Here is a 60948-nt window from a genome sequence, read left to right on the forward strand (position 1 = left end):
AATCGACTCTGCACCAAAATCTTCCCCATGTCCAAACAGAATGACCACACAAGTAAGTAGGTTTCAAGACATTTAAACTCCTCAATTTTAAATATATTTCAGTATCTTCGACACAATTCTGTCATATTGAGAGTAACACGTAAAGCCAGTGCATGCAGTCACGCAAGAACACAGAAATCAAACAAAGTTTACTTGGAATTTCCTGATATTATAAAACCTGGAATTCTATTTGAAACGCACTTTCTACCTGTAAGTAACAATCTGCAATCCCACTAAAGCACAGACTTAAAATTGGCCTGTGAGGAACATTTCCATTAATAACAAAGTGGTTTTTTTTTCTATTGGCACAACTGTCAACAGTCTCACTAGAATGAGGCCCCGGCTGTTTCATCTGAGCTGACGTTGTGAAACAAACCATCCCTTCTCTCACTTTTCATTTCTGGGAAAAGTGGGATTAATGTAAATGTAATACAGTCATGTGTTAATGTATGCGTCTTTGTGTGCTACCTTGGAGGCGGCGAAGCAGATCTGAGGTGTTTGAGGTGACTGAGGGGGTGAGATCATCAGCGGATGATTCTTCTTCCTCCTCCCCAGGATAGAGATCCTGAGTTATCTGATCCTGAGCAAAAGGAAAACAACAGAATACCACAACATAGCAAATCATTAGCAGCAGAGAATATAATATCAAGTATGTTCATTTGAGGTTTAATAACTCAATTTTACACTTTAGACTGACTCTTCACACAGCTATTCTACCATGATCAACTTTAGTTCATATTCTGGTGAAGCAAGTAAAATGAAATAAGGTTATGGCCACAGGCATGTGCTGCTGTGCCTTGGGTGGTGTCAAACCTTGTCCAGTGTCATGTCTGGCAGGCTGGCAGCCATGTGACAGGTGTCCTTCTCTGGATCTGATACTGTGTAGCCGTAAAAAGCCAGCAGCTCCTCCAAGGGAAGCTCACTGGCCTACAGTCACAGCATGGAGGAAGATGGCGACAGGTGGAGGGAAATGATTGGGGGGGAAACAAGGAGAGACACCACAGACATGTTTGAATTACTCCCACATATTTTTGAAAACAACATTCTCCAGACGTCTGTCATTTTAGTGATCTCAAGGACACTCTCTGCATTTCTTCCGTCCAAATAACTCTCACCCAGCTTGGACAAAACACATTATCTTTACTCAAGGTGATTTCAGCCATACAATATCCTGAAAAGTTGCATGAAAATAATCCAGTTGCCTGAGGTTATGGATGATTTGGTCCCTCAGACTGTCTTGTTTAGTGTAGTTGGTTTGAAATGTTAACTTAAAAAATCAACTCTAATGAAAAAACGGTTAATAATCCTGTAAATTTGCTTAGTCATTTAAATCAAAGTGGAATTCTCCCATTATTATTTAAGGATAAGGTGCAGCTGCAACACTGATTTTACACTGGTCTAAGGCCCTTTCACTATATTGATAAAGAATGCAGCAGAATTTGAAAGTATTAGGTATCAGTAATCAGAGAAGAATATGTTGTTAAAGCTGCAAAACAAAGCTCTGAAGGCAGAACTGGACCGTACAGTTTGGGATTGCGTTGCCATCTTCATGGGCCAGGGCGCTTCTCCTCCGCCTCCTAAGTCCTGTCAAGACTTCCACTCCTCCTGCTGCGGGCCTTCATCGCTGTTTGTCATCCAGTGTCCACTAGGCCACAACCTCTGCGCTAATGTTCAGATGCTTTACACCCACCTACAAACACACACACACAGAATTATCTCCATGTAGCATTCAAAGTCACGTTGAACAGGACCGGGAGGCATTACAATACAATACAATGCGACGCCCCCGAGGCCCACCGTGCTCATGGACAAACAACGTGGGATCACATAGTGGCTGATCCCAGCTCATCCCATTACAGATCAGCTGACTCCTGACTTTCAAACCGCCCTTTTTCAACTTAGGAGACCTGTTGCTCTTGGGACTACTGATGGGCCGACACAGACAGACTGTGGTAAGTGTGGTAAGTGTAACTGTAATATAATCTCAGTTTAGAGACTTTAACCCACCTACGGATTAGTCAGGAGTCTCGCTGGGATATAAAGCCATAATATTAGTGGTTTTCCTCTTGTATAAACCCGTTTCCAATCCCAACTCTGCTCTAAAGTGATTAGGTGAAGAGGGACATACTGTGTGTCTAAGATGAAGGCCACACAGACTTGAATACAGAAGAGGCAAAACTTTAGTTAACAAACCACAGACTGCACAGTGATCTAGAAACTGCACGCAAAGTGCTAAATGGATTAGAGTCCACTTCTAAAAGCGGTAAAAGTCCGATAAAATATCTAAATATCTCTCCTAGTCCGTCGAGCGCTGTCTGTCTGACCAGGGGCGCTTTCCTGTGACTTGGTGCTGAACGTCTCTTCCTCTCTCCGGCACAAGAAGGAAATAAGTAGTTCTCAATATTTCCGAAAGAGACGGTCGGAGTTTGCCGCCGCCGAGTCATGTCACGTCTCCCAACTTTTTCACTCAATCCGTCGGCAGGACGCACCTGAAATACTTCAGCACCACCGTGTTCGACCCCGCCGGGCTGCCTATTGTTTTCTACGGCCGTACTATCAAGGCAGAGGGGAATGGCTCTTTAAAGCCAAGAACGCGGAGAGAGGCGATACGCTGGAGAGAATCTCCATTTCTGCCCCCGCTTCCCAGTTAAATCGCCTTCGTAGCTCCCTTTCAGCCGCCGCTGACCAGCCGGCGAAACGGCCCACAGCCTTGTGTACCACACGGAGTGACACAAGTCTTGAATTCGGCTCAGTTTCTCAATCATTTGCCTCATTACAGCCCTCGTTTTCGCTCACTTACCTCCGCCATTCCGTTTCTGCGCAAGCTGACTGACTATTGCCCGGATGTTGTAGGTCTGCTACTCTGTACAGCTCCGTTTATTGCCGCAACGATCCGGCAACAGCGGCTGTGCTGCAGCTTTCTGTGCACATTGACTTTTTCACAAGTCATTTTTTTTTGCTATTTGTGTTTCGCTTTAATACGCATTTTAGAATTTCGTCATAATTTAAAATAACTTTTTTAAAAAAAGCTCCTTCAAACACCAGTTTCGGTATCACTTCGTTTTTTGCTTTCGCTGTAATAAATATTTTTAACCATAAACAAAGAAAGAAAGAATGGAAAATTAAAAATGAATGCTCATTCTCGTTGCGCATTCATCCTGTGTCGCTTTTAAACTTTTAAAGTTAAATTCCATCCCTCAGCCGACATGTGGACGCGTATGTCTGAGGCACGCGACTACATGGCTCGTGCTGATTATGTCGATGAAGGAGGGGACAGGACATGGACAAAACAGATAAACATGTCCTCTGTGACTCTGTCCTCCTGTCCTCCACGGGACAGGACAGACATGAGACAATGTATATGTTGAACCCACGTGATATTAGCCTTCTGAACCAAAGCAAATCCAATCATATGATGATGAATCATTTCATGCCCTATACAAGGAAGCTGTCATGAGACACAAACCAAAGAAAATAAACAATCCTATAATATATTACATAAATGTAATTATTTTAACAGATTGTTTGTTTCTTTAAATACCTTTCACTGACACATGTGTGGTGTGTTATTCTCTGACTTTGTGTTACTGAATAGTATAATTTAATCCTTCATTTATGGAGCTTCTTTTTATATCATGGCTTTTCAAAGTTGACTGATAAGTGAAAATAATGCACTGTCAAGAAATGTATAAATCAAATTTTAAAAGGGAAAAAGTAATAGAAGCCAAGACATCACATGGCCTCAGAAGTCTGTCACCATCTGGATCTGATTTCAGAGCTCCTGTAGTTTTGTCTTATGGATCAGAACTACATGCATCCCCTTTTCTAGAAGGCTTGTCCACTGTCTTTGTACTTACTTTTCGACTTTTTAACTGGTTGATTTCCAACTGTTCACGTTTCATCATCCCTATTGTGCGACTAAAGGTATTTCAGTGAAAAGAACTCAACAAAAGCCCGATCCACACAGAGAAAACAAAAACAAAGCTCATTTGTTTGGAGGGAGAGTGTGGCTGCATGCTGCAGTGTTTCTATTTGTGCAGGATGTGGTCTAAATTTGGCATATAGAAAATCTAATGAGTGTCATGAGGACTGCGTCACAGATAATTCTCGGCCTATTCAGATTACTTTTGGTCTTTAAAGCAATGGATGCTTCCACACAAATCTAGGCTAACATGTAACTGATAATTAGTATGGCAATATAATTAATGTACGCTTCATAGATTTGGCTTTTTGATCAAACTATTCCTTTAGTTTTCATACTGCACGGACTGCATGAGAGCACTGGACATAAATCAGGGTTATCCAGCACAGTACACCAAGTGCACATCCACAGTCAGCTCCTCCTTTACCCCTCACCATTTTAATTGCCCTCAGTGAAAAGGGTTTCAGCAGGGTCATGTAAGCAAGGGCTCTTGTGTCTTTTGTTTCTTTGGGGAGCTTTAACATGCTGTGTGTGCTTTGTGTGAATAAGAAAAAGCTGTCCACAAAAAGAACAACTAAATGTTTTTGTAAGGCCATCGGTGGCAAGGTTTTCATGAGGAGGAAACGGGTAAAACAGTGTAAAAAATGTAATATTTAGATAGATATTTTGGCCCTAACCTTAACCTTACCCAACAGGGCTTGCTATCAAAAAATGGGAAGCAGGGAGGTTTCTCAGTTTTATCTCTTGATTTTTTAAACGACAAGGTATACGATATATCATCTAAGAAAAAGTGAAGTGTGCACACTGGAGTCTCTGACTCTTTACTTTCAAAAATGTATGTAAATATCAAAGCAACAGAAAAAAGGTATCACAACTCTCTATCAGTAGTTACAGTCAGTACTGTGAAAAAGTGTTGGCCACGTTCCTGATTTTATTCTTATTGTTTTGCGTGTTTGTCACACTAAATGTTTCTGATCATCAAACTAATCGTAAAATAAGACAGAAAGAACACAGGTAAATGCAAAATGAAATTTTTAAATCCAAACTTGCATGGCCCTGTGTGAAAAAGTGTTGACCGACCAAAATTACCCCAAAAACACAACAACGACTCATCCAGGAGGTCACAAAAGAGCCCACAACAACATCCAAAGAACTACAGGCCTCACTTGCCTCAGTCATGTCAATGTTTATGACTCCACCATAAGAAAGAGACTGGAGAAAAATGTCCTGCGTGGCTGAGTTCAAGACCAAAACCACTGCTGAGCAAAAACAACATGAGAACTCTTAGTTTGGCCAGAAAACATCTTGATGATCCCCAACACTTTTGGGAAAATACTCTGTGGACTGACGAGACATAAGTTTTACTTTTTGGAAGGTGTGCGTCCCATCACATCTGGTGTAAAAGTAACACCATATGCAATGGGACACACACCTTCCAAAAAACTTCAACTGGTGTAAAAGTAACACAGCATTTCAGACAAAGAACATCATAGCAACAGTAAAATCTGGTGGTGGTAGTGCGATGGTCTGGGACTGTTTTGCTGCTTTGGGACCTGGAAGACTTACTGTGATAAATGGAACCATGAATTCTGCTGTCTACCAAAAAATCCTGAAGCAGAATGTCCAACCATCTGTTAGTGACCGCAAGCTGAAGTGAGCTTGGGTTCTGCAGCAGGACAATGATCCAAAACACAGCAGCAAGTCCACCACTGAACGAGTGAAGAAAAACTAAATGAAGACTTTGGAGTGGCCTAGCCAAAGTCTTGACCTGAATCATATTGAGATGCTGTGGCATGACCTTAAAGGAGGTTCATGCTGGAAACCCCTTCAATGTGGCTAAATTACAACAATTCTGCAAAAATGAGTGGAACAAAATTCCTCCACAGTGCTGCAAAAGACTCACTGAAAGTTATCACTTGATGACAGTTGTTCCTGTGAAAGGTGGCCCAACCAGTTGCACAGGGATATTGTTTTCCATTAATAATAACAACATGCAAAAACTGCATTTTGTGTTTGCTAGTGTTATCTTTGTGCTTACTGTTGTTATCTTTGTCTAGTCTTTACTAGTGTTATATCTTTGGGCTCAATTTGACCCCAATCACTGCTCATCATTCAAAAAATAACAACAGAGGGAAGGTCAACTCACTGGTAGCAAGGCATTATTTATGTAGTCAACAAATAAAGTTTTTGTATCTGACACAAAAACTTGGTCAACAAGTTTATGTAAATCATTTTCTTGAGGGTAAAATGTGTTAGTAATATTTGAGGATAATAGGAGGGTTAAGTATTTCCTCTACAAAGTACCTAGAGTTTAAAAATATATGTATTAAAAATGTGTCATTAAGCGACTTAATCTGCTGCATAGCAACTCATAATATTTCATATCCTTCAGTACATCATGAGTGTGTTTTAAGTTCTAATCTCATGTAAAGTAAGCTGTCAAGTAAATAAAAATACCGGACTAAGGGACTTTCAACTGTCACACACACTGAGAACGTAGTGCTACAGATGTTGTCATGCCAACATTTGTGTTTTGTATGAGAACAGACATTTCTATGACCAAAAAAAAAAAAAAATGAATGAGGAGTTTGTTATATGCTTCACAGCTCAGTAACTTGACCTTGAGTTGGCATTGAAACAAAAAAATTACAAAAAAAGGGGGGAAAAAAACAAAAAAATAAGTGCTGATCTACAGGTGTAGAAAAAAAGTGATATGGTCGGATGAATCAGCCTTCACTTAGTGCATGTGTGGCGTATGCCAAGGGAAGGACACAGGCCTTTTACCGGCATGGCTTGGATCCACCTGTGCCTTTGCAGGATGGGGACACTTCAATGCAGAGTTGTCCTGAGTGATCTGACCTTTATCCTGTGATGACACATTTCTACCCTGAAGGGAGTGGTCTCTTCCAGGATGACAATGTCCACATCCTCAGGGCACTAGGGCGTCACGGTGTGAGTCATATGCCATGACCTTCGCATTAATCCGGTCTCAAACTGAAAATCAATTAGAGATTTAAAATATTTGAAACATAAAATGAGGGAATATATTTTGGGACAATGGGATTCCCTCCTTCAAGTAAAGTTCAAGAGACTTGCCACCAAAAGGGTGACTTGATACCAAAGGGTGAATCAGGAGAACATTTTGGGTTCAGTTAATCTCTGCAGTATAAAGAAAAAAAGCTGGTAGCTAGTTGATTTAGATTTTATTTAACTGTGACTTTTTGTAATGAAAAAGTGGATCATTTGTGCAAGTCAGAATGACCTTCAGACCTCTTGATTTCTTCCTACCTTAGTAGATGGAGGTGGTGAACTACAATCCACACTACGCAGTATAAACATGCGCTGCATGTGGTGATAATGGAGCAGAATGTGTGGTGCATCCTGAGGAACTGGGCACTGAACCCTGATCTACAAACACCCTGTTGTGGCAAGCAGCACTCTCCAGTTCCAGATGCAAAGCAAACGTGAAGCAGAGATCATGCTTGGTGTCAGATATTCTGCTTCTTTTCACATTTCATTTAAGTGTACTTTATGTTTTATGGTAGTATTTGTTATTGGGCACTTTTGAAAGGTTCTGGGGAGCTCACCCGAAAACAACATTCCTTCAAGGACTTTTCTCAGTTTGAATTCACACCATGAATATGTACCTTGAAGTGATGTCAGAGCCAGCCTGAGGCTGGTATAGAACATACAACAGCCTGGACTTGGTCCATTTTAATATTGAGGACTTTTATTAACACAGCCAACACTACTACAAGCAGTGCTTGTACATATACATTTGAATCCCTCCAGGTACTATTTGTACGGGACAAATTAGTTCCCCCAAATAAGAACTAAAAACAACTAAAAACTGATTACTCATAAGATGATCGTTCCCAGTTCCTGCAGTATTGACACACAAAACAGGTGTTCTTCATCCCATAGTTATAGGACCTATGAAAAAGTTTCTCTGGCCTGAAGGTGCCTAATGTAAAAAACTGGGCTGGCATATAATCCAACGTGAAGGTTACTGTGCAACAGTGCCATTTTGGAGAGAGGGCAACAATTTGTGACGACGGATGGTTACAGGATAGAATGCTTGGGCATTACGTATGGTGTCCAACAGGGGTCAGTGCTGGGACCAGTGCTATTTAACTTGTACATTTGATATCTGTAATGAAATTCATCCTTTTTGCAGATGACACAAACATGCTGGTTTCTGGGGAAAATTTGCAGCAACTTGTGTCCACTTTTACCTCAGAGATGAGTACAGTAAACTACACACATAAGCTACTGCTAAATCTAGATGAAACTAAAATCATGATGAATTGAAAAAAATCTGTGCACATCCAGGTAGGTACAGATAGAGGGTGTAAATTTATATATATATATATATATATATATATATATATATATATATATATATATATATATAGAGAGAGAGAGAGAGAGAGAGAGAGAGAGAGAGAGAGAGATAGATAGATAGATAGATAGATAGATAGATAGATAGATGAAAACAAATTTGTGATGGTAATTATCAATGACGGAATTTCCTAGAAACCTCATATCCAACACATACAAACCAAACTATTGAGAGGCATCACAGTCCTGTCCAAAGCTAAGTACTTCATGAACAATGGATCACTCCATCTTCTTTATAATTGAGGAATATTACCATATTTGATTACAGAGATCTGGGGAAACACATACAAAAGCTCTTTACAGTGGTTGTGCATTCTACAAAAATGAGCTATTAAGATAATCCATAATGTGACTCTTCATGAACAAACTAATCAATTATTCACACAGTCCAAAACTATTAAAGTTCCTGATCTGGCTGAGTACAAAACTGCCCAAACAATGTTCAAAGAAAGAAATAATACTGTATGTTACATACAGACAATGTTTTCTGTGAGGGAGGGAGGTTATAACTTAAGGGGACAACTAAACCTAAAGGTTCGCTGCATATGCACAACCAGAAAGAGCTCCTGTATCTCCATCTATGGAGTGGAACAAGTTAGATATCGAAGTAGGTCAAAACATGAGACGGTTTAAAAAAAAATATGTCACAAAGTACAAGAATCTGGGAAAGTCTTGCTGATATATAAATATGTGCGTGTAGTATGTGTGTATGTATGCACTGTATTTATATATATATAAATCAATATCTATATCTATTTTAAATGGAACTGAGTTAAGGGGTTTTTATTTCCTCTACCCCTTTCGAGTGTGTGGAAACAGTTTTTCTTTTGCATTACAGTCAACATCATCCAAACATGAGTTTCAGTGTGTTCAGTGTGTTGTCTTCTCTTGCCCTGCAACAAGCAAGAATTTCATCTCATCCTTCTTATTTTTAAAGTCATTTCTCCACCTAAAGTGATGACAGAGACTGGAGGACTGTGGCAGATCCAGGAGCAGGTTCACCATGTTGTCCCTGAGACTCTGCTCAGAGCTGCGTTATGCTGGTCCTCCTAGAACAGGGTGGCTGGCAGCTGATATAGTAGGTTTCAGTGAGTGGGTTTTTTAGAAAAACCCTGAATAGAAGCCAATACATCATACAGTATTTGCGATGATGGTGGGAATGCACAGGTGGTTAGAGGGGCTACAGGAGTGAATAACGATGACAAAATATACAGTTTGCATTGCTGTCAGTGACAAAGAAGAGTTTCTAAATGCTCCACACCTTTGTTTTTTTCTGCTCAGTGGGAACCTGTTGAGGCTGACCTTTTCATTCATGACGGATTTCCAGAGTCCTAAAAATCTGTGTCAGTGAGTCACCATGGTAACCGTTGAGCTGTCACAAGAGTCTGCCATGAACTGAAATGTCATCCATATGTTACAAGCAATGAGGTGTCATACTGTATGTGGCACCATGTGATAACCCTAACCCAACATGTTACAGAAAAGTGTTTAACAATTACTTTAATAAGCTTCTGTGTGCTTTAATGAATGTTCATTATAGATCATGCTATGCTGTGTCTCCTATGTTTTATAAGCATTTTTTGATAGCGTGGTTAATTTATCAATTGACCAAATGGAGCTTTAAGCCTGCAAACACAGTCACACAGAGGCCGAGAAGTGTGTCAATCATATTTACAATTGCAGATTTTCAGATGGCATTTCTTTTAAATGGTTTGCCTTAACAAACATTGTGTTGAGATGGAGAACTAAACAAAACACAATCAATACAGTGCAAAAAAAAAAAGAATTAGGGTGAACTGGAAGAATGGAAGGAAGGAGTTATTTCCCCACTCCACAAGTCACTTCCTGGGAATTTACCGCTCTACTCTTTCATTTTTACTCAGAGCACATGCCCATCAGTCATCTGACCACCACAACTCACAACAACCGCAATGACAAAGTTTTAGAAACATAATGTTATGTAAGCTGTTTATTGTGCTTAAAATGTAAAATTAAAACATACATCCACAATACTTTAGTGAAGTATGGGTATATTATCAGACATTTAGTGCTGCTGGTCCATTAAGAGAGGAGGGAAATGTAGAGTCACCATCATTCATGCACTTTGAATGTCACAATGTCACACATGCTTCACAAACCCCCAGTCATCACGTAGATCATTTCAGCACGTTTCTTTCTTTTGCGTATGATCCTGGGTGTGTGGCAAAAACAGAGCATGGTCACCAATCAAATCTGACAGCACTTTGCTGTGTGCATTCTTTAAAATGTTGCTAGAATAACGCAGCTTACATCTAAGTCTGATCAAGATTATAATCTTGACTGTACATCCTTCTACTTCCTTGAATATAGATTAAGGCCCCTCACTTTAATCAGATATTTACAAAACACGTTTCACCTAATTCACAAAAGTAAGTAATAATCTGACTTAAGAAAAACTGCATCTTTTGACACTGTAACTACCATTCCACAAGGGGGCAATGCTGCCCTGCAGCTAAACTCAGCGTAGCAACAAACTGCTGTATTTCAACACCTTTGCCAAGTCAAACATACATGAGAAATTACTGAGTTTAGCGGTATGTTATTTTCGTGAGAGGTTAATTGCCTCTGTTTGTTCCTAATTTGGGGATATGTGTCTTCTGGCACGAATGGGGCAAATGGTAACTGGCAGTGTTGAGTCATAATGGGGCTAGTTTTCTGTCTCCTGGCTGCTGTGTTTGCTGCTAGATTTTTACCTGCATATTAATATAACACTTCTTCTATACTTTCAGTTGTTTTTGTAACTTGTCTTTGCTGAAAAAAAAAAACTGATGAAAAATAACACTTTGGCTTGGCACACCATGGCTGCTTGTGAGACATTGCACCTTTCACACTCATTTACTGACAATATTTGTCGGTTTCTGCCTCTTTCTTTCTCTCTTTCTTTCTCTCTCCCACTCTAAACAGGATGTTTGTGTCTCAGCGGGGCTGCCGGCAGTAGACCAAAGCTGATGATCAGATAGCATGGCTTCGGAGTGCCCAGCTCTCTCAGTGATGTGACAGATTAACTGGGATTTAGGGCTTCCATTTGGATTCCCCACTAAACCAACACGCTGCGAGAGACAGCAAAACACAGCAGGTCATGCAGCCGACTGCGTGCTTACTCTGGGTCGCTGCTGCCCTCACAGCAAAGTGCCCTCTCCATGTGATGTTTCAGACTGCCTCTCAGCCCCACGTGTTTCAGAGATAAACAGGGTCATGTATGTGTGTGAGAAAAAGTGCAGTGATGAGTAGAATGTGTCTACTGAAAGGAAATGACTTAAGAGGTCTCTGAGCGTCCCGCTTCTTATCTCAAGGAGACAATAGCTAATAGGTTTGTGGACTGATTGTCAGTCGGTACTGTGTTTTATGGTGCTTAGAAATTCAGGCTACAAAGACGGTTGCATTCAAAGGTGATATCATGAGACTCAGGAGACTGGGGTTTCCGTGTATTGTGCTGCTGTGCGTGTGAACTCACCACAGTCAATATTAAACGCCTGGCTGGGCCGTGACTTGCGCAGCACAGGATCTGAATCATGAGTACAAGTGGTTTCATGGCGAAACAATGCCGCTCCAGTTTGAGTTATCAAATCGCAAGTTGGTACGGGAAGAAAACTGAGAAACAAAACACTTAAAGCTACGTTCCTCAGCCACCGCAGCGAATTAGTTCAAATTATAGCGACAGCTATACAGAGCTCCGTGTTGCTTTTAATGAACTGGGAACAGTCTGGAACAAGAACAGCAGCGAAAAGCATGCTATTGTTACCCCAATCTCCTCACAGTGTGTCCTGTTCTCTGGTTTTATTAATAGTACATGACTTTTACCGTAGAAGTTTTCATGGAAACAGTGGAGGCCATTTCCTGTGAGACCCAACAAGCTCAAATAAAAACAGTACTGGAAAGATGTGCGTGGCTGTGCCCTGTCCTGTTTTAGTCTTCCTCTACCCTCCCACTCCCATATCACCCTCCTTTATATTTCTCTTGCCAAACCACTCATTTTCTAATATTTACCAGTTTGGCCCTAAATCACTGAGTAGCTCTGGAGCTGAGTTTGTTTTTTTTTTTGTTGTTGTTTTTTTGAAAGCTTTTGAAACTTTTTAAGCTGCCGACATAAGAACAAGCCAGGTGATGTCTGTCGGACTAAAAGATAAATAGAAATCTATTTTGATCCGGAGGAAGGATCAAAGGAGGTCAAACAAGAACCCCACAAGTGTTAGCTCCACTCTCACTGACACAACCAATTCTCTGTTGGTAGGATTTCCTTGCATGTTGTTTTTTTTCGAAATATGCACAAGAACCTGAGTGTGAATTAGGCCAGTAAGTGGTGTCATTAAGTCACCGGGGCCCAGACACACAGGCCTTTCACACCGAGGACTCACCGGTGTGCGTACACACATGTGCCATAGATACAGCACACAACCAGGCCACTGTTCAAACCACAGTTAACCTGCCATCGGGACCAGCCCCGGTTTACCTCCGCACGATCACATGAGCTGAGGGTGGGCACCGCCTGTTTGAAATATTACATCACTCCCCAACGGTCACTGGTTTTGAACACTTTCAGTCACATACGTTTTCTTCAGTTCTGAAACATGCTGTTTGTTTGTTTTGCAGTGGATTTGTAACATGTTCCAGCTCAAACATCCACAAGGCAAATTTACGGAACTTGTTGCATCAAATAAATAATCACTGAGGCAAAGTGTAGGTGTAGTGTAGTGTAGACAAACACAGTGTAGGAAAATCGACCTGCATGTGTCGATTTTCAACAAATGGAGTTTGTTCATTTTTGACAGTTTTCCTTTAAGGCTATTTCCAAACTGAACAAGACAGCAAGGCTGCCAAATGAGTGAGTGCCTTCGTGGTGACGGTCTCGTAGAGCTGCCAGTCCACTGAGAGGTCATGTCTTTATCTTTTGGTCCGCGTCCACAAAAAACAATTCATCAGGGTGAGTGCTGCAGAGAAAACATTAAGTCCAGCAAGCCCTAAACTCTTTCGGAAATGCAAGTTTCAGCGTGTTTTTGTAGACGTTGTTTCCATAGGACTCTGTTGTGGCTTCTTTCCTGATGAGAGGCAGAACCGAAGAGAATTCAAAAATGCCACAGTGAAGCAGAAATATGTGTCCTGGATACAAACCTAAAAGCACAAGATAAGACACCCTTATCATTTGCCAGCACTTGGATTGCAAAACATCTCTGCGATCATACAGTATGTAGAGGCTGGACCACGTTTTAAAAGTGTCTGAGTGTCTGTGTGTTTCACAATGGTTGTTTGTAAAAGTGATGGCTGCGTTGGAGACATGTTCATTTTCCTGTGTTAGAGGTTTGATTGTTTTGGTTTGGACTCTAGGGAAAACAGTCCAGAGGTGCAGGGCAAGGGCAACGGCGTAGTTCTGTGTGTGTGTGTGTGTGTGTGTGTGTGTAAATGCCAGGTTTACTCTCTAGCTCTGTCAGAGATGTTGTGGAGATATTGGTTTTGTGGTGGACCAATGCAAAGGCAGGAGGCGCTGGAAAGGATGATCTCACAGGGCAGACAAATCTTTAATGTTTATACAGAAAGCCCACAAACCTTGGACAGGCCTTGGATATAACACACCATTGGTGGCTCCACTGTTTGCAGCCCGCTTCATTTATTTTCACATCACAGCGCCCCAGTCCACTTCTTGCCTTTCCCTTGTTCCTTTCACACTCCATCAATAAACAAACCATGCCCATCACAGCCAACCTTTGTCATCTACTGTTGAGGCATGCTGCCGTTGGGCCCTCTCGCGGCACCACCAGAGCTCCCACAGCACGCTCACAAGGACAGGAGGACAGATGTGGAATGGCGACTGGTCGGCTGAGTGGGAGGTGGTGGAGGAGACTGCTGTGATCTCAGAAATGTGCTGCGCCGTCATGTGTTACACTCATAAACACAGGTGGACTGTAGCACTGCGGGCCAGGCACACTGGTAAATGTGTGTCTCCTTGTGTGTGTGCGTTAGTCACTAGATAAACTGCAGCAGCATATGCCCTGCAGATGCCCAGAACCTCTGTAAGGGTTTGAAAAAATATCCATTTGAGCAGTACAAGTTGTACCTAGGCCTGTTTGTCAGTGACACCATGTCAGTCAGGAAATAAAGTCTCATTAGTCAGGATAAAACACAGAAATGTAGTGAGTGAACTGTACTTGCTTAAATGATTGATCAGTCCAAAACATATTCTGCGTGTTATTCATTGTTTTCTTCAACAAATAAATAATCCATCTGGTCCCAGCCTCTAAAACACTGAAATACAATGCATGCTACTTTTCTTCTGAAAAGAAAATAACAACTTGATCAACAGACAAATTATTCTTCAGCTTGATAACTACAATAATCATTAATTGTAGACATCTCTGACACAAAATATAAACAATATTTAAATTCTGTCACTGGTCATATACATAAACAGATCAGCCACAACATTAAAACCACTGACAGAAGAAGTAAAAAACGTTGACCATCTTGTGAGAATACAGTGTTCTGCTGGGAAACTTCTGGACCTGACATTCATTCAAGTGGATGTTACTTAGACACGTCCCACCCACCTTGACCGGACCAGACCAGACACCACCACCCCACAGCAATGACACTCCTTGATGGCAGCAGCAGGATGCAGCCTGACACACACACACACACACACACACACACACACAAATGGTGTAGAACAAAAAAAAAAAAAAAAAAAAAAAAAAAAAAAAAAAAAAAAACGGGAAGAACAGAACAAGGTGTTGACCTGGCCTCCAAACTCACTAGATTCTGTTACCAGACACCACAGTACCACACCATCAGAAGGCCCATATCCATTCTCTGATGAATCGCAACTGTTTGGGAGGCACAAAGGAGACCTACACAATATTAGGCAGGGGGTTATAATGTTATGCCTGATCAGTGTAGGTTTAGATTATATATTTTATTTGTAATGGCTAAATAAATGTATTTTTTAATACAGTTTTCATCTATTAATGGACTATGAGAACACACTAACTTAGTACAATATCTGTTGCATATTATTGCATTTTTGAAAAAAAATTATAATATATATATATATAGATAGATAGATAGATAGATAGATAGATAGATAGATAGATAGATAGATAGATAGATAGATAGATAGATAGATAGATAGATAGATAGATAGATAGATAGATCTTTTGGGGATTTTGTGGTCTTTCTTTGTAATTGTTTGAATTCCATTAAGATATTTTTCTCTGGTTATGTCAGTGTGCAACTCTGATCCAAGGGCATCCTGAACCCTTGGTCAACATTTGTGTTTTGTGTTTCCAAACAAACTGAAATTTTGGAAATCTGAAAAACTGGAGATTATAAAGACCCTGGCAAGAATTGCTGCTACAAGATAAACATAGAACAAAAGAGCGGGGCTAATCTAAATCCAAGCATGACACGAGATAAATAGTGAACAAGATAAATTAATTTATGTATTTATTTTGTAATTCACACGTGGTTTTAAACGGTGAGGCTGACTTGTTTTGGGCCCTCAGTCAGATGTCACAGTGAACCCGTCTAATGAGATGTGAAGTGTGTGTTTTTAGCCTTTACTCTGTCCAGCATGTCTCTGGAGCCAGGGAGCTTTAGGATGGCTGCGCCCAATGGCCCGGCCTGTCTTATTGTTGTTGCTGGTTCAGTGGTCACTATGGCAGCCTTTACTACCTCTGCAGATCTCTATCGAGCCTTTCTTTATGTGGAGCATGGCTGTGTCACATGGACAGCAGAGCCGCTGTCAGTGAGAGGCTGGTAAGCCCTGCTGATTGCCTTTCACAGAGTAATTCATTCACAAACATTCAACATTGACTCCACACAGACACTACAGCGGGTTCACATGTTGGGAAAATGCCTCCGCACAACCATGGCTACATACTCTCCCTCAGGTCTCAAAAGATAAGGTTTGACTGTGTTTATGTGGTCACATTCTTGAATCCTATTTCTGTATAAAAGATAAGATAAGATAAAAAGAGATAATCATTTATTTGTCCTACAGCGGGGATAATTAAAGCTTCTTATGGCCAGGGATATCTCGATCAGTGTAGCCTGGAAATGACGACATATGGAAGTGACACAAGCAATTCCTTAGAAATGTATGATGATGTATGATTGTTAGTTAGTCAGGTGTTAGTTTGTTGTCACAAATCCTTTTGATTTCATCAGAGTCATCAAGTCAGTTTTACGAGAACTATTAAAATATTGAATAGCAAATATACCATGTTTTTTTGTTAAAAAAAATAATATGGATTGTGAAATGAGACAATGATTCATATTTGTGGATCAATTTGTGTAAAGGACAACAACCTTTTCAGTTTCCTCATGAACTTTTTGACAGCATTGAAAAAGTCAAAGTCTGAGGGTCTAGAGGGTGTAAGGGCCGCTGTCATTGGGTGAGAGGCAGGGTACACCCCTGACAGGTCACTATTCTATCGCCAGCTCAAACATTCAAATGCACACCTATGGCCAATCAAGAGAACCCACATGCAGGGAGAGCATGCAGACTCTGCACTAATGTGCCACCCTGAGACCTAGAGTCACATGACATCATGTGACATTACGTCAGTGCTGTGGTCATCAAACAGGAAGTCCAAAAAAGCGACATATGCGCGTGAATAGTAGGTTTAAAGTGAAAATACTGGTTTAAGAAAGAATTGAGTACAATAAAACAGTAATGTTAATGTCTGTTTTCTCCATATTTTAACTCATGGCCTATGACGCATATTGTAGAATGTCACCCAGCAGCCACATTTAAGAAGACTGATTACTTGATGTAATAATCCACCTTCCATCATTTTATAAAACGTGATAGGCTAATACACAATATCCAGTAAACATGTATGTATCACAATGTTCAGAAAAACAAAATCGGGTCCCAAATCATCAAATGGGTAATAGTTCTGTGTCAGCTACAATGAAAGGGTGAATCATGCTTTGCAAAAACACACAAAAACACATAAAAAATACAACAACCTGAACAGTTCAGAGATGAATCATATCATATCATATGAATTCACCCTAAATATTGTTTAAAACATCACAAGAATATTTTCAGAAATTCATGTAGAATAGAATAGAATAGAATAGAATAGAATAGAATAGAATAGAATAGAATAGAATAGAATAGAATAGAATAGAAGACGGAGGTATCCGTGGTTACGACCACTGAATGGCAAAAAGTGACAGCTGAGCATGGAGATTAGCAGCATTACTTTGAATCATAGGCTTTATTAGCATCTAAACTGTAAAATTAATTTAAAAAAGGTGAAGAGCTGTTGTGAGATTGACTGTACCATCAGATTTGGAAAGCAGTCTGAGATATATTTTTACAGATGTACAGACAAAGAAAAGAGACGTAAATGGATCACTGCATTAATAAGAAACAACTGGAATCCAGACACCGAAACCTGGTGTTGTGATTCACATGTAGTGTCAGGTAATATTTATTTATACTGTATTTTTTTGATGAAGTCATAATTAAGTAAATGGTCTTGCTCTTATATAACGCTTTTCTACCTACCCAAAAGTACTCAAAGCGCTTTTACAGTCAGAGACACATCCATCCATTCGCTCACACAAGCACACACACCGCTAACCCTTCGGTTCATGGACAATCCACTCTACCTACTGAGCCATAGCTGCCTTCTTAAGTTATGTTCTGGACGGCTCTCAGATAAGTTTGTCGATGTTGTTGTATTCTAGTATAAAGCCGTTGTAGCTGTGTTGTATAAAGTACCAAAAGGCAAAAGTATAGTATTTCCCAGTGTTTAAATCAGGTCCATATAAATATCAGGAACTGATTTGTGGCCACATGACAATGTTCGTGGACCATTTATTATTTGGTAGTTCGTGGTCCTGCTGTATACATTTCACCATTTTTGCCACTCAGGGGGGTGTTTTTGAAGGGCGGGGTTTAACTGGAAGCAAAAGATCTCAAACACTATAGCTTGTAAACAGTTTTTAGCATATTTCAATGGACAAGAATGGATGAGGAAAATGCATATTTTAGAGAATGTACTAATATGCTCACTTTACAAGTTGACTCTGACTGATGGGACTACATTCACTGACCCCTACACTCTCACGCACTGGATGGAGGATTTGACCAAAAGAGGACACAGAGGAGGCCAAGTCTGGTCTGTCTTTATCAAATGAAGCCTCTCCAACAAAGATATTACAAAAAGTAAGTGGAACCACTGTGGAGGGTAATAACTTCTGCTTGGACAGTACTGGAACACGCAAGTAAAGTTGCATTAGCTCGCAGTTAGCACTATTTTTTATAGTTAGCACTATGTTACATTAACATGTAACAAGAATCCCCTAAATAATGATTAACTTAACATTAATTTAGTCATGATTTTTTCTAACTGTTGTAATGTTATCCAGGTTGAAACTGATGATACATTACATCCTACCTAATATGATGTGTGCGCGTTGTTGATTGTCTCACTCCAATCCTTTCCTTTAATCACCAAAGTCAACGCAAAGTTGCCTACGACTGGCAGTGGCTGGTATCTGATAAAAGTTAAGTTAGTGTCCAAGTTAGTGTTTTTGATTTTTTGGTTTTGTCCCCCAAAAATACACCATGAAGACATTTTCACGGTTGACAGTGATAGTGTTCGCCTCAAGCTTCCCTCTGTTTTGCCTCCAGCTAACGCTGTGATGTCACAGTGACGTAGGTCATGAAGGGATCTATAGAAGAGATACACTTTATTGATCCCAAGGGAAATTCAGTGGTGGTCGTCTGCTCATACAGATAAAACCCAGACACACGAACACAACAACAGCAGATGCAATAGCCAGCAACAGATAAAAAAATAAATAAGCTGAGACACAGATAATTAAAAAACAGTTATATGCCTAATCCTTTAAAAAATACAGTTACTACAATTAGTAGAAATAAATAAAAAGATATAATTACTAGGATAAATAAAATAGAATATAATATACCAATTACTAAAATTAATGCAATAAAGTAAAGAAACAGTTTCTATTTTAATTCCTCCTCTTGTCTCCTCTCTCCTCCCCTCCCTCCCATAGAGTTGTGCAGTCTGATTGTTCAAGGAACAAATGTTGTTGAGAATCTGCTTGTTGAGCAGGTCAGTGAGCACAGTCTGTCACTAAATCAGCTGCTCTGCTCACTGAAAGCAGTCCGTGGTGGGTGGGTGGCATTGTCCATGATTGCCTGGAATCTGGGCAGTGTCCTCTGTTCTGTCACCTCCAGCTTTAGGCCCACCACGGAGCCCGCCTTCCTAATGAGCTTATTCAGCCGCTGGATGCTCCTTTTGCTTCCACTTCCGCCCCAGCAGACGACGGCATAGAAGAGCACACTAGCGAACATCTGTAGGGGCTTTGTGCAGACGTTAAAAGATGCCAGCTGCCGCAGGAAGTATAGAGGTGGCCAGTGTTCAAAGACCAGTCCAGCTTGTTGTCCAGTACCAGTCCAAGGTATATGTGGAGGCAGTGGTGGGCTGTACATTTTCCACCTATCATTTTCCTGTGAGCCTGTGAGCCAGGGGTACTGCTCCTATTTAGTGCAGTGGCGCAAAAAGCGGGTTTGCACTACATGCACACTAAACACTTGCCACACAAAACACCAGCACGTGCATGTGCTGGGGCGCGAGTGTTTTCATTTGAATCTTGTTGTGATCTGATGAAGCTTATTAAAACACACCTTCGTTTGAGTATGAGCAATGATCGCTTGACCCAGTTAGCAGTGATCTCTATTGAAAATAGTGTGGCACGGTCTATTTCATTTGATGCCGTTCTTGACAAATGGGCGAGTGCAAAGGCACGACATGTAACAATTTAGTGGTAACAATGTTACATTAAGTACTAACTGTTAAGTAGTGGGTGACACCGCATGTAACTTGACTTACATTTTGTTTTTGATAGTAGATCACCTGCTGTGCTGTTTTTCAGTATGAGACCTCTCTCTCTCTGCCCCCGCTCTCTCTCTTTTTGTCTCGATCTCTCTGTTGTTGTTTTTTTGCAGTATGAAACCTTGTCACCACCCATCCCAGTTGAAGCTGCAAATTATACATTTTGCATTTAATGACTTGTTTCAAAATAAAAACGGCTGGGGGGTGTCTGCATACCCCTCTGAAAGGTAGGAGGTAGTTGCGCCCCTGAGTGAGTGGACTGAAAGTGGCTGATAAATCCTTTTCTGTGGCTTCTGAGTTGCCCGGCCTTTCTTAACGATGTCCAGCTTTTCTTGAAAAGTCTGTCTTGAAAAGTAAATCCTTAACCAAATTAATTTCTTCTCCCCCAATTTCCTATATCCTTGTGGAGCTCCTGTGCTGCTAGTCACTGTGCTGGACACACAGTGCTGTGGCCAGCCCTTTTCATTTATTGTAAATCTAAATCAAACAAGAGGTCTGACATCTTGAGAAAATGTAGTTATTAACTTAGTTTGGATAAGAAGACAGATGTCATATTTGTGAGGTTATAGCTAGCTGGTTAAAGCCTGGACAGCTGACTTGCTATTGTGAAAACGTTGTTTTTTATGCCATATTGACATGAAGGATTGGGCAAAAGTTCAAGATCAAGACTTGTTTACATTTTCTGTCTCTATCCAATATGTTCGATTTGTGGTATTTCTGCTGATCTATTGCCTTCCCTATTTTGCTTCCCACACTGTCAAAACCAGTTCATTCTTAGTTTCAACATCCTCTCTCTTGTCCATGAGCAACTTGCCCATGTTATCTGAGCCAATCAGTGCCACGTCCCTGTTTTAGTTGGAATTCTGTCTATCTCCACCTCATCTTGGTTGTCTAGAAAGGCCCCACATGATTGTCACCACCACCACCACCACCATACTGACTACAGGAGATGTACTGTCCCTTGCTACTACCTCGATCTGGAAGTCTAACCACCAAAATACCAAAAGTACTAACATATTCACACTCACAAATACAGAGTACCAGTATGTCTGACATTGCAGTTGTAACAATGACTTCCAGAAAGCGTTTCATTTTCAGATCAGATATTTTGGTTGGGCAGATATCAAAAAGGATGCCAAAGCGTCAGAGGAATTTTGGTCTTGGGTTGACTCCTCAGAGAGAGTGAGAAGGGACTGAATCTTGTCCAATCATTGTCATTGTCCCATGGACAAAGGTTTAAACGCTCATCTATTTAATCTGCAACAATTCTCTGAGCCTTTCTGAGCAGCTTGCACCTATTATAACCCCATTCTATGAAAATAAGGTTAGTACAGCGGGTGTGGCTGCATCAGAGCTATTTGCGTGTGCAAGAGCAGAGCATCAGCCAGATGGACAATCTTTGCAGTAGTATTGGTGCACATCCATATTTCCCGATAATGTTATCATGTGCAAGCTTTCAGGCAGTCATTAATTTATTGCAGTGTTTGAAAGGTCTTGTCCTCAAACTATGTTAAGCCAGTAGTTACCATAAAACTTGATAACTTAGCACAATGCAGCCAGCAGGGGAGAAAAATGTGCAGGTCTTTCGAAAGGTTAAAGCGATTCTAAATCTGCGCTGATGGCATTTGGAGATGGAGCCTGGTCTGTTTCTGTCAGTGGGTTCGTTCTTTCTCAGGCTCCAGTTGCATTTTTAGAGGAGTCGAGGGTGTGGGGTTGGGGAGAGGATTTTTTGGGACTTGGAAAAAATGCGAGTGAGGTGGATGTTGGGGGTGGTGGATGGTGCCTGGTTGAATTCAGTGGAACATGTGCGGAGCAGCGCACACTGCATTGCATGACCCTCAGCGCTCGTCTCAAGGGAAAATGACCATTGACTTCGTCAATCAGAAAGGCAGAAAGACAAGTCACAGGCAACGAAGGCGAAGATGCAAACTTCCAAAAATAGGATGCATGTTTCCTGCATGTAAAGGATGCACATAATTTGGTCTGTGTGGCAGTCTAATCACTTGATGTTTGTGTTAAGTAAATAGAGTGTCACGGTTCTGGTGTGAAGGAAACAGACTACATATACACACAGAGTACACACACACACACACACACACACAAATGAGCGCCCACAAAAGCATTTGTCCTGCACACACACACACACACACACACACACACACACACACACACACACACACACACACACACAGGATTCTTTCCCAGACATCAGAGAAGCAGTTCTGAGAAAATCGGGCATGAGTGTTTACATGAGTGACGTCCAAGTTATTTTTAATGTTTTTTTGGCAAAGCAGCGCCTCACAGTCAATTTGTGTTTAAGACCCCCTTTCGTAAAGAAAATAAATAAAGGCATAAAGATCTTGATGTTAAGTTCCAGCCTGATCGTGTGAGAAAAGAGATGGCAACATTTTAAAGACGAGGGGGGGGCGACGATGAGGAGTTCAGATATGGTGCAGTGTTTACAAGCAATTAATGTCATTTCGAGGTCCAGAGAGTTCTCACTGTGTTTTACTACAAGTCTTGAAAGCTTTTATAAATGTTGGAAGCCAGGCAGCCTAAATGCATGAATTCTGACGCATAAACAATCTGGTCCTCCTGTCTATGATTGCTATTAACTTCCGAAGTACAGGATGTGTGCGCCTGAGGACAAGAAATGACACTGTAATCAATCAGGACAGCTAAGATCTGATGGACAGATATAGATGGAAGGTCTCATGCTGATAATTTCACTTTCTTCCTGCCTCCTGATATCTGCTGACAACCAGGATGTCAAATCAAGTCAAATCTCATCTCTGTGCATTTCAGTTTCTACACTTTATACTATGACATCATAGTAATATATGTAAAAGAGTGAATCTTACAAATATAAATACATACAAATACATTCGAAGTCCCTCTGCCCTCCATTTATTGTTCCATCTGTGCATCCTTTGATGCGTCTATTTTGAGCTGACTGCAGATAAAATGTTATCTGAAAGAAGCAGCAAGGCAGTCTCTCAGACAAACAGTCACCTTGTGCCCTCTAGGATTTCAGACCTCCACTGATAACCCACCAGCAGCACCACTGCTCCAGATAAACTATCTGCCGTCAGAACTCTACCCTACTTGCAACCCCCTACAATGACGCAACGTTGTCCCATGCAAGAAAGTGTGCGATGGAATCTGGTTTTAGCGGGGCCAGGCAAAATTGTTGGCGTTGTTCCTTGAATATTTTGCACATTTGCACATGGATTATTTGTATTATGGGATGAAAATAACAACAGCGTAGCAAGACACCAAGACATCAGTGAAAATGGAAAAAGCTTCTGGCTAGTTGTGCTTAAATTGCATACAATACACATATGAATAAACACGAAAAAACAAAAAACAACAATTCAGCAATAAAGTCTCTTTCCAAAATTCACAGATTTACTCAAAACCCTTATGAGCAGTTCTATGTGGGAAATGTCTCCCAGTAGAACATTGCGTTGTCACAAGATGTTGTGGTGGATTGCATATTTTATATTTATCTAACTAGTCCTGCCAACAGTATCTGTGCACAGAAAGAATCATACATCTCCTAGAAATGCATGTAGAAAATTTGGGGAACTAGTGGTAGAGAAGCAGATGTGGAACTGTGAGATCAGTGGTTCACATCCACTCTACGCACGGAGTGCAAGACCAGAGCAAGCACCTAAACCCAAGATCAGCCTGGCATGGTTGCCTTCTGCTCTGAGGGCAATCACTTGGATGGGTTATATTCAGCAAACAAATTCCTTGTATCTTTACATACATGCCCACTACAACTGATTAGACAGAACCACTGAATGTGCTAATGATGGATCTAGTGTAGAGAAGTAAAACCTTGTATTTGCGTGCACACTTTATTATGTTGCATTTAACTTTGTTGGTGGGTTTCTTCTTTTGTCTTCCTCTTCTTTGTTTCATTACATTAGTAAGTAGACAAAACAAGAAAGCACGGCCATTAAGCAACACAACAAGGGAAACGCATGCAAAAAGAAAAATGCTACACACATTCACGCAGGAGGGGCTCATGGACACAGAAACATGAGCCTAGTGCTGAGATCATTTCACTGTGAGTTTTCTCATAAGTGATGACCAGCTGGTCAGTGTCTCTCTTCATCCGAGTGAGTATTGTTGACAAGCCCTTTGGTAATCTTAGGTTGCTCTGGAACCAAACTCATTGTATAATCTTGTTCTCTGCCGGAGCACATTTTTAACATATTTGTGTTTTTATAAATGTTCCATTCCTGGATATATCAGATTTTAGGGACCTCAAACAACAGCTGAACATCTCCAGCTCAACAAATCCTCTCATGTTCCTGGGATCTTGAATCATACTGTATAACATAAATAAAATGTAGTTGTCCTCATACTTCAGTCTACTGTATGTCTACTTCCAGACTGTGAAAAATCTTTTGGTGGGTGTGGGTAAACAGCCGGAGTCGAGGGCAGTGGGGGAATGCTCTGAGAGTGCTTCCTTTTCCACCGCCACAGCTCCTCCTTCGTTCCCACTACACTTTGCATTCCCAAACATCTAACTCACCACCAGAGCCAACGTCTGTGTGCCATGACTCAACAGCACGGCCCCCACACACACGAACACACATGCACAAACCCCAGGCAACACTGTGGCACAAATTTACATGGAATTTTGCTACAAGGCCAATTAGTTTTGATAGTGTTTTGACCTGCAACAAACATCCAGGAAGCCTGTAGCTTGGGGCAACACAGAGCTGAGGCCTTATGGGTGTTTTCATATGGTTATAAATGACTTGTCAGAGTGCCTGTACATCTCTTGCTGCTCAGGGTAAAGTCAACAGCTCTGGGGGTCATTCATTAATCTACAGTGCCAGTGCAGGCATTTGTAAGGGGGGGCAGACTGCCTGTAACCTCTCACAACCAGTGATACCACGGGAACTATAAGAGAGAGGGAACAAGAGAAACAGTCTGCACAGATGCTCCTTAGTGTCCTGATCCTTTTTGTCTCTTCCCGTCTGTGTTAATCTTTATCAGCATTTTTTCCGTCGCCAGCCTGCGTTAGCCAGCATACTCTCATCCATCACCAGCCTCAGTCTCTGGCCTGTCCGATGCTTTCCTGGCCCCTATGATCCAGCAAAAACAAAGAATGCAAAAACAGAAACAGAAGTGATGGACTCCTCTGTAAACAGGGCTGTCGTCGGCAAAGGGGAAAGGAGAAAAGAAAACAAAGTAGCAATGCTATTTAAGCGCGTTGAATCCTGTGCTATTTTAGAGAGGCACTTTCCAAACCCGTCACATGTGGCACCGTCTCTGTATTGTGCAGCACAAGTCAAACCAGTACCATCTGTGATTCTAGTGAAAAATCCTGACTAAAGTTTAAATACGTTTGGTCTTTTCTATTCTTAAATTCTAACAACCCATAGGTGTCCAGAGGGAGTAGCAAAACAACTAATGCAATCACTTTTATCACTAATCTTTAACATATCCAAGACTCTACTTACCACCAAAGTCCCATCATCCTAGTTTTTATTTTATGGAAAACAATTCATTTTTGTGTTTTTTTTTTGTAAAAACAAACAAACAAACAAAAACAATTAATACTTCATATAGTCAGACAGGCATTTAAGAGGTTTAAAATCCTGAGAAGGAGGTTAAAAGTTGTTCAAGTGATTTATGAAAAAAAAGCAGAAAAATATATTGATTGGTTTTCTGGCTGTTTTATGTACAATTTTGCAACAGAGAGTGTAAAATACACCACTTCAGCATAACGGTTAAGTGAGTATCTGATGTGTTTACAGCACGAACAAAGCATCACGCATTGAGAGCGCGAAAAAAAAAAAAAAGAGAAACACAGTGTAGATGTATTTTACACTTCTTAGTTGCTGGACGTCACCTTGTTCATTCCGTTTAGCCATCTGTCTAGCCCACAGACACAAGCCCTGAAAGAACACACGAATACTACACAACATATGACATGTTGTTTGTTTTGTTTTGGTAAACTAGGTTTAAGTAACCAAAACAGGTTTAAGTTCTGGTGCATATTTCCTTTAAAGTCAGACTGAAAATGTCAAAACAGTCTTGTTTGACATTTTCTTGACAAGGAAAATGGGGATTGTCAGAGAACACTGACAACAGACAGTTGTTTTTTCATTTATTTTTTCAGTAACTGATATGGAGATATAACTGCAGATTCAGTATAACCTTGATATGTAGTTATTTGACCTTGTGCTGTTCTTCATGTTTTTTTTTTTTGTTTGTTTGTTTGTTTTGTTTTTGATTTGTTTTTCAGTTGTTCCTCAGCCGTTTGTGTGTGTCTGTGTCAGGCTGCATCCTGCTGGGGATGACATCAAGGGTGTCTTGTCTGGTCTGGTCTAGGTGGGTGCCACAAGTCTAAGCAACATCCACATGAATGCCAGGTCCAAATGTTTCCCAGCAGAACATTGTATTGTCACAAGATGGTCAGTGTTATTTAATTCACCTGTCAGTGGTTTTAATGTTGTGATTGACCTGTGTACCATTCCGTCAGGTGACTGATAGTATCGACCCCACCGTCTCCATGCAGATTGACAAGTAACCTTCTGTGGTACAGAGGACAAATATATTCATTCACCAATGAGGAATGCAGGAGAAGAAAAGTGTAAATCTTTCCTTCACATCCAATCCAGATGGCTGTAGTGGGAGACGTCTGACCTATCTCACACTCTGAAGGCCCAAAGGGACCCACTCATCTTTTATTCAAATGTGAAAAACAAGTACTTATTGCAGTAATAAAATAGATTCCAACTTCTTAGCATGTCAGTGGAGGAGATTAATGCCAAAGAAGGGCAGATAAACATATGCCGGAGCCTATGTCAGAGCCGCTGGAAAGAATGACATAATCTGCACTGCTTTCTGTGTTATTTTAGAAATTGACTTCAAGGATGATGAGATACTGCAGAGTTAAGAGTGCAAAAAAGCCATGTGAACACATTGCATTTCCAGGGAGTCTGAAAAGGCAGGGCAGAAAATTAGAAACATACGTTGGGACAAGTAAGTGCAGCAATTTTATGACACATAGGGTGAGACAAGGTACCTGTTCTCCTCACAAACAGTCAGCAGCTGTCTGTCCACACAGAACCAAAACTAAACTCCTACACTTGAAAAACCACAGACATCCTGACTCCTTCTAAGAAAGACTTTGATTTCCAGATTTATTCATCTGAACTGCAGTTTAACATTCGGGGAAACCTGGACTTTTCCCCTGACTCATAATAAAAAAAAAAAAAAAAAAAAAAAAAAAAAAAAAAAAAAAGGTGAGGTGAGGGAAGGTTCCGCCCCTCAGGCTGGGAGGGGTGAGAGTGGGTCAGTTAGAGCTGGAGAGCCGTGAGGATTGGACATCGGAAAGTTTAGGACATACCTTAATGTGGATATTTTTAAGTATAAAAATTAAGTATACGCAGGGACTGGTGCCCTTTACCGAGAAAAAGACAAGTTATGGACTTTTGACATTAGGTGGAGGACGCCACACATCTTTCTACATCATTACGCAGGAGCGATTTTTTGTTTGTTTGTTTTTCAGATTCTGAAAATCTCCACTCACTGCCGGGATGTTCCGATTAAACCAGTAACTGCAAAAGGTAGGAGGATTGTAGCCGCTGAAAGATAGTTGTAGGTGTCAAAGATTAACGCAAGCGTGAAAATAACATGTACCGTGTGCCATCAGTTTCAAATTGCGCACAACTTTTCCAAAACTCAGATGAAAGCATCTTCTTTAAACTGAAAGTGAACAGTATTTGATTATGTTTAATGTGGAAAATGGCCTGCTAAGTGTAAAGGTTTCTATAGTGTTTATGTAATTGTGGGATCACGATTAAGCTCTGCTGTTATCTGTGGCGTAAAACCGAACTCTGTTGATCGAAGACGTTAATGATCCTAAGACATAAAAACAAAGACAAAAAACTTCAGTTGTCTATTGTTCTTGTCTCGATCGGTGTCTTCATAAGTTTGTGTATTACTATGTGTTATTATTATATATTTCTATGTATAGGTCATTCGTGTAAAACGAATTTTAACCTCAGTGATGAACTTTTCTTTTTGATTATGAGTATTAAAGAGAGGATATCTATTTTACAATTGTTTCTTAAATTCCCTATAGAGATGTATATGAAGAAATATTATATAATAATTAAATAATTAATAATAATTTTGGATCATTGTTTTCTCCGAACTTCATTTAATTGGCAGGTCCTTGAACAGGCTGTAAGATGTCAGTTAAGAGTCTCCCCGGTTGAGTCCTCTTTCCTTCTATGTCCAGTGCTGTGGCGCCCTCTGCTGTGTGACCGAGGAACGCCAGGAAAGGGGGCAGGCAGCATGGGGAATGTAATTGAGGAAGGGATGAACTCTATCATCGTCAGCCACTACAACCACTCTGGGAAGTGGGACCGGCCTCGCAGCGGAGGAGTCTGCAAGATGGCCGTGCTGCTCTTCATCTGCGTGCTGATTGTCCTGGAGAACATCACCGTTCTGCTCGCTCTCTGGAGGAACAAGCGCTTCCACAGCCGCATGTACTTCCTCATTGGGAACCTGGCGCTGTCAGACATGCTGGCTGGTGTGGCTTATGTAGTTAACATCTTTACCTCAGGACGCAACACCTTCTTCCTGACACCAGTGCAGTGGCTGGCAAGGGAAGGGAGCATGTTTGTGGCCCTCAGTGCCTCCACCTTCAGCCTTCTAGCGATTGGGATTGAGAGGCACATGACAATGGTACGCCTGCGTCCCTGTGAGACAGCAGGTCGAGGTAGACTTCTAGCGCTGCTGGCGGCCTGCTGGCTTGTGTCAGTGCTGCTCAGCGCTCTGCCCAGCCTGGGCTGGAACTGTCTGAACAATCTGTCTTCCTGCTCCACAGTGCTGCCGCTCTATGCTAAGAGTTATATTGCCTTCTGCATTAGTGTCTTCAGCGCCCTGTTGGTGGCCATCATCATCCTCTACATCAGGATTTACCGCCTGGTGACCTCCAGTGGCCGCAGGGTGAGCAGCCGGCCTTCAGAGCGCTCACTGGCGCTGCTGCGGACAGTGGTTATTGTTCTTGGAGTGTTTGTCATGTGCTGGGCCCCCTTGTTCCTCCTACTCCTGCTGGATGTTGGTTGTAGCCCAGATACGTGTCCTGTCCTCTATCAGGTGGACTGGTTCATCGCCCTGGCCGTACTCAACTCTGCCCTTAACCCTCTCATATACACACTGTCCAGCAGGGAGATGAGAGCCGCCTTCTTCAGGCTGCTGTGCTGCTGTCAGACAACCATGGAGTCCACAGGGACTCCCACCGCGGGCAACCCCCACCTCGGAACAGCCATCCCCACAGCAGAGAACAGCAAGACTAGTTTTGGTGGAGGAGGGGGCAGTGGGGCTGGCAAGTCCACCCTGAACAGAGGGAAAGTTCCCACACCTGTGAACTCTGACAACAAGCATGGAGATCCTTCAGCCACTGCAGTGCCTCACCCCTCTGGGCCTGCGGACCTACTCTCTGCTGTGCTTGTGAAGGCAGGAGCTCTGCCACCCCTCAGCAAGTTCTGAGTGGAAGCTGCTGTGGAAACTTACGTCTTCAGCTTCCTTCAGTACAGAGGTACACACAGACTGTAGACTGGATGCATTCAGTATCTTTTCTGGTTTTATTGCATGAAGGGAGAGATACAAAGCCACAAAAAGAGGCCGCACAGTCACACAGGCCTGACACAGTCCTACTATCTGCCACTTTTTGTTTGTGCACTACAGCTAGAGTAACATGAATACAATAGCTCAGATCTCCAGTTGAAATCAGATAAATCCGGATTGAAGAGTAGGGTACAGTTGATATAATTTAAAGCCACTATTTACAGCAACTCGCTGATAGTATGTATACCCAGCACCTGAGGAACTGAAATGTTTGTGCCACACAACAATCAGTTTTAACATATGAATGAAGCACATTCATGGATGTGACAATGAAATCCTTGTCGGCTTATCCATGTCTGTGAAAATAGTTGGCAACGGTTTACACAACAACAATTTAAATTCATCAGTCTGTGTCTGTCCATATGTTTATCTATTATTTTATCATTAGAAGTAAAAACGATCAAATGATGGCACTTTTTTTTTGCGTGTGCTACACGCAGAATCTGTTAAAACTCCTGCATTTTCCATTACAACTTGATCTGGTTGACTATTTTCTGTGAAAACATTTGCCACCTTGATATTGTAAAGTAGTATATATATATATATATATATATATATGTATATATATATATATATATATATATATAGATAGATATATATTTTTTTTTTTTTCTTTTTCCTTTGTGTGCATAAAAACCCTGACGGTACTAGGACTGTATTATTGATTACTTGTGATGCACTGTGAGAGAATACAAGACAAGGGGCCTCATGAGGCTGCGACGCTTATTACACATCAGCGAACAAAAGCTTACGGCTCAATTAAAATGACACTGCTTTTGTTAGGCTGTTACCACTAGTGGGCAAGAATGTGCTTTGTCCTGATGGTGGTGCTAAAGGAAAAGTGATGATCTCTTTGCTTAAATCACCTGCGTTCAACCTCTGCACCAAGGCCATTTTTGGACATTTTAGTACGTCTTTCATCAGTCTGAGCTCTTTGCTTTGTCAGTGGAAGCTACATTGCGAGCTCAGCTAGCATGGCCAATATCTACACTTTCGACAATGTTTGCTTCAGCACACCTCGAAACCACTCGCACGTCAACTAACCACTAGTGAAGAGTTGAATATGAATTATTTAAAAGTGGTAGATTGTACAAAAATGACATTTCTTCCAATATAGGGTGATGTAGTGCCTGGTATTATTATGTAGTAAATAAATTATATTCCCTTTTATCAGATTTTCACGTGTGTGATTTTGTTATATTAAACCAGCGACTAGCTTCCTCTCATCCAAGCTCCGTCTCTGTGTTCTTCCTCTGCATAAATCGCCAAGGAGTGTTTGTTTTTGTTCAGTCACCTCTCACCATGTGAACTCTAGATGTTTGCTCTTATGACTCTAAAGTGGTCAAGGTTTACGCAAAAGCCATAAATTATGGCCAAGCATTAATGTAGAAATAATCCCTGTGGTCATGTTATTAATTGCTTTTCAGATGGGAGGAGAGAAATGTCTTCCATTTGAACCTGTTGCACTCATTTAATATCCTAATGGGAAACCGACTGATGCTCTCTTATTTCCATTCCCAGGCAGACGTGGGTCAGACAATGATGAATAATGCAGAGGAATTCTTCATATTTATGGGGTTTCCAGTCAGTGAGGTCACGCAGCTATTAGTCACAGACGGTATATACTGAATGAATGTGCTGTTAAGGAAATACGTCCAGTCACTGCGTGAAATGTGTAGATGTGGGCGACAAAAGTAGCAGCGCTGCCATTTTTGCTGCCTGGATGCTGATTACTGCAGACAATCAATTCATGCGTTTGTTTTTGTCCCAAAAAAATCCTCCGTCACTGAAGGTCAGTTAAAGCTGAAGCGTGAGATGGGCTGATTACAGGAGAGTTTGTCTGTCATACCACATTGCACAGTAAGGATCAGACAGGAGCCGACAGACTGGCATTTCATACTCACCTCAGCTTAAGGATGTGTCTCCGCTCTGCACCTCCAGCTCTGATGGAAAATGACAGCGAAGACGCAATACCAGCCGAGCGTTTCCAGCCTAAAGGTCACTGACTGCTTCCCGTCACAAATGTTCGAGCAGCCTTTTCCTCGAGTCAGCTTGGGAGGATCGCGGCTCCGTGGCATGTGGAGCACTGGGAAATGCTGCGTAGTGATGTGCAGTGGGTGAAGCCGCTGCCCCTTGCTTTCTCTTAAACGTTCTCACCTTCCTTACGGCCTTGATTGTCCTGATTCAAACCTTTCTGTGATTTGATTTTGTTCAAATCTTTCTGGTGCATGACAATTTCATAATAATGGTGAATTCAGTGTTCAGAAATATATGTGAAATGTAGCTATTTTTAACAAAAGTATTATCCCCTGAATCAGGAGACAGCGTTCTGGGATCACAGATCTCTGTAGTCCAAATGGTTTAAATAAAGAATCTTTTAAAACTAATTTATGATGCAAAATAATCCCCCCAAAAACTTTACAAATCATGTAGAGAAAAACAAATCCTTGAAAGATCTGTCAAAAGTAGAAAGGCTATACTTCAAAAAGCAAAGGTCAGTTTTATTACAATATGAGGCTGCAGGCAGGCTTCCTGCTTCACATAGATCATGCAGCTAAAATATTCAGTTCATAAAAGCGCAGTCAGCTCAGGAGATAGAGGCTTTAAACTTCTAACTGATATTAAGACACTCGCCACGTGATTCTGTCGCCCGTGTTGAAAAAGACAGAAACAGTGAAATAGGGGACGCCCGTTTCAAACCTATCGTGTTTATACGATGTTGTGCGACGTTCTGATGATCTCACCATAACGTGGCACTCACAGGCTCGCTCACTGCCACCGATTAATGTTTTTTTAATGAGGACCTAACCAGCTGCAAGAGGAGTAACTCTACTCGCATACCACATTGAGCGAAACACTAAATTGTCATGATGGTTAATAAGGTGAGAACTCTAAAAACGTCACAGTGAATATAAAAGCGCTGTGGTCTCATCCACAGACCCCTTCATTTCCTCTCTGCCTTCCATCTATATGTAGATAAAGTAGGAGGAGGAGAGTGATATTAACGCATTCAAATATTGTTATTCTCTTCTTCAAATTCAAGCTATGAGTCATTCAATTTGTGCAAACACCTGAATCAAACACCATAAATGGTCCGTGCACTAACTGGGTCAAACACCTTAATAAATCATGTTAACTAAATAGCCGTCACCAGTCCTCTTTGAGGATTTAGACATGGTGGATTTGTGTCATTCTCTGTGCACAATGCCTATTTGCATATGACTAATGTGAACACGACTGAGGACAAGAGAATCACACCCCCTCCCGTCATCATGATCCTGGCTTTATGCTGCTGTGTGTGTGTCTGAGTGAGGAAGGGCGCGCGTACGTCTGTGTGTGTGTCACGTTTTTTATTTTTTTTATTTTTTGTGCACAAAACTGTTTGTGTCACGTGTGTGTGTGTGTGTGTTTGAGAGAGAGAACAAAGACTCCATCTGGTCGGAGCCACTGAATGCGCCCGTATGAAATACTTCTGTCATTCTCAAGTCCCTTTCTGATGTGGCCAGGAGGTGCAGCGGGGCCGGGCTCAGAGACACGAGGGGTCCCATTTGAGGCGGACACTCACGCTGCGACTCTCTCAGCTGAAGCCATTCCCTGCTCTCCAGCTATCAGACACATTCATCTGGCGCGTGATGATTCTCCTCCCCTACCTTCACCTCTGCTGCTCCCCGATTCAATATAGTGTAATTACATGTGGAACAAAGAGAGCAAAGACCCAGGCAGACTTTGGTGATAATCTCCCCTAGGATCAGAGGGCTTTATCCAGCGAGCAGCTGGGAAGAAGCTGGGGGAGCCGAGACAAAGGTCACTACGTAGGAGGATATCTGAAGGAGCTTGGTGAGATCTGGATTGCTGGACTCTCCTCTCAGCGTCCACCTCAACGCCCCACTGCCATTAATTCTCCTGTCTAGTGCAGATCAAGTAGACAATAGCATTTTGATTTGACAGACATGTTATCCCCTCAGCTAACTCATTCTTCCCATCGTATTTCTTGTTTCTTAGCAACAACAAAGACATCCTTTTCATATTGGAAAACTAAGGAATAATATAAAATAAACGAGACTCCAGGGAAAATAACCTTTTAGGGTTCTAACTAACGTTTTTTTTTTTTTTTTTTTTACTGTTATTGTTTTAACACCTCTGAAAAAGCGAAAATTCTCATCTCAGTTTCCTAGAACCAGTGGCTCCACTAAAACTTTCAATAGCATCTGAAACGCAACCAGTTTTCCTGTGTGAAAAGCTAGCACTGATAACAAAAAAATGAACTAAACCGTCAGTATTTTGATAAATTGATTTAGTGAATTTGTGACGAGCCTGGAAGGCAGATCAGTTTCCGGATCAGGAGTTGATTATGCTCTGGCAAAGAACCACCAGCCAGTGAAATCATTCAGGCGGGCTTTATGTGGTGATGGAAAGTTGATAGAGTTGATCGAGTTGAATTTGTTTACACCAAAATGGCTCTGGTTGGTTGTAAGACTACCAACTTCAATGCAAAGGTGTTTTCTTTTTCTCTGTATCGGTAGAAAATAATGAAATTCAAATGTCGTGTTACCAGACTAATATTCTGATAAGAACAGACTCTGGCTAAAATGAAAAAAAAAGAAAAAGAAAACAAAGAACGAGAACAGGAAATGTAAGTGGAAATGTATTCGGATTCTGATTCTGACAGAATCCATCCAGTTTGTGTGCAGTCTCCTACTATAGCTGTCCATATATCACATCTCCTACCTCCCAAATAAGCGGTGAACTTGAAAATTCCTTTCGACATGAAATCGACTTTAGTATTTAATAAATATGTATATTTTAGAGATGGCTTGTCTGTGAAACTGGTTGTGTTTTTGTCATTCATCTGATCAGATAACATAAACATAAATAGTGTCTTCATCAGTGCATTCAAACATCCTTTTAATGCGGCCTGCTAGGTGGCAGGAGTGGATAAGCAACCTCTTCCACATTCTTCTCTCCAAGTCCCCCCCCCAAAAAAACAGCAGCTGCTCTCATCTCAAACCTTCTCTGATTGCAGTCTTCTGGCATGGCCTGACGGCATGCACACACCTGCTCACACTGACCTCCAATCTATCTTTTCCACGCCTGCCTGCCTCAACTGCAGGGATTAGCATGTCTGGGATGGGGGGATAAGTGAGAGGCAGCACGGCCAGCCTCGTAGTCTGACGTGCGTGTCCTGTTCCTCACCGGTGGCATTGAGAGTGCGTGCACAGCTGGCACATGCCCAGCTTCTGTGCATGCGCCTAGAGGTTCGCATGTGGCGTGTTGTGAGAAATGTGCAAATGGAATTGGAGACACTTGTGGTGTGCGTCGTGGATTGTGCGTGCCATGTGAGTTAATTCCCCTGACAACTTGAGGCTCGCTTTGAATGAGTATTTCTCCATAATATTAAATAGAAACAACAAAATCGCTGAGTGGCATTGTGTGGTTTATGCGTGGCTGTATTGTATCAATATACGTCTCAGCTGTATAGTGTTGATCTCTTACTACATGGTAAGTGTATCAGTACAGTATTGTGTAGCAATACCAGGGCAATGCTGATTGCTTAATTTATGTACAGATATGTATCTCTTATTGCATAAACTGCAAATATGAAATGAACTTTTTAGTAACTGAAGCATGAAATTAGTCCAGTGTACAGTTCTAGTAATGATATTTTTTTGATGAGGTAAGCAGAGAAAGAAGAGTACTTAGAAGAGCATTTAAATGTAACATATTTTGAATTTTTTGACATGGAAGTGAAGCAAGAGATGGGAATGTGAGGATAAAAATAAACTCATCAATATGCTCACCCCACATGTCACTTCATCTAGAGACAGCGTTAGCCGAGGATGACACTTAGCTCGACAAAGCTACCTCGCAATTCAGAGGGCGCTGAAAAATATAACACAATCCATCACCCCTTCCAGACTTGTGTCAATACAACCCTGTGAAAACAAGGGCTTTTATTACATGCTCAGGACACGGAAACCTACCTGGAGTCATCACGCAGATGTCCACACACACAGGTGTAATTATTATTATTTTTTTTTTAACGTGTGAGTCTTTCACTGTAACATCAACCATTGTTCTGTTCCATTCATGCGGACCAGGCTTCACAACCCTGGAACTAAAGCAGCTACATGGAGCTCATCCATGGCTAATTCATTACCTCTGCTCTTCCTACTGTGACATATCCAAATATCATTGGTGACAAAATGAATCTTCCATTTATACTTTATATTTTTTTTTGCATGCACTTGTGTGTTGCGTGTGTGCGCCAGTGCTATGCAGTTGTCTGTTGCCTGGCTCTGCGGCGATCACAGGTGTTCATTCCTCCAAGCTTATCTGATGGATTAACAGCTGCCGTCACCGCGTAATCGCCGACACCCACCACATCTGACATTACACACATTCTGATGTCCCACACGCACGCACGCACACACACACACACACACACACACACACACACACACACACTGGAGCGCAGAGCAACTATACAATTACATATACAAACACAGAGAGTCATTGTATAATACTGAGGGACGGTGCCATTTGTTCCAACCTACACAAACGCTCATAAAAATACAGCCTGATACAAGGCATGCTTCAGTCTGATATAATATAGCAACAGAAACACTCTCAAAAGCAGTAACAAGCCAGCAGATAGACAAAAGCTAGAGAAATATGAGCATGATATTTGTTTGATATTTACATGGTGCATTGCCACTGTCATTATTATTCATATTCCTCCCCAGGGAGGCTTGTTTGAAAAATGGGAGTATAACAGCCCCCCTCCATGTCACATTCTCATTCTTACAGTCACAAACTCCCATGCGTGCATGCGTGCACACACACACACACACACACACACACACACACACACACACACACACACACACACACACACTTGTTTGGAGTCTTGTTGGGGAAGTACAGCCATCCGGCGTCTCCCTCTCATCCCTCCAGCTCCGCCTCCTCTTCCTCCTCCCTCCCACCCTTCGCTCTTTCCCCCCAATAGAGAGTGATCCAGCTCGTCTCCTCTCTCCGTCACGCGGGTAATCAGCCTCTGCTATTTCATTTGGCTCGGTAATGAAAGCAATCCCAGCGCTTTTCACTGCAGCGCAGCCCAAATAATGAGGGCTGCCTCACCCCTCCTCAGCCACACCTCACCCCCCCAGTCCTCACCCTCTCCCTCCCAACCCTGCTGTTAATGGATGAAGGAAAGCAAATGTGTGTGTGCGTGTGTGTGTGTGTTTGAGTATGTGAAGCACGCAACCTTGCCAAGTCCTTTGTGCCTCTTTTCCTCTTCTCTAAGCTGCAAAAGATTCTATTGTATAACACTTGATCATCAGTGCTTTCAATCAGATTATTTTGGAAGTGTTTCCTTTTTAAATAAAATTATTATTTTTTAAAACCTAAATTAGTGCTTTCCAGCCCTTAGAAGGCTACTACGTGTAACCCTATAAAGTCACACTGTGTTGCAATCACTCACAGGTTGCACAGAAGTTGGAAGCACTTCTGACGCCTTTTACTTTTATGGACGCTTAGATAAAGAAACAACACCTTACATTTCCCATTTCATTGGTCATAAATGCATTTGGTTGTCTCTTTCCTCAAACCAGTTTACACCACACAACGTCGCAACCAGGCTGCAGACATGGGAACCCATTCCAGATGGCAGGCGTTTAATTCAAATACGAATCACCAACCAGCTTTGCGATGACTTAGCCAGCCGAAAATCTGTGATCAAAAACGTAGGAAGTGTGAAAACGGAGCCAACATTCATAAAGTTTGAGAGTTTGCTTTAGTGTTCAGTCTCTTTGTCATATATATAGCCTACAGCTCAGATTCCAAGCTTATCTTATCTTTTAGTTGGTCAAAAGACAATAACAGCAGTGACAGGTTGCTTTGAACAAACCCTACACAGTCCATCAAATGCAACACAGGCAAGCAACAAGAAATAAAGGTACCAGGAAGGTCAACACAAGTACCGGCACAGCACAGCTTTTCTGTTGCTTATGAAGAACATTCATCAAGTAACATGGAGATGTGTTGAGCGAATCTTCAGCGAACAATAGAAGAAGAACTGACGGGATGGAAATGAACAGGCGTGGCTTTGTGTAGAAAGGCGTTGGAAATATAACTGCTGTTGGTAAAAACCTTTTTATCTTTGAAAATAGCTCTTCTTTTGCAGCATGACGTTTGCAACATTTACAAAAGGGCTTCCATAGCCTGAGGATGAAAAAGGTATCTCATCTCATACAGTACAATTGAATTTATTGATCCCGGTATAAACATGAAAAATCAGCACAATATGAAGGTTTTCACCTAACAACAGCAATATTTTTTTTTAACAGTGTTGATGAGGTGTTTTTGTGGAACAGCAATAATTTAATCTCAGTCTTCTGTAAACTGGGGCATCAGTAGATGTAGAATATACAGACTTTCTCCCAGCTCTGCTGATGTCCACTGCACATCCATCAGCTGTCAAAGGAATGAACAGAACAGGAGAATTTTAGATGTCCTAAAGTCAGGGCCGCTGGGTTAGCAGAGAGATGAGACAGCGGAGTTACAGCAAAGTTCAGGTATTACATGTCATGTGAACTGATCTCCCCGATGTTAGAGACACTTGGCACAGGTACAACAGCAGTGGTGGGCGAGGACATTAGCCTCCCAGCAGTTGAATCATCAAAAGTAGTCCAATCAATCAAGATGAGAGCACCATCATTCTGCGGGGGAGATGCTGTCAAACATTCATGTTTTGTGTCAAGTGTCCGCTCATGATGAAATCCCGGAGGACCCGTTCAGTCAGAGTGTCTGCACCAGCACAGGGAACAGCAGGGACAGGTGCTCGGCACCTCGGATTGGGAGTTTGTGCGTGGTGTAAAAGTGGATGACCTCTGGGATGGTGTCAAAAGGCGGGCTGTTCTGTCCCAGCACGTACTTTCCATCTTTACACTGGGTGAACTTCATGTGCATGAAGCCCTGGCAGCTTCTGTGAGAAAGAAAAAAACAGTTGAGCAAGGAGACGAAAGAGGCAAGAGAGTAGGAGAGATCCCATATGAAAGAGAGACAGAAGCGTAGGAAAGAAAAGAGCAATGACATCAAATGTGGGGCACATAAAATATACAACCAACCACACATTTTGTCACTTAATGACAGTGTAAGTGACAGCCTGGATTAACGTTCCCGTCTTTTTCCTTTACTTTGACAACATGATTCTGACCAACATTTAACATCATGTCACAATTTAGGAATGGAGGGACATTATGATGGATGAGTAGTGTAACAACCCATGGGAGAGAAAGACAAATCCTCTGGACCGTGAAAGTGGCTTTGCCGAGAGAGCCACACCTCCCCTTTAAAAGCTAGCAGCCACAACAGCACTTCTCCTTTAAGAGGCAGCCAGCCGATCATGATGTGTGTCTAATTATAGAAGCAGAGGGAAAGACAAGGGCTGAAATCGGTCACCATAATTTTCATTGTTCTAGTAAACCAAATTAAAGTTTGAAGAGTAGTGAAACCAAAAACGCACACACAGACTCTAAAACAGCCTGTTCAGAGTTGACACTGTGCTCTCATCCGGTCCTGCTTGTTTTGGGGACTCTGTAATAGTACAGTAGAACCTACCACTGTTTGTTCATAATACATGTTGGTTTAAGTCAGCGCTGACTCACTTAGGGATGACTCTTATTTAATTTCCATTAAACACCCTCCATCAGTCATTCCTTCCATTGTTCAGATGTCTGTGTAATCTAACAGTAGGTGTGGTTGACATTCACAAGGACAGATAACAACAATGCTGCATTTTCTCCCACAAAATTTAGATGGTGTGCATTACACTTCGGGTCCTTTCTGAAGGCTATGTTGGCATCATGACAGTGTGTCAGCATCAGCTAGCCAAAACACTCAGTAGGGACTGAACTGCTGCTTCTTTTCTATCTACAATGAGGAAACTGGTATTATTAGAGCCTTGGCCTGATTTCAGCAGTTTTGGCTATCTGAGCTGATACAAGGCAACAGACAGGATTACAAAAGAAAAACTGTACTTGGAGATGAAATGCAAAAAATTAAAGTATCCGTAGCTCGCCTGACTGGAAGGCTGAAGGCTGAAATGGTTTTACTAAACCATTTTAGTAAAATTTTCGAAAGAAAATGATTTAGATTTGTGAACAACAGAAATGGAACACACGTGACACAGCGTAGGAGATAACACAGATAGCATTACAAACAGCACCAAACCAAGAAGATCAAGAAGATCTGGGGCTAAGACCAAAGGTCAGGGCACCAGACATGCTTGTAAACATCATTTACTGCACAGAAAACTTGTGTGTGTGCTCAAGTATGTAAAGTAAGAGCTGTCAAAGCAAGTGAAATTATTTAAATGGGATAAGTCTTTATAGGTTTTAATGTTCACCTTCATCTTGCCTTCCGGCAGTGTTCAGTCTAACCAGTGTTCAGCTTTATAAAACTGTGTCAGGCTGACTTTTCTCTTTAACATTCTCAGATCTCAGCCACATTTGAGTACAATATTAGGGGAAGTCTGCACTAAACCTAAAGTTACAGCATCTTTTATACTGTGTAGATTCTGAAGGTCTACTTCAACGAAGGCCAGTTTCTACTCCTAAACCACCAAAACAGAGTTAAGGTCAACAGATTTTGTAGCTGACAGCTGGGGAGCCAGTGCCAGTACTGACCTTGTTGCTTGAGCAAATGTGCGTGTGTGTGTCAAACCCACTCCGCTCATGTAAATGAGTAATGCATGAACTTGTTTATATGTCAGCACAACACAGCGGCTCCCCTCCCCTCTCTCTCCTCCTCCCTCTCCTCCTTGCCTGCCTAATTCCCTTCTTGTGTGTCCCCCAGAAGGTAATTCATATTCATTAGTGATTATGTGGAGGATGATGCGTGCACTGAAGTGTGCTCTACCTGCCTGATTACCACTTAGGGGGCCCGCTGGGGCCAAGTAGGAAGGCCAAAGCGAGAGGGAAGGATGGTAAGAGGACAGAGTGATGGCGGTGGAACGGTGTGAGGCTGGGACAATGGATGGTGGTAGTAATTACAAGAGAGAGATTTGACCAGATAAGCAATATTGTGCCCTGCAAATGAGTATCGGGAGAGGGAGCAGTGCGGCAGTGATCCTAAATGGAGGTGATGGTGGAGGGGAATGGAAAGAGGGAGAGACAGATGGAGAGGTGTGAGAGACTGCAACTGAGATCAGTAGCTCAAGGTGGCTTCACTTTGCACACACTCTGCTTGTCCCGCGCATCAAATATAATGAGAAATGCGTAATTAAATTGAAAAGCTGTTTGAAAATTTGAGAATATTAAAAATTGCCCGGGAACGTCACCACTTGTTTTAAGCCTGCGTTGGTGTCTTACCGTAGGGACAGGGAGTAATCGGAGCGAGTGGTCTGACTGTTCCTCACCAGGTAGCTGCACTCTTTACACAGCGTTAGCAGCGACTCCGCCTCCGAACGTGACAGCGAACCGTGGTACCAGCTGATTGAGCACACACATAGACAAGATAAGACACGGCAAAAGCGGTGGCCTGAAGCACCGACATAGAACATCTTTATCACCTTTTGGTACTGGATGTTGACTCTGGATAGAAAACTCTGTAGCATTATGTTAGCGGTTTGATTCCTGATATATGGTATCAGATTAGATCTACAGGTTGTAACAATGGCCGCTGGTACAATGATGACATAATGGTAGAAATACACCAATCAGGCAAAACATTATGATCACCTTCCTAATATTGTGTGTCTTCTGTCAGTGGTCATTATGTTATGTCTGATTGGCACATATATTTACATTGTATTTCACATGAACACAACAGTGATTTAATTCCGATCAGTAAACGGTAGCAGCAGTATGACCAGCATGCTACTTGCTGCAACAAGGTTAAGAGACAATTCATCTTAGAGGTACATATATGTCTAACCCATAATTATCTAATAATTAAGGTATTTCACATCAAATCAAATCATACTTTTTTTCAGGGGATTAGCAAAGTCATTACAGAGTATTATGCAGCCATTTCTTGATGGTATCAGAAGACAGGTTGGCAGTGATGCTTTGTTTCTGTCTAAAACAGGGTTAAAATAAACCACAAATCGTAAAACTCCCCTCAGGGACTAATGGAGCATAATAATCAACTGGAATTCTCAATTGATTTTGTACACACGCATGTGTCTGTGAGTGCAAAATAGTGTGTCCCGTGTGTGTGTGAATGTGTATCTGTGCTTAAGAGGTGTCGTGTGCTTGGATTTCATTAGTAAAACCGCCCTTTATGTGTGCAGCAACAGCAAATAAATTACACCAATGATGTCTGAAATTAAGACCAAAGTAAATGTGTGTTTTTAATGTTCTGACTTAATTAGTTCTCATTCTAACCTTTTACATTTCTGTAAGCTCTGGTGAGTGCTGCTTAGCTGAAACACATAACCGTTTTATTTTAATGTGTCCAAGGCCTTCTGATAGATCAAAGCCGTGTAACAAAAGAGGCTTCGGCTTTTATGTGGGGTCTACGGCCTTGTTCTCCCACAAATATTCAAAACCGCTTTCATAACCATGTGTGATAAATGATGTGTGCGTGGCAGCAATGCAGGGACATTTACAGCCTTCGCTAATTGAATTTACATGCACAAATAATCGCATAATGAATGTTTGTTTGATGCGTTTACACATCATAACTCACACCAGACTCGCTCCAGACAAAATGTCTGCTTTAACACATCTCTATAAATAGCACCGTACTCCTTGCTGTACTTTGATTGAACCATGTTTAAATACTGAATATTCCACAGTGTTGTTAGTACAGTGCTGTTGCTATGACCAGTACAACTGTAAGTGATCCTCCTCTGGTATTATATTTAAGGTAATTACATTCATAGCAACAAGTACACTTAACATGAACCATCACCACCACCTTTTAATCTGATTCAATTCTACGTGGCTATTGTCACGTAAGCTCGATTTTTCATGTTATTAACAGAAGACGGCATACATACACCTGCTTCTCCAGAGGCAGAGTTGGGTCTACTCTCTCCCCGACCATTGTGAGGGCTTCATGCGGCATTCGAAACTTCACCCCCCCTCCTGCCAGCGGGCTGGACCTGGGCCCCGGAGGACGCAGCCGCTCTGTGGGCGACGAGGAACGGTCCCACTCTGCGCCTTCAAACTGCACTGTTGGCAGGCGGGGACAGAAAAAGTGAGTCACGTTATTTACACAACAGTGTGATCAAACAGGATTAAAGCTCTCAGTGAGACCTCTCATGGATAGGTCACACGGCAGGACAGCAGGTCTGGGTCTGACAAAAACAAAACTAACAGCATCATCACATTTACCGTCAGCAACGTTTTTATGAGTCCAGGAGGACAGACAGAGACGGGAAGTTGGCTTCTTCTCTGACAGCCTCTGCTGCTGCATGTGAATGCTTCGTAGCAGACACTTAATATTCCTTGATGTGGACTGTAACTATTATTTGTCTTTGTCTGTTTTATGAGATCTGGAGAATTTGCAACAATTCCGACGTGGACATTGCAGACATCCACATTTGCAGGGGGCTATCATGCAAGGTTGTTGCAAGAGGAGAATATGAAGAGAAGAGTGTTTTAAACCTTAAACACCACATTCAGTGACTGCAACAGGCAGGGACTGATGCAGGTGCTGCAGCTACAGGCCACTTAGGGTTCAGGGTTGGAGACAGAGCAGATGCAGAACAACAGCCTGGGTCGTGGAGGTCAGGGAAACCGCATATGTGTGTTTGTATTGATAACAGAAGGGAAAGGAGGGGGGGACGGGTGGTGTTCGGGGTGAGAGGTCACCTTGCTCTCTGACGGGGGGCTCCTCCTCCAGCTGACCCACCGGGGCAGGCCAGGGCAACTCCGACAACTCCCTCATTTCTAATAGAGCGGGAGGGGGGAGCGGGGAGGAGGTGAGAGAAAGAGGAGGAAGAAAACAGCAGATGGATCTGAATGCAGTTAACTAAAAAGTAAGATAGGTGAGAGAAGTGGTGATGATTAAGGAGGAGGAGAATGGAGTGTGAAGAAGCGAGAAGTGGAAGAAAGGGAAGCCCCGTCGAGAGTGAGGGAGGCGATGTGTGGAGCTGACGGTGGTTTGGTGTCATGAAACCAGCTAGCTTTAGCTATACCTCCTGTCAAGAGAGGTTAACTGTTGTCTCCTTGCTTCATCACAAAAGTGAAAAAAGCCCTAATGTTTCACAGCCTATATTTACTGTAATTTATAATGGGAAATGAAACTAAAGAAGGCAAGGCAGGGAGCAAAGAACTGAAGTCAGGGGGTGAGTTATTTATAGAGATTTGCACAATCCACTGTAAAAACAAAACAAAACAAAACAAAAAAACTGTTCCTTCAGAATTAGGTACAATGAAAACACGAATATGCATTTCAACTCTCAGTGCTGTGTGTGGGGGCAAAATAATGCTCCATTCACTGCCCTGCCGACAGCAGGGGAGCAGCAGAAGGTGCACAGGGACTGAAAATAGCTCATTATATACCATGGTAGCCAACCCTCTACTGTAACAGTCATTACTGCAGCCTTACATACACAGACACGCACGCACGCATTTTGCCAGTGTCATACTGTAAGTTCAGCTCCCACTCACTGCACAAAAAAAAAAAAACGGAACGGATTACAAAACAAATAAAAGGAATAGAGGGGTGACATCTTAATGAGCCGACAAATCCAAAGACCCCCCCAGGCCCGCGACATCAAAGGCCATTTGAATGGGCATTTTGAGAGCGACCCAGGCTGTACATACATGCCTCTCTCCCTCCCTGGTTAATTATTGAGCAGGCAGACACACTCCGCCACTTTCTCTGGCTCTCTGTGAATTATTGATGCATGGCGCAGTACAATGGCCCCATCTGGAGCGGGCAGCACCTCCGCCGAAGCCAGGATTAAAGCGTGGCCTGGCACCCCTCAATGGGAGACATGCACGCGAACACACAGGTCCACGTACACAAAAACACATACACACCTGACACCACCAAACACCACCGTTGCCACACTCTGCTGCCTGTCAGCTCACTACCACATCACATTTCACACCTCTAATTGTCAAGCAGTACTGCGAGAGGTGCATGGAATGGGAGAAGGGTTTAAATGAGAAGCACACAAAATCAACTGAAGGGTAACAAGAAAAGAAAGAAAAAGAAAATGGAGGCGCCAAGGCAATTTATCGGAGATATAAGAGATAAGCTCAAGTAGTGGTGTGTGGTGTGCCACCGATGGAAGAGAAAATTCCATCAAGATTCCTCTCCTTTAGTATTTGGTTGGCTGATGGCCGTCTTAGCTACTCATTTTGTCTAGTATTCTTAAAACACACACACACAAAAAAACATAAAAATGAAATGTCTTATCCTTGTATTTACAAGCCAGTCGGCATAACACTATGACCACTGACAGGAGAAGTAAATAACATTGACCATCAATTCAATGTTCTGCTGGGAAACTATTGGACCTGACATTCATTCATGTGGATGTTACTTAGACATGTACCACCCACCTAGACCAAAACACACCCCCCCACCCCATAGCAATGACACTCCTTGATGGTAGCTTCATGCAACCTGACACAGACACACACACAAACAGTTTGGGAACAACTCAAAAAACATGAAAAAAGGCACAAGGCGTTGATCTGGTCTCCAAATCCAAACACCCTCAAAAGACCCATGTCCATTCTCTGATGAGTCAAAACAATAGCTTCTCTGTTTAATCACTTTCACTTTACTTGATCGACTTACAACAACCTTAAACAAGGCACATGGTGTTTTGTTCCAGGATATTGCTAATTATTGATCATAATTCATATAGTTGCTTAATGAGGTAGACCGAATGAGACTGATATCCCATTTCCAAGAGACATGAAAATATCAAACATGAGTAGTCAGATAAATAAAAACAAGTCAGATCACTGGATGGGATGGAGCCTGGGGCATGTAAAATTGTGTCATCTGCATGAAATGAAGGTCTAGGAGGGACGGTGTTATTTATGTAAAGTGTGAATAGTAATGGACCAAGAAGAGAGCCCTGTGGCAAGCTATTACTTATGATGAGTGGGTTTGACCGAGCACTATCGGCAACAACAACTGTTAGACATAGATTGAGTGAAGTGAATGAAAACGATTTCCCTTTTATCTCAGTCCTAAACCGGCCCCTGGTTGGATCATACAATTCAACCCAGCAGAGGTCTGCTTCCTAAGGTCCAGCATCAAATCTTTATTGATACTGAAATATCAAGTCAAGTGCCCTTGAGTTACCAAAAAACTGAGTGAAAATGTACCAAAAAACTGAATAATCTCTATATTTCAGTAGAAAAAAATAGAAAAACTAGACATGCACACACTCACCAAAACATCAAATAGTGGCCAGACACAACAGACAAGTCATAACACATCAGACAGAGTGGACAGGAGACATTCAAAGATATTGTACATGCATGTATGTGTGGCTGACTGCTCAGTCCCTGCAGATTAATTTTATAGCTCATGGATTTGGTGTGATATGCAGATAACTGTGCTGCTAGTTAGCATAAGTGCAAAGATCTCATTATTTTAAAACTCCCGTTTCCATGTTGTTACCTTCAGGCACAGGAGAAATAAGTTCTCACATATATTTATGCTAATATCGCCTGTATTCGGGGTGTCTGCTTCTCAACTAGGAGTTTGTACTCCTCTTGCATTAGCATGCATTTCAGCTACATCATGAGAAACGAGTAAAAAAACAGGAGGAATATACATTTTCACCCAGTTGGTTAGAAATACCTTTCGGAATCTTGGAAACCACCTTAGAAAAGGTGGTTATTAAAAACGGTGACCCAAATGTAAACCAATGAATGAGGGCACAAACAGGGGCCACACACTGCCAATCTAACAAGAAGGTCAGCGCTCAGTGCTGCAAAAAGCTCAAAATACGCACTAAGACTTGAATAACTTGAGTTTTGAGCAATCAGCTCACAAGTAGTCATCTTAATGTATAGGTGTAAAACAGATGCAGTGAGGATGTATTTTAGAACCAATCACTCAGACTACATTTTCAAGGAGGTCTGGGCCACTCTGTCCAATGTGTGCTTTAGAAGTGTGAATACATGATGCATCTGTGCCGATTTATTAATTTGTTCAAAAAACACTATGGAAGTACTACCACTATGGAACTAAATAATAATTGAAACTAAACAACAATTAACACTGAACATATTGAATATCATTATATTATATGTTATTCTATTATAAGAGGAGGAGTGATGGTAAAAGATTAAGTAGACTGAATTTAATTGTATCACAAAAACTGCATTGACATGACATTAATTAGCGATGTGTTCAAGTACCTGTGGGAGGTTAAATTATAGACTTTCTCAATAATGACTACTGACGGACTATTATTTCCCTTTATAAGATTTTTCTTTCACTGATGCAAACAATGCAACAGTGCACCTCTCCATATGGGCAGGCTTACAGGGTTTGAGCTTTGTCCTGGTCTCAGAAATAACTGATGTCAAGTAAGGAGAAAAATGAATAAATATTAACTCAATGTGCATGCTTCCAGTGAGTGAGAGAGAGACTTCACTAGTCAGTACGTCCACAATTTGTATTGTGCCACCATGCTACATTGCACACACAACAAACAGCACTGTTCTGGGCTCTGGAACATGCTAAGTAATTATCCATTGTTTGGATACAGAAGCTGTTTGCACAATATTCTACTGCGCCCCAAAGGATGAGAGCGTTAATTTGCGTACAGAGCACAACAATGCGATTGCATCTCAAGTGGTGGCTCAGAAGGCAACCAGATATGCATTTTAATGCCAGAGGTGGACACGTGTACTTTATGCTAGAAACTTGTGTTTTTAACAGTCAGGTTAATACTGTGTCTGAACAGGGTCTAACACAGACGTATCCGAGTTCTCATTTTGATAGCAAAAGACTGAGTTATAACCCACACACACACGCACACACACACTCACACTCACACTATGTCACTCATTTGCTAGCAGGGAACATCTGGCTTCCATACACTTCAAATGGGAACCTGTGGATCTGTCATCCACACAAGGCTGAATTGCTTTTCTTTGTCCATCAATAGCAGACAATGAAGCTTGAAACTGAGGCACACTTACATGTGAGCAGATAAATTTGAAGTAGAAAAACAATGCTGAAACAATAGAGGCATTTTTCTCCCATATTAAACCAAACAGGTGCCAGCAATCGGTGGTCAATTGGTGCCAAATCTCACATGCCTGGTGCCTCTACTACCTGCTAACAATTACCAGAAATTGTCTGAGGGGGATGGAGTGAACAGACTACATTTTCTGTTTAGTGTTGCACAGAGGGCGCGTCGCCTTGGGTGACAGATGACTGACTTCTCAAGCGCAACAGCTGTTTTCTGTGTCCTCATAATTAAGGGGGGGAAGACAAAGACGATAAAGCAGCTTCATTAGGTCCATTAATGAACACATCTGTTTTTCAAACAGCCCTGGCATCCCCTCATCTCTCTGCACACAAAGACCTTCTTCTGGGACCAAACATTCCTCGTTAAGAACTGACAATTACCGCCTTGTGCCAGGAAAGGGAAAATGCCTTCACACAATTTACCCTTTCATGCAGTTGATCCACTTGATCTTGATTTTAATCAAAAAAACGTATCACCTATTTCTTTGATTTGACTGTTGTACCAATTTTACAGACAGTAATTCTATCCATCCCCCTGTGGAATCACAGCACTCTCTCCTCTCCGAGCTGAACATCCCTCTCTCTTCATCACTCCTCTTTCACCTATTTCCCCTCTAAGTGGGGCATTATGTGTCTTCCCATATTCCCTTGCTCTTCTCCTCTCCTGTCCTGCCCTACTCTACTTCTATCATCACGACTCCATCTCTCACACTGGACAATGAAGAGGGTACACAAAGGACATGTCTTTTCATTAATGTCACTAAAGGTTCAGGTTGAGGAAGGAGAGAGGGAATCAGCAAGTGACAGGAAAGAGAGAAGGGACGGGAGAGATAGAGAGAGAGAGTGCAGAATTCTACCGTGCCAGTAAATTGATGAAGAGGCTGGTCAGATGCCCCCAGGGCCTCCTTAGAGCAATACAGAGCAGCATCAATCCAAGAAGTGGAAATCTCATTTTCCTTTTCCTTTTTTTCCCCCCTTGCTCGCATATTTGTCTGCATGTGCACAAATATACAGGTTAGTGCCTGCAGGGACACAAATACTTGGAGGAGGAACCATGTCTTGTCAGAGCGCTTATATCCAGTCACACACGTTAAGGTGTCTCAACACCTTAACGTTCTATCAACCAATCGGCATACAGCCTACAGTTCAATTTACAGTAATGTTGTAAAACACATCAAATGATCATTTATTTCCACTCCCTTAATATTTAATTAATAAACAACAAAAATATCCATGGCTACGAGTATACAGTCAGGAATGAGCTTTTTTTTTTTTTTCAAAGGATTCTAATATTTTTCTTTCATTACTATGCATAGTAAAAGACTATGAAATGTATGTTATTATACTTTTATTTAAACAACTTTGCATCTCCCACCTTTCAGTGAAGGCGACATCCTTGCTAGTTTGGAACAGCAATGCTTTGAGCTAAACACAAACATCAACGAACATGCATGCTTAGAACGGCAACACTACCATGGGGATGCAGCATATAGTTGATGTATGATAGAGACAAACTAAAAATTCCTACAAGATGATAGATAGAGGACAAGGTAAAAGGTCATTTGGATCATTAAAATCATCCTGAGTGAAATCCATTAATGTCAAGGCAAACCTGGAAGAACCAAACCTCATGTTGGTACTAACTTTCATGGCAGTTGTTGAGCTATTTCAGTCCGGACCAAGTTGGTGGTCTAGCTACTAAATTGATGGAGCCTCTACGTAGCTTCATAAGACATTTAAAATAAAAATATTTACTGTACCAGTGTGACATTCATGCAAATGCGAATGTAAACGTTAAAATTTGCTTTGTGCAACAGAAATGGAAATTTCTTCTTTTTTTTTTACCTTTTAAATAAAAGTTATTATTATGTACTTTCTATAAAGCAGAACATCTTGCTTTTATGACGCATATGTTCACACTGAGGAGCTTGTCTGCACAGCCACAGACTTTTGCTGTAGCCTAATGAGCAGCTGCACTGGAACAAGTGGAGGATAAGTGCTTTGCTCAATGGCACCATAACAGTAATTGCTAGGGGTGGCAATGTTATTCATTCACCTTCCCCATCCAGATTTCCAATTGATCTGTGGCTCTCTCCCATCGTGTCCCTGCTTCTTTACTGAGCCATCATTGGCATCAGATAGCTCCAACTTACTACTGCAGACTATAAAACTATAAAACTCTAATACATGAAATACCTAAAACACCCACGCGTCTGTTCATTAGGTGTGGCCATAAGAGAGGTAATAAGATTGCGCCTTTCATTAGTTCACTAATAATGCTAAATGACTGCCCAGCCAATATCTTACCGTCGGACTGTCTATTAACTTCTAGGAATTAATGACTGCTGTAATTGGAGCTAGATGGTGGTGACTGGTGACAGCTTTCCAACATTATAATTAAAATCCACTGGACTGAGAGAGGCCTGTCATGTCCCACACCGCAGGCAGTGGAAGCCAGAATTGGCTGAAGTGGACTTCCAGTGAAAAATAAGTCAAATGCGTTAGACAACAAGTTTGATACCCTTCGAATAACAGCCACAGCATCCCACATTCACCCAGGCTCTCACATTTAAGCATGGACCAGCAGTGAAAATCATAATCAGGGAATTTCTGTTGAGAAGCTCTTGCATGCATGCAGCGCACGTAAATCCACACACAATATGCACCAGCAATCATACTCATACACTCATTTGTGCCAACGTACACACAACCTCTTCTCGCCCTTAAAATAGGTGCCTGCATTTGATAATCAGAGCTGGGGAACCTTGTTGAAGCTCCACACGTGTGTGTGTGTATGTGTGTGTGTGTGTGTGTGTGTGTGTGTGTGTGTGTGTGTGTGTGTGTGTGTGTGTGTGTGTGTGAGTGCATTCTCCTGCGAGTAGGTGATGATGAAGGGCTGCTGGCAGATCGTGATGACCCCCTTTGCCCCCTCGTAGCAGGTTATCTGAGTGAGTGTGTCACATCTGCAGGGAGGGAGGGCTGAAGGGAGAGCCTTGTCACCGCTCCGAAGATTGTGTGTCCATGTGTGAGTCAGTGTGCCTGTGTTAGCAGATGACTGATTGCACCCTGCCACAATGGCCCTGACTCCACCTCCCCTCCGCGTGGCTCACCTCGCCACAGCCCCCCGACCATTAATACTGTACTCCTCACCCCCCCCACCCCCCCCACCGGAGTGCTGGGCCTCCACAAACATCCAGCAAGCTGCCCCCCAAACATACCGTAACCTTGAACGTCCCTTTCCATTTGTCCCCGGCTGGTGTCATCCAGCAGCCTTTCTATGCATTTCCCTCTCCCAATCATTCTCTCCCCATCTCTTTTTTTTTCTTTCTTTCCCTCGTTTTCATCTCGCTCTTTTTCTGCTCCATCCTCCTCGCTGGCTGTGCCTAGCAACGCGGAGAGGGTCTGGGAATATGGATTAAATGTGAGAATGGAAAATACTGTTTGTGTGTTTACACTCCAGTGCTTTGGTCTGCTCAGACAGACAGCACGCCAGCGCAGAGTGCTGACTCCAAATGGAAAAAACAAGGGGTCAGACAACTCAAGCTGCACAAGCGTTTTCCTCCGCTGCTCTCTCTAACAGTGCTGTAAGCGCTCCTCCGCAGGAGTGCATAGTGTAAGTGGCACTAAGAAGAAAAGCTGTAGAAGAGGAAAATGACAGATAAAGCGGGAATGACTACTAAGTAGGCGAGAGGTGATATTAGCTTTTAAATTAACTGCCATGCACCCTCCTTTTAAAATGATCTTCCCTCTCAAATAAGTTACGGCGTCTCTTCTGTGATTTGAGCGTGAACACGGGGTGAATGGATATGTCTGTGTGTGTGAATGTGTGCGTACTCTGAGAATGGTGCACACTGCTGACCATAACTTGCTGATTAGCTCTGGATCAGTCTCGCACATATAGGCATGTAATTAAGTGAGAAAAGAGGGAGGGGTACACACAGCAGCGAAAGGAGGGATAAGAGTGGGGATGGAGCGGGAGCCAGGACGAGCCAAGGCTGATTTATTATACCATCACCTTGACCGTGGTGACTTGGAGATGCAGCTCAATTAAGCTGACTTGGCCCAGCATACCTTACACTGATCCACTCCTAAATGATCTATCAGTCCCGTGCCTTTTTACCTTCACCCTCTCTCTCTAATTAAATTCGGTAAATGGAATGTAATGGGATGTGCGCTGCTATGGGATATGCAATGCAAGTGCAATTTTTAAAAAGTAATTATTGCATTATGCCAATTATTTGAAAAATACTGCATACAATACTAGGACAGGAAACACATATATAATTACACTCGCCTTTCCTGTTTTTCCAGTGCTCTTTAACATATAATCCTCCCTCGCACATAAAGACACCTCTGTCACGTCTAATGAGCTTCACAGAGGTTGTTGTGACTGGACAGTCACATGTGTGAGAACAAGAAATCAATAGTCACCAGAAAGTGCTTAAATGTAGAAAGACAGATGTGGGTAGGTTGACCCGAGGCAATGAAGGTCACAGAACTCGAAACCGATTTAACATCAGTTTCATGCATCCAAGGTATTCTGGATGTAACGATGGGGGTCAAATACTACGGTACGTGATCCTAAGCTCTGACCTTTAGAGAGGACACAGCTTAAACTCAGTCTTAACCATTTTCACTAAATCTATTAAATTATTCCCCTTTGAGACGTACTGTGGGAGACATTTTCTTGTTCAGACTGCACGGTCCGAGGCTCTAGGGGCTCTTATTTGAAGCTAGTAGGGAATCATTGTTTTGCTCAGACGGTTTAATACAATGGATGATTGCCAATACGTGGGCTTTTGTCTGAAAACTTTTTATTCTGGCAGCCTGTGAGTATTGATTGAGCCTGGCAGCGTGAGGCTCTTAGAAGTGAAAAATATGAGGAATTTGTCAGAAAATGCTGTGATTTAGTGTGTCTTCAAACTCATCAACCGCTACCCAAGTAGGCATTTAAATATAAATTGAAGCTTGATTCCTAGCTATATTTGCCTAATTACCGTCTAAAATGTATTCAGATCTGTGATCAAGCCAGCTCACAGTCTAGATTAGAAACTAGTCATCCAGCCAGGTTTACTGGGAGTTTATTGATTGTCTGCCTTTGTCAGTCGAGTTCTAACCTTAGTTTTTGTTGACTTTACTCTGAAAATACTAAAATAACCCTTCTGTATACCTGCAAAAGCTTTAGAGATGTGATCCTTTTTCCATTCCCAGGGTTGATCATACTCATCAGCCGGTCTCTCATCATCTTGCGGCAGCCTGCTGCTCTCTTTGCCCTCCTCCTGAGGTTCTCCATACACCAAACCCAAGCCCTGGCCTCGCTCGTCGTCATAAGGGGTGTCATAGAGCTGCACGCCTCCCCGCACCCGTCCTCCACCTGGACCGCGCTGCAGCTCTGTTGAAGAATATACAGAATAACAAATATCCATAAATAAACACGTGCATGCATGTGTCTGACGTGGCATCAGTCGGCACAGATAATTTAAGAAAATAATAGTTGCCGTGAGGTTCGCCTGAACGCAAGGCTGACGTTATTCTCCATTACAAATTTAAACAAAAAGCCTGTTGAGCTCTGACATTACTAGAATTAGAGGAGAGAGGCAAATTATGTTTGCACAGCTTGCCGTAGGCTCAGAATCTCATATGGGGGGACTTAACGAGGCCTTGGGCTAGATGCTGAGTAGCAACACGGTAGACAACCCACCCCCCCTTGTCCAAACTGAATCCCAGTAGCAATCTAGCGTGGCTCATAACAGCATCAGCCATCCCTTGTTAACATTTTCATCATTTTCTCTGTGGGATCCAACCAACAAATGCTTCTCAGCACCTGCAACTGTTATGTGGAGTCAGCGATAAAGGCTTTAAGGTTATTAATGCAAGCAGGAGGATGAAATCTGATTTCTAAAAGCATCAATGGGAGATTCTAAGCTGCAGCCACACCAAACACACGTTGAGCATTTCATATGTTGAATTAAAAAATGTACCTTAAAAAAATAAATCTATGGAATAAAAAAAAAAAAAAAAGGGAAATCTTGCAAAAAAAAAAAGGTGCACTCACGTGAGAAAGGAATGGGACTAAATGGAAAGGCTCACTGGTGAGAGGCAGTGAAAAAACTTTAACCTTCACACGACAAGACACAGCTATTGGGCGGCCCTGTAATCACCATGGCGACCAAGTGGGAGACCCTGGGGATAGGCCGTGAGGTTATGATGAAGAGGGTGGAGGGGAAGTGGAGGGAGGAGGAGCAAGGCAGAGACGGGAGAGAGAGAGGAGGGGAGGATGTGGTGGAGTGAGGAGCAGGAAGGGGAAAGGAAGGCAACAAGGAAACAAGGGGAGGAGGAGGCTGACGCGAGGGAAGGACAAGGCAGGGGGGTGGAGGGGTTGGGGTCTGTCAGCGTTTGATGTTAAGTCATTGAGACAGAAGCACAGCAGGGCTGAATGCTGCTCTACCTGTGCTGGGAACCCGTGGTGTCGCAGCAGCCCGGAGATGGAAAAGATGAAGGAAGGGAGATAACTACAGGCAGGGAGGAAATAAAATGACAAATTCACATGAAACGTGAGTGAGGAAAAAGAGAGCGAGGGGTGGGGCAGGAAAATAGGAATATGACAGAGAAACAGAGCCCAAAGATTGAAGGTAAGGAGGGCAGGCTGTGGAGTGTTTAGGCATGCAGATGTAGGGATGTCAGTGGGAGACCAGTCTTTACAGTGTATTCTCATGAACCTAACAAGTGAAGAATCATAACTGAGTTCAAACACAGCTGCTTGGGAGGTATAAGCATTGAAGATGTTTGAAAAGAAAAAGAAAAACACCCTTTCAAGACAGTCTTTAAGGGTGACACAGTTATTACTATTCCACTTTCAAATACGGCTTCACTGCTCAGCTGCTTTTTTTAATGAGCTACACCACAATAAGATGGACAGACAGACAGACAGACAGACAGACATACAGACAGACAGACAGACAGACAAAAGCAGTCCTGTAGTGACAGGTTCAAAGTCAATGAAAGAACTGTGACAATGCTTTGCCACGTTCTCCGCCATCACTACTGTGTATCTAATGGCTCCATCCAGCTGTGGTGGCAAAAGATTTTTTTCAAGGCCACTCAGTTTGGGCAAAGGAAGGGTTGCTCCATTCATTATCGTCTGATATTATAAGCTTCATTTGACAAACAAAAGAGCAGCACGGGGGACAAGGAAGAGAGGACAAGGCATAAAATATAGTAAAGGACAGACTGGAGTGACAGCCAGACTCCCCTAAGGGCCGAGGAGAGCCCTCGAGATGAAGAGAGATAGAGAAATGGAGAAAGCGGAGGGGGCAGGCTTTTACACTAAATGACTGGGACAGAGCAGGGGGAAAGGGGCAGAGAGAGATGTAATGGGAGGAGAGACAAATGGAAAACGATAGATGTGAGCTAGACGATGTGGGAGAAAATCGCATGGGGGAGAGGGGCCGGAGAATGGAGAGTAAATAGACTTTTTAAAGGCACATTTTGTAAGGCTGAGAGCTGATTCAGCTTTGGTGATCTAAAACACACTGGAGGGGACTGATAACACAGCATTTAACGCTAATATCTGCAATATCCTCTAAAGGCAAGAATCCCTCACTACAGAGTAATATGAGTAATAAAAAAAGGTGATGGCATCGATCATCTTGATTTTGTTCATCAAAGAAACTGCTGAGATCAGTGATGATATTGCTTCATGGAAAAGGAGCATATTTTATTCATGATTTAATTTGCTTGAAATGCAACACCTGACTTTTAAGTAAGAGGTCTAAATTCAACCCTTAGGAACTGCACTTACCTTCAGAGTATGCTGGCAATTTTACTTTTAAATTATTTGTGTGGATATATGGACCCATTATCTGTGAGGATAAATGCCAACAAAAAGGAAGTAGTAAAAGCTGCTGAGATTAGAGCATTAGGAGTCCACTGACCCGTTATGACCCTCTGGGCCTCGTACGGTTCCATGTAGCCGTTATTCTCGCCGGGAACAGGTCCTATATCTGGATCTGTTCGGTGGTCCAGTCGAGCGTCAAATGGGTCAGAATAATCTGTGTCCCCTGCCAATGGAGCGGATGGCACCACCTACAAGAAACAACGCACACTTACTCATAAGGAAGAACTTTGTTACAGAACATTAAACAAATTGATTGCAAACCCTTGGGGAAATGTTATGTCTTGAGGACACGTGGAAAAAGAGGCTTAATCTCCAAGGATAGGCAGTGATCGAGCATTCTCATATCTCATGGAAGCATTTTGTAAGAGCTGAACATGAAACACTTCAATTTAAGCATCCTGGAAAAACTGTCTGTTTTTCCGGCTGCTCAGACAATAGCTCATCAAGACCTGGGAGGACAGCTGTGCGACACTCTGAACAAGTAATCAGATTCTCACTGAATAGCATATTAAATATATGTCTGATCACAGACAAAGCACTTTGTATCATCATCCCTCCATGAAACAATCTTGCACCTTTAGCGTGTATCGTGTGTGAACAGAATTTAGCAGGTGTACAATATATTTTTCTCTTAAAACCCTTGAAAAATGCGTTCGGTATCTTTGTTTTCACTATAAAGCAAAATGCAGTGGAGCAAAAAAATCATCCTGTTGGAGGTTGATGCATATTTTGGCAGGAGGAAGAGAGGACAAAGATTAAAGAGGGTGATTTCTGGTTGGTGGCATTTGTTCTTTCATGCAAGCACAGGTGGAAAACAGTGGTCGTCTGGCGCAGTGACAGCTACATAGGCAACCATATGGTCATGAGGCACATACGAACACACACGTGCTCCTGCCTAGAAACATGCATGTCTTTTGTCTCTCACTCTCTGTCAAAGGAAACTGTTACTGAAAGGCTCGCCACTCACATTCCGCCTAAACGCACACATGCCCTCGCAAAATTACATCCTAATCCCATGTTGAGTCTGTAACAGGTTATCTATCGATGCACAGGAATCTGCAATGTTAATTAGAGTGCGGATGTTCCCACAGACCCTGGGAAATTAATGAGAGCGTGAGGCGAGCGGGCTAGAGAGGGGAGCTATTGACTCCGGTTAAGACTATTATTTCAATCCACTTCAAGACTTTCGCACTTGTAGCATTTTCCACGAGTGGAGTCATAGATTTAACTGCTGTGATGAAAACCCTGAAATAGTCCCTAACTTACTCAGCATATGTGAGCCGAGTTAATGTGTAGAACATTTCCTTGTAAAAACCTTTGCCTCAGCTCCAGTGGCTCTCTCAACATCTGCCTCATTTGTTCTCAGTAGGTTTTCTGCACAACAACATGCGGAGTGCTCTGAAAGGAAAGCAGCGCTGATGACACAAACAGCACCAAAGAATAAATTATACCTCCCTGTGGCCCCTGACACATCGCTATACGGCATACAGTATATGGACCCTAACATGTGCTCGTGCGGGGGTCTCTCTCAGCTTGCAAAACCAAACCCCATTTATTATTTATGGAAGGACATAAACTCAAGGGACTGTGACCCTCTCTGCCTCGATGGTCCGCTCAAGCCATCAACAATTCTTTCCTTCCAATGGCAGCGAATTTATGTGGCGCATGGGATGTAATGTGATTTATGCAAACAAGGCATATTTGTGACACACATTACCAGTTACTTGCTTCTGGAGTCTGATCAATAAAGCTGTCACCAAGATGAAAATGGAATGAGAGAGAGAAGAGGGTTTTCTCCTTCACTTGCTTTCCTTTCATCCCTCCTGCTCACCACCCTTTACAGGAGAGTGGCCACATAAAAAAAAAAAATCTGTGTGTCATCACATACTCTTTGTGCACACACAGAGAGTGCTGAGGAACTTACAGGCTCTTGCTGGTTCTCTAAAGAGATGGCACTGAGGAGGATCTTGGTGCGGCCCAGTTCCTGGGAGTCCACTTTGATCAGCCTGTGTTTAGGAGATTTCACGTCCACACTGGGTGACTTCATAGGAGATCCATACACCGGTGTGGCAGGGTCCGAAGTCCCAGACTCTCCCCTGGACCTGTTTTCTGAGTCCTCGTAGGGATCCTCGAAATCAAGGTCCCTCTGGAGCCGATATGCTTTGAGGATCTCGCTCTCTGTGTAGTCTGGTGTGGGCGGCTGAGGAGGCACTTTCCTCCCAAAGCTCAGGTAGTCTTTCAGCCACTTGGCCATCTCAGCTTTTTGAGGTGTTGGTGTGTGGTGGAGTAAGAGCAGGAGACTGCAGGGGACAAGCAGGGAAAGATCCAAGGTTATTACTCCACAATGAAATGCTTTACACTTGCGAGTTTTATTGTTTGTTTGTTTTTTGTTTTTTTTACATTTTTTTTCCCCCTGATAAGAATAAGACAGTCCAAAGTGTACCACGCTTAATCCACAGGTCCTGAATCTCTAATAATATTTGCGTGGAACTACGTCCTCCTGATCACAAACCCAGAATTCGTGTGCTTTTACATTCACTCATGTGTCATTAAACTACACCGACAGCTGGGCTTTACGCACTCCTTTTGTTTTACGCAGGGAGCAATAACGTCTGGCATCTGGACTTTGCCCAAAGGCTGCAATTACATTTCACACCCATGCAATAAAGTCCAACATTAACATGTTGATATAGACGAGCAGATAGAAACTGGAAGAGAAATGAAATGGTAATCGGGGAAAAAAAATTCTAAGAGTAGGCAAATTTAAATGCATTAATAACTTCTCTTTAGTAATATAAAATGGGCTACAGCAAGTTTAGTTTTGACAAACAGTTGGTTTTAAAAATGCAAGCTGGAAATAAACTTACTAACAAAAATAATTATGACCAAAATACGCTGGGTTTTAAACGTCAGAGAGCGCTGCGCTCCGAAAGCACAATCACTTACCAAGCCAGTTCAGTCCTTCAGCCACTTTGGATGCTTCACCCCGTGTTTCTTCATGTCGATGACAATAAAACGCCACAAAAAAGTGGCACAACCTTCCGCTTCTTATGATTCTTATTCCACAAAAGGACAGCAGAAACGAAAAGCGACTGCCTTCCTACCGCAACACAAGAGCTCTGATATCCACCAGAGTTCCTCCAACGACTGACGGCAAATGTGTGAGTGAAGAGAGGACTCCAGCTCCGAGGCAAACTCAACCGAGCGATTAAAGGGGAGGCGCTTCAGTCCCAGCGGAATATCCTCCTGTTCTCTTTCGCAGTCAGCCGACCGTTCATTCATTGAAATATCTGCACATCACACAGGCTGCAACAAGAGATGCTTTCTCTTTCACGGCCCCAACAGATGTAATGCGAAGAACAGATGAAGAGATGATTCTTTTTACAGGGGGAAAGAAAATCAGCTCGCACGAAAGAGGTGCATTATTTATTCACATGACATCACTGGAGAATTCACGTTATAGCTTCTGTTAAGATCGTTGTTTTTTTTTTTTTTATGTTTTTGCCTTCGTGGGGAACCCCTCAAAGAACAGCTAACTGCAAGAGAGTCTGAGGAGTGAATAACTATTAGATATCTGCTTAGTTGTAAATGGTGGAATAGGGAAATCCCTTCATTCTCTGGGACAGCAGGAACAGTGGTGTAGTTTCTACAAAAAGTCTCCATATCACACAGACAAAATGAGAGAAGCACTGAGGCCTGTCCCATCTGATAGAGAAATAAAGCTTTTTTCAGTTTCATCCGCTTTGCTTGATCCATTTTTGCTCTCTTTCACCCTCCCACAGATGTCACATTATCTAACGTCCTGTCTGGTAAATGGGATTGTGTGCTACAGTCGATATAAGACCCATCTAAGTCTGTTAAAAGACCGTAAAAGCTTCTTTCTTTATGACACCCATGAGCTCACTTTCTCCCACGGGGGGGAGACTGGATGAGGTCATCAAGACAGAATCCAACCCCTACCACTATCACCACAAACATCAACAAGACCTTCAAGGTTTCCCCGTCTCGCCTGCTTGGAGTTCTCCAAGCACTGGGTCAAGACTTGAAGGAACGTCGAGGGCAATCAAAAACAGTCACAAGGTGTATCTGAAGGCGCAATCCGAGTGTGACTGCAAATCTTTCAGCTCCCTGCAGTCCAATTTAAGACAATTATAGTGGAGAAGCAGTAAATTTAAGGCTAGGATCACTAACTTTCATCAGTCAACATAGAGTTTTCTCTCCAAACAGAGGTTTTGCGGGGCTAAAATTCTTCTTAACTCCTCTATGCATTTTGGACCTCATTCACACTTTACCAGACCCTAAAACAATTATCTGCCACTAAGAGAAGAGGATTCTTCAGAAACCTCTCACAGAATTAAGGTTCATACTGTATATTGTGAGGATAGTGTTCCTTGTGTCAACGGTCTATTTTTATGAGAATTGAATCCATTTCTTCGTTAAACTGACAGAGATCTTGTTCAGACAGCATGCTGGTTTTTCCACCGCTGTTCCCTAAAAAAAAAAAAAAAAATCCCTATATCAAACAAGATACAATCTTTTTCCCCACATGGCAGACTCATTAAAACCATCTTTGCATTTTTATCTCCTGTCTCATCTTTGAATGTACCAATAATGTTTCCCCTCCCCTCAATCACACAGCCCCCTTTTCATCTGTACTATTCACTCAGTCCAGCACCTCCTCTATTTTCCGTAGAGGAAAAAAGACTAACAAGGCACTGTGGAATTTTCTCAGAAAATTAATAAGTCTGCCTCATTATAAAGAGCTAAATATGGATATGACATTTAGTCTTTACATAACACAGATGTTGCTCTTTCCGTGTCATTTATGAATTTTTGATAGGTGTAAAAAGAAGCCAGATAGTGTTTCAGTGGCTGTGGACATTCATGTACGCATTGACACGCTTAAACAAAGGTAATCT

The 60948-nt window shown here is 42.2% G+C and overlaps 3 protein-coding genes across 7 annotated transcripts in view; 1 reads left to right on the forward strand and 2 right to left on the reverse strand.

Moving 5' to 3' along the window:
* mier2 (mesoderm induction early response 1, family member 2) overlaps positions 1-3199 on the reverse strand; it is a 14802-nt gene extending 11603 nt beyond the window's left edge. The window contains exons 1-4 of one of the 3 annotated variants that reach the window (XM_047588140.1): positions 2840-3197; positions 1564-1729; positions 853-966; positions 508-619 (exon numbers count right to left, since the gene is read on the reverse strand). In XM_047588140.1, the coding sequence (XP_047444096.1) occupies positions 508-619; positions 853-966; positions 1564-1590 (253 nt within the window). In that variant the 5' untranslated portion in view covers positions 1591-1729; positions 2840-3197. Of the gene's footprint in view, positions 1-507; positions 620-852; positions 967-1563; positions 1730-2839 lie in introns of all 3 variants that reach the window. The other 2 variants (XM_047588142.1, XM_047588141.1) reach the window with 2 other exon arrangements.
* Positions 3200-27599: 24400 nt separating this feature from the next.
* s1pr3a (sphingosine-1-phosphate receptor 3a) lies at positions 27600-31113 on the forward strand. Of its 2 annotated transcripts, none has more exons than XM_047587488.1 (2): positions 27600-27872; positions 28480-31113. In XM_047587488.1, exon 2 carries the CDS (start codon positions 28606-28608, stop codon positions 29803-29805), a length of 1200 nt encoding a protein of 399 aa, XP_047443444.1. In that variant the 5' UTR covers positions 27600-27872; positions 28480-28605; the 3' UTR covers positions 29806-31113. The 2 variants fall into 2 exon arrangements, with proteins under 2 accessions (XP_047443444.1, XP_047443445.1); XM_047587489.1 differs by having other exon boundaries at positions 28550-31113.
* A 6603-nt stretch (positions 31114-37716) lies between these two features.
* Positions 37717-59360, reverse strand: shdb (Src homology 2 domain containing transforming protein D, b). 2 transcript variants are annotated; one of them, XM_047587485.1, is made up of 8 exons: positions 58976-59360; positions 57954-58329; positions 56067-56217; positions 53303-53524; positions 43764-43841; positions 42947-43121; positions 41313-41432; positions 37717-38926 (listed from the first exon to the last, which is right to left on the reverse strand). In XM_047587485.1, exons 2-8 carry the CDS (start codon positions 58281-58283, stop codon positions 38740-38742), a joined length of 1263 nt encoding a protein of 420 aa, XP_047443441.1. In that variant the 5' UTR covers positions 58284-58329; positions 58976-59360; the 3' UTR covers positions 37717-38739. The 2 variants fall into 2 exon arrangements, with proteins under 2 accessions (XP_047443441.1, XP_047443442.1); XM_047587486.1 differs by lacking the exon at positions 43764-43841 and having other exon boundaries at positions 58976-59346.
* Between the last annotated feature and the right edge of the window lie 1588 nt (positions 59361-60948).

The sequence above is a fragment of the Mugil cephalus genome, chromosome 6, assembly GCF_022458985.1.
Source record: "Mugil cephalus isolate CIBA_MC_2020 chromosome 6, CIBA_Mcephalus_1.1, whole genome shotgun sequence".
NCBI lineage: Eukaryota > Metazoa > Chordata > Actinopteri > Mugiliformes > Mugilidae > Mugil > Mugil cephalus.

Coding starts and splice junctions, on each gene's coding strand:
- s1pr3a (XM_047587488.1), top strand. CDS start 28,606: ATGGGGAATGTAATTGAGGAAGGGATGAACTCTATCATCGTCAGCCAC.
- shdb (XM_047587485.1), bottom strand. CDS start 58,283: ATGGCCAAGTGGCTGAAAGACTACCTGAGCTTTGGGAGGAAAGTGCCT. Junction 53,525..56,066: donor GGCCCAGAGGGTCATAACGG/GTCAGTGGACTC, acceptor ATTCTTCAACAG/AGCTGCAGCGCGGTCCAGGT. Junction 43,122..43,763: donor GCCCCCCGTCAGAGAGCAAG/GTGACCTCTCAC, acceptor GCCTGCCAACAG/TGCAGTTTGAAGGCGCAGAG.